Source organism: Humulus lupulus, chromosome 7 (assembly GCF_963169125.1).
Source record: "Humulus lupulus chromosome 7, drHumLupu1.1, whole genome shotgun sequence".
Taxonomy (NCBI): Eukaryota; Viridiplantae; Streptophyta; class Magnoliopsida; order Rosales; family Cannabaceae; genus Humulus; species Humulus lupulus.
Window position 1 is genome coordinate 6,073,046 of NC_084799.1, and position 70,955 is coordinate 6,144,000.

The following is a 70,955-nucleotide window of genomic DNA, read 5'->3' on the forward strand; positions in this document are numbered from 1 at the left end:
AGTAGGTAAGATATTTAAGCTAAATACACTTTTAGCTTAATAAAAATAAATAAATATCGTATTGTCACAAGCTTAATAAAATATCAAATGAGAGAAAAATACAATTATTAATATTAATGATTGATAATAATAATTATACTATTTGTAAAACTATTCACTTTTGAAGAAAAAATATAATTATAATATAATAAGAAGAATACATATATAGAGAACCGAAAAACTATTACGTAATTTTTAATTAAATTTTTTAGTAATATAATAAGAAAAATAGATATATAGAGAACCAAAATACTATTACGTAATTTTTAATTAACTTTTTTAGTATTTTTCAATGATTAAGTAAGTAAGATATTTAAGCTAAATAAATTTTTAGCTTAATAAAAATAGATAAATATCGTATTGTCACAAACTTAATAAAATATCAAATGATAGAAAAATACAATTATTAATATTAATGAATGATGATAATAATTATAATATTTGTAAAACTATTCGCTTTTGAAGAAAAAATATAATAAGAAAAATAGATATATAGAGAACCGAAAAACTATTATGTAATTTTTAATTAACTTTTTTAGTAATATAATAAGAAAAATAGATATATAGAGAACCAAAAAACTATTATGTAATTTTTAATTAACTTTTTTAGTATTTTTCAATGATTAAGTAGGTAAGATATTTAAGCTAAATAAATTTTTAGCTTAATAAAAATAGATAAATATCGTATTGTCACAAGCTTAATAAAATATCAAATGAGAGAAAAATACAATTATTAAATATTAATGAATGATGATAATAATTATAATATTTGTAAAACTATTCGCTTTTGAAGAAAAAATTAAGTTAAATAAATTTTTAATCAAATTAATATGTGTATATATTGATATTTTTAATTGTTAAGATATTTTAGAAAATAGAAAATGAATAAAAAAAATTAGATTAAAGGAGAAAATAAAAAAAGTGCTTTGAATAAATTTTAGAGTGACACGTAATCTCCTTGAAGTTCTCATTTACATATATAGATATATAAATATATAGATAGATATAGATATATAGATAATTAAGCTATAACATTTTACAATAATATAACAATAAAAATACACAAAAATCTATAAAATTAAAATAAACCTAATAAATTCAAAATTACTTAAAAACTCAAGAATTAAGCAACAATTAGCACATAAGAATCGGTAAAAGTAGAGTTATCATAGACCATTCACCAAAGCTTTCAATTTGCAGCTCATAAAAATGTTATGAAAATTTTCCAAACATGGGTTCAATTACTTTTGGCATAAAACTGCCCTATTGGTAATTTAACTTCTAAAAATTTACATAATCTCGTAATGGTTTCCCACAGAAATAATGATACAACTAGAAGTCAAGTCAAACCTAAGAAAAACTCCAATTTTGCTCACCATGAAGCATCAACCCTTAGATGGAGTTAAGCAGACACACTATCTTCTCCGCACAGTAGAAGGTGGACCGCCACGCTGGATTGCAGTGGGCTGCTGAGCTTGGCCGGCCGACTGGCCAGCAGCTTGTTCCTCTGGCAGATTCATTGCTTGAGTTATGGCGTTCATGACAATGAGTCCGAGAGGTATGAGGTACATCCACTGATAGAATACATAGAGAAACATTAAGAAGTGAAAACTTCACGAACTCAATAGATTATAATGAAGAATGCTTGAAAACTCACATATTTAGCCCAGAAAGACCTTTCTGGGGGCAGTGCGGCTTCACCCTCTCCACCCTCACCACCAAGGATATCCTCGGTAAAAATCGGAGCCCTGGAACAATACAATACACCATTGCAAGTGTTATTAACAGTTGACTAGTAACAAACGTATTTGATCGTTTAATGAGTGCTATTGGCATCAAACAACAAAATTAGCCTCAAATTACCATATTTTGCGAGTACCTAGACCTAACTATCTATACTATGTCTATAGACCAAGACTATGATATATCAAAGAATACAGCCTGGAAAGAGTGGACAATGCAATAATTATTTCACCTTGGTGCTTGCTCGCTGTTCTTCAAAATTGTATGCGAGTTAAAAGTCCACTTGGAAGGCTGAAAGAGTAAGAAAGGCATTGCAAGTGAGTTCTATGCGGCAACAAAACTGCTTTCATTCATACCAAATAGTTTATCATCTATCCATTTAGGTTAGATAGAGATACAAGAAAAGAGACCCTCCATCTTTTTTATTCATCAAAAGTCTTATATTTATCTTTTTATATTAGTTATATTATCAATCAACAAGACTGAAATGTTCAATCCCCACTTACAAGTTTCAACTGTCGAGGATACGGGCATGCCCCGGGGGAACCATAATTAACACCCAAGATATTAACACCATCCTGAAACAAAAAATACAGTGCCAGGAAATGCATGACTCAATGATCATAAAACATGTATCTTAAAAAAATTGAGCTTACTGCAGTGCTTAGTTGGATGTTATCTATTTTTTCTGATGCACATGAATCGCGTAGCAACATCTCTTTTAGTCTTTTATGCAATGAAATGTAGATTCTGTTTTAAATTTAGACAATCACTAATCTAAAATAAACAATTTTCAATTAAGTGTACTTGCACAATAACATGTGTAATGAAGAAATTGGCATGAATCTAACTGTGCCTAATCAGGAAAGTGATAAAGGGAAAATTTAGAAGACATCAGGAGCATCGAAACTTACAGTGTTAATAACAATATGCTCATCCAAGCCATCCCGTGGAAGACATCTCTGGTATACATAAATATTGTCATTCATGATTAGAAGTCATAGCTTAACAATCATTTTAGTGCAATTAAGTATAATAGTTTATGATCAACATGCAAAAAAAACATCATCTAATAATGCAAGGGCCCTCACCACTTTTACTGATGAAATAACAAATTCCCTCCCAGGAGGACTCAAAACATTTGATGGCAATCTTATCCTATAAAAGTCATCTTCTTGCAAGATCCTCTGAAAGATTAGTTTGAGTATGGTTAAAACTGCTTCATTGAGGAAAATCCCAAGAAAGAAAAACTGAGTTCATGAAAAGTAGATCACCGAAAACTTTTCCTTCTCCTCTTTAGAAAATGCATTCCTCGAAAATCGCAGCTTTGTTAACGTCTGTGACAAGTCAAATCTCATGTCAATTGTCAGCCAATAGGGATTCAACTAAGAGAAAGATATGGCTCAGAAGCGGAATGGCGAATAAATGATGAAAAAACATAGTATATCGTGCTAAATGCCTACAAACATGTATTTTCCTTAATAGTTCGCAGAAGAAACACTCTAGCATATTACTAAGTAGGTCCCCATATAAAATTGAACAAACTTGTGGGAGCAAACTACAACTTGATGCCCACAAAAGCTGGAGCACTATATAAATACAAGTGATGTTAAGAAATAACCATTCATTATGAATATGAATCCTTAAGCTTGAAGATTCTGTTCTTGTTTCTATTGCAAATGAGTAAATGGATCCAAATAAAAATAGAACCATCTTCCATTATTATTCTACAAATTCTCCCGTCGAGCAAATTGTTTAACTTTTAACCATCCTTTGAACATAGGTACTAATCGATTTTTTACTAAATAAGCAACAAGTAAAATCCAAATTATAATCAAAATCAAAACTTTGAACTCATGCATTAGTTTAACAAAACACCCATTTTAATTATACCAAAATTTAATCAAAAACACATAATTTAAACCCAAAACCTTTTATAGGTCACTTATTTAGCGTGAATTTTCTCATCAAAACAACAAATGAAATGAAAAGAGCAAACCTACCTGGCCACCGTGATTCCAAGTCTTCAATCGAGCCGTGAAGGTACCAGCGGGAGAGAAATCAGAGTCCCCAAATGCGTGTTCGAGCTGGAATTGGATCTTAGAATCAGATTCAGGATCCGCAAACCTCTTCCGGGTCGATGAGGGAGGTGTGGGTGGCGTGCGAACGGGATCAGGGGTCTTAGTAGGCAGCCCTCCTTCGAGGCCAAACTCATCGTCGTCGAGGAGAAGCTCATCGGATTGGAAAGCCGAAGATGAAAAGGCAAAGAGAGCAATGAGGAAGAAGACCGATGGCTTGAGGAGAGAGAGACCCATTGCTCTCTCTGTTACTACTTTTCTGTGAGTTCGGAGAGAGCAAGAGAGTGAAAGTTTAGGACTTTGGAAGGGTTGACCACGGGCTTAGAGATGTTTAACTGGGCCGTTCATATATTGGGCCCAAGGCCCATAAACCCAGCCCAATTACTCGTGGCTCGTGGCTGTAATTACAAATATATACATTGTCGTTTTTAGTTATTATAAAGGTTAGCTAACTATTTGCTACTTGTGTTTTTGTAAAGTATTATTTTGGTACCCTATGTTTACAATAATATTCATTTGTTATCTTATACTTTGAAATCGTACATATTTAGTACCCTGTATTATAAAATCTTATATATTTGATACCCTAAACTCAACATTTGATCAAAATGCTCTTGTACGCCCAGATTCTCCCACGGGCTGATTAGCGAGCTAAGCTGCGGCCTAATCATGATTACCTCGTGGACATCCCCAAAAACCGGAGCTGCCATCATAAGATCATACCTCCTTAGCTCGAGGTAACCTAAGGGTTCACCTCGGGTTACTTAAGGACTGAGTCAGGGCTCTGAAGGCCGAAGGTCGAGTTAAGTATCCAGCTCGTGATACGAGCTACAGTTGGAGGCTATGACCCTTTATAAAGTCAACCACACAAGGTAAACGTGCATATACCAGACATCACGTGTCTGATATATTCCTGACTTCTCGAACACGCAGCGTGAACGTGTGTATTCAGACACCCACGACTGGGTTGGGCCGTGCAACCCATTATCCCCTTACCTATTGATTTGACCACACTTATGTGTCAGGTTTAGGAATTAATCATGAATGTCGCAGAGTTGATACGAAAAGTAAGAAGGTCACGGGATGACCTTCTTACCAACTCCCAGGTGCCTTCTCCTATAAATATGGAGACCCTGGGAGTAAATAGGGGTTGGATTCTCTATTGTAAGAAATATCCTGTAATCAAATATCCAGTATACAGCAATAATACTGACTAGTGGAGTAGAATGATTTTAACCTTTGAACCACTCAAAAACGTATTTTGTGTCACCAACTTATTTCTAAGATCATTCATCTATTTCGGTTCAACATAAGCACTAATCCCTTTCTCTTCTTTTCTTAATTTCCTGTTAGCGAAGAACCGCGTCAACAACTCTCAATTATATAAGTTCCAAATTTATATTTAATTACTTAATTACATATCACTGATGATAGCTTGGTCATATTGACAAAATTTTATCTATCAAATCCAAGTCTAGGTACCAAATATGTATGATTTTAAAATATAGGGTACCATACGAGCATTATTGAAAACAGAGGGTACCAAAATGATACTTTGTAAAATTATAGGGTACCAAATAAGTAAATTTCCTATTATAAATATACCATGGATCCTTAGAAACTATATTTTTTATACTTTTTTTTATCATATATTTAGTCTCATTATCTGTTTATACTTTATATATTGATAAATTATATTTTTTGACATTGTATTTTGTAGAATGATTCAAATAAACTTCTAAACTCAATTTTGATTAATTTTTTTTAACAAAATTACAAATAATTCACCAAATTAAACTACTCAAAACAAAGAAACAATCATTTTATCTAACAACTGTGTTGTTATATTTATAAAAAAATCATCAAAATTTAATTTATGGATCTATTTGAACTATTTTACAAAACATGCATATCAAAAAATATATAAACTATTTTTTTAAGGGAACTAAAGAGTTGGAATTACAAGGTTTTACTCTAGTGAGAAGAAGCTAAAAGTTTAATAATATTTACACTCACATATAATTTTTCATTAATTTTATTTATTTATATTAGATGACATTCAGTTAGCGGGAATGAAAATAGAGAAATAGAAATAAGAATGAGAAAATAAATAGGAATGAAGTAAAATAAAAATTAATATAAATAAAAAAAATTGATAAAAAATAATTAAAATTTTTACATTCTTATATCAGAATTAGGAGTGAACATTTAATTCACAAAACCCGAAAACCCGAGAAACCCGACTGATCCGAGCCCGAGAAATCCGATTTTGCTAAAAATTCAAAAATCTCGGGTGAACCCAATCGAGTTTGGGTTCAGGTTTAGTATTTTAATGGTGTGTGGGTTTGGGCTAAACCCGAAAGGGAATCTAAAATTATGTTTTTATAAGTTTTTGTTTTATAATTTTTGTGTAAAATAAATCACCTGTTTAACAAAAAACAATTCAACAATTATGTTTTTGAATGTTCGCATGTTGTTGTAAATTATTTTATTTTGATAAAAAAAAAACTCACAAAAATGTTGTCAAAGTCCATTCAAGGCTCAAACCTGAAATCCATGTTATTTTCCACCCAAATCCGACCCGACCCCACTCGAACCTAAAATTCAAAAATACCCCAAATCCAAAAATATACCGAACAGATTCGGTACCATTTTCGTGCACCCGAACCCGACAACCTGAAAACCCGCTCGATGTGCAGCCCTAATTATAATGGTATTTTTTTCTACTTTCAAATGGAATAATTATTTCATTAAAATTATAGAAAAAATATTTTATTGGAATGACATTCTAATACTTTAAATTGCAACCAAATAAAAAAATGAAAAAAAATGATTCATTTCCATTTCATTATATTAACCCAAGAAGTTCACCTAAGAAGAATTTAAGAATTATAGGTTTTGGAAAGATTAGGGACTCTTAATGATAATAAAAGTCGTTTAATTTTGGGGTCATATAGTAAATATATAAAAGTTCAAGGGCGTTTCGAAACAACCATATAGATCAGAAAGAGAAGAAACCAATCGTGTGATTAGTGCATTTTATCGATTCGAAGCTTTCATTTTTTATTGATTAATTCTCCAAAAATCTTCGAGCCAAGCCAAGCCCTAATCGTGGGGAACTCTTCTTCTTCTTCGCTCCAACTCAGCGAGAGAGTGAGAGAAAGAAGCCATGGACGCCCTGAGGAAGCAGCTCGACCAGTTGATGGGGGCAAATCGAAACGGCGACGTTCGAGAGGTCAGCCGCAAGTATTACGATCGCGATGTCTGCCGTCTCTACTTGGTCGGGCTTTGTCCTCACGAGCTTTTCCAATTAACGGTGAGTTTAAACATTAATTATTCATTTGTGAATGGTAGCTCTGGTGATTTTCAATGCTCAGATTAGGGCGAAGCTTGACTGGATTCTCAGAAATATTTGTTTTTCTTTCTTGTTTGTGCACTAAAAATCGTGTTTCTGGTCACTGTTGTTTCAGAAAATGGATATGGGGCCATGCCCTAAGGTGCACTCTTTGCAGCTAAGGAAAGAGTATCCTTCTCTGAATTTTTCTTCTTTTCATCAGTATTTTCAAGGGCCTACTTTTTATTTGTCTTACTATTATGGGTTCAACCTTAAGTCAAGAGAATCTTTAAACCTTAGTATTGTTTTTTTTTTGCTTAGGTAATCCTTAGTATTGTTGATAAGGGAAATAAGATTTTTTTTTTGAGTAATTTTATATAAATTGGACCTAACTCTTCCAAGATATGAAGAAGCCAAAGCAAAGGGGACTGATAACTATGACAGAGATCTCGAGGATGTTATTGACAGGCTCATTGTCGAGTGTGATAGAAAAATTGCTAGAGCTCTTAAGCGTCTTGAGGATGATGATGCAAAGGCTGCTATTGCAATTTCTGTTTCTGAGGTTACTCAGGTAATAGTTGTTTTACTCTATTCATATAATAGAAATAGTCAAGGGTTTGATAAATCCTAATCTTATTTGTTGGGTTCAATAGCAGACACCAGAGATAATTGAGTTGTCAAAGCAGATCAAGGAGAAATTGAAAGAGGCTGATCAATATGGTAACTGCAATTTCGAATAATAATTGTATTCTGTTGTCGTTCCTGCATTTATGTGCTGATTTTATTCTCGCTAAATAAAGATGATAGAGTGGAAAGGCTAGAAGGATAATATAGGAGCACATAATTGTCAACAACTAGATAGCACTGACAGTTTTCTTATGAACAAAATTATGTATGTATACCACAATATATCCACACATATATATTTCTTTTCCCCATATTCTAGGGTGTTGAATTGCCAATTGTCATTTGTTATTATGCCATGTACTATAGCTGCATCCATAAATTTGATTGTGCTTTGCAGATCTTGAAGGCAAGACAGATCTTAAGATTCGAGCACTAGAGGTGATAGAAGAGCTCAGAACCCAAAGAGCAGACAAACAGGTACTACTTTATTGCTTTTATTATTTATTTTTAATTGTATTGTTTTATCTTGATGCCAGTCGAAAGTGGTCTATAACATTCTTGCTTTCATACACAATTTCTTCCAGTCCATGCTTCTTTTGGATGCCTTCAACAAAGATCGGGCATCTTTACCTCAACCCTTGCCAAATCCTCCACCTTTGGCACCTTTGCCTGTAGCTGCTCTTGATCCTCGCACACAGGAAATGATAAATGAAAAACTGAAGAAGGCCGAAGACCTTGGTAAGCCTTTGATTACTATGTATATAAAAAAATTACCAAGTAGTTGTCTATTTTGCTTTTACATGGTTATAAAAGTTATGTTAGTTTATTTTTATTCAAATATGTATATATATATATATATAAAAAGAAGTTATGGCATTCTTTTATTGATCTTTTGAAATGATAGCATTCTAAAACTCGCATTTGATGTTTAAGTTCAAAGTTAGGCTTTTAAGATAATTCTATGAAAATACCTGGCATGCTGTGCAATACAGTGGATTTGAGTGAAGATTAAGTTTCAGTCAATTTATATTTATTAAAATCCCAACATATTATTCAGCAGTTTCTTTGTGTTATGCCCTAAAAAATGCTTCATTTTTTCATTCGTTTAGTTTTCCAATTACTTTGGTATTGACTTATTACATGTTCTGTACCTTCTTAGGTGAGCAAGGGATGGTTGATGAAGCACAAAAAGCATTGGAAGAGGCTGAAGCCCTGAAGAAGGTGTGCCAGCAAGTTTGTTGTCTTGCTTATTTTATGGACAATTAATCTTTCATTGTATTGGAGTAAATAATATTTTCTTGTCAGATGCATGAATTTTGTAATATCGTTAATGTTTCTTGTATTTTTTTTCTATTTTCATTTCTTGTTTGATAATTTTATTTTTCATTCTTTTCAGCTGCCTGCCAGGCAGGAGCCAGTTCTTGATTCCACTAAGTACACTGCCGCTGATGTGCGCATTGTGAGTCCACTTTCTTTTCTCTACCCTTTTATGTAAAAAAAGTTATTTAGTTTATTTGTTAGAATTCTTAGTAAAATTCATCGGGAATGACTGAGGGAAAGAAAATGTTACTAGTTATTTATTCTGTATGAATCTATTATTCTATGTCAGTGTACTTGTTATGAAAGACAGCATTATTTTGGCCAGTTTCTTCTTCTGATATTCATGCATTTTTTATATCCTATTCAGTAGTATCAACTAAAGAAAAGAGAAATGGTGGTTAGTTTGTAGGTGGGGGAGTGGTGACAAAGTTGAGGGATTGTTGTAGTAGATGCATGGGTTGGATGCTTTGTATTGAGTTTATGTTTATTTATGATTGCTGGGCAAGTTTTCATTTTTTTTCTTTTTTTCTTTGATGGCATTTCAGACTGATCAAAAGCTAAGGGTATGCGACATATGTGGAGCATTCTTAAGTGTTTATGACAGGTAAAATTTTGATGATGTACATTCCTAATTTGCATGCTTGCCATTTGTTTTTTTCTGAGGGATGCATAGAAATAGCATTTGGGGTTTCAAGTGCTTCAGCTTTTGATCCAATAATTATACCTCCTTGTACCAGCAGGCTCTTGTGCCCAGTTTTTCGAGGATAACTTTTGCAGCTAAAGAATGTGCGTCTTTTTTCTGTTTTATGCTAGTAGATCGTGCAATTGTTGGCTAGAAATTAAGGGACATCTGTACTTGTACTCAGATGACTGGAACTTTTTTTTCTTTTAAATAAGTGGAGCATTCTAACATTGCTTTGTTTTTCAGTGACCGACGATTAGCTGACCATTTTGGAGGGAAGCTTCATTTAGGCTATATGCAAATCCGTGAGAAGTTGGCAGAGCTGCAGGTAAGATTTTTTTTCAACTTTGTTTTTTTGCATATTTTGGATAGTCATTGATAGAATAGAGGCACATGATGGAGAATCTACCAGTGTTTTAAGATGAGAACTTAAATTGCATGTCACTCTTATTATCCAAAAGGGAATAGAAACCTATGCTTAAACCTAAATTATTGTTTATATATTTTTTTAAAGAAACATACACTTGAGGATAAAAAAAAGTCAGTGATAGTTTAATGCTTTACTTGTCACACCTTTGAAGTTCTCTTGAGTTATTGTGAATATGTTGGTTCAGGTGCTGGTATAATGTTTCAAATCTTTAGAGATTCTCGTAGTATTCCCCATCTGTGAGTTTTCTAACCCCAGAGAAGCACCATGGATTTTTCTGACATATTTCACTATAATGTGGTTTCTGGACTATTTGAATGTGGACATTTCCCATGAAAACAATGTCGAAGTAGTTCAAGTTTGATCAATGCTGCACTTGAATGTTCATCTTATGTGGTTTATGCCTCTAATTTCTAGAAAATGAAATTTGAAAAATTATCGGTTGAAATCCCATACCTCTGTGAGGCAGGGAGCAAACATGGTCAAGGTGTGCAGTGGTGCTGTGTTCTTTAGTTATAGCGACCTTGTGTTTTAAGTGCGAGTCTCCTGCTCCCCCACTTCCTTGTTTTCATTAAGTTTTAATTGGTTTGTTACATAATTTGCTTTCACTTTTGGAAAATTACCCTGGGATGCATTTTTCTAAAGTCTAATATTTAAAAAAATATAAATTTCCTTGAATTATATATTTTTAGGAATTTTCTAGGGTTTCAATTGCTTTATGGCTATCTAATGATTTGCACCCGAAAGTGTTTCTTGAAATTTTACTTGTGAAACTTTACAACTCTATCAATCATATTGCTATTGATATTGCAAAATCATGTAAAATTGTGTTGGTGTTTCAATGGTACTTTCTTGGTAATTAATGTGTCAGGAAGAGAGAAACAAAGTTCGCAAGGTTGATCGATATGATGATAGGAGGTAAATCTCCGTAATTTTCTCCTGTCTTTTACTTATTTCAATCAATTATATGTCTACTTTTTATTAAAAAATATTAGAGTTAAATACATCTATAGTGGCGCGCGCGCACACACACGATGTAATTGTCAACTAATCTTTCCTTCTCACCCTTCTCTATATAATATTTAATTCGAAGGTCAAAAGAGCGAAGTAGGGAGAATGAAAGGGAGTCCAGTAGGGACAGAGAAAGAGCGGGTAGCCGCGATCGAAGAGATTATGATCGTAAGAGCAGAGATCGTGATAGACATCACGATCGTGATCGCGGATATGATCGTGAACGTGAGAGGGATTCAGATCGCTCCCGCAGTTATGATTCAAGAAGCCGCCGTGACCGCTCAAGATCACGGGAGCGTTCAAGGGACTACGATCGCCACAGGTACAGGCTTTGTATTTCAGATGGTGTTATATTTGTATTAGTTTCTCAAACTGGTCATCTGAAATCAAGTAATTGTATTCCAGCAGGCGTTATGATCATCGGTACTAGAGAAATTCTAATGCAGAGAAGAGAGCCTATGTGGGGGTGGAAATTTGTGATCTTTCTCTAGGTCAGTGTTGAAACTAATGTTAGGAAAAAATAACAGTTTGTGTTTCTTCCTAAATTTTTATCTATATATCTGGAGTTGAGCTGTTTCTCCTGTGGAGGACGTAAGGAGTGCTGCTTAGGTTTTCCCAACTTCGTTGTAAGAGACTATGAGGTATGTTGGAGAGGTATGTTTTATTCTGTTTTAAGTCATTGCCATTTGCATCCTTTTTTATAATCTCTGGTTGCAATTTTGGTTTTGGTTGCTTACGACTACTACCACTACGAAATTTGGCTTCTAATGTATGAAGTTGAGTCGAAAAATCGACATGGAATGTCTCGAGGTAAGAAAGATTGAACATCTACTCGTTTTAAAGTTTGATACTTTTTGGCCAAATTGGCGACTATGGAATCTGGTAAAATTATTCATTATGCAATTACCTTTGTATATACAGTAACAGTTGGTGCTTTTCTTAATCACACTTGAGAGTTTAATGAATCAATCTAGAGTTGCTCGTCTTCCAATGGGTTGGGGATTAAAACCTTAAAAACCTCGACAATTAAGGTGGGAGTGGGCTGTGAATGATCACATTTGCGCAGTCACTTAACTATACTTAAAATCAAAAAATAAAAACGTTGTGGAGTTTGAGGTTGGAATAATTTTTCTCAAGGTCAAGTATACTCTAATGAGTGATGTAATAAGGTGAAATCGAACATGACTTAGAGCAAATATCCAAAAGATCAAAGGTACTCGCTTTGTGACAACGGTAATTGCGAGAGGTAAATGGATCAAAGGATTGCACTGGTCTCAATTTGCAACGAAACCACAAGTATTTTGAATATTTTGAGTGCACTTGAACTGTGATGATAAACTTTTAAGCGTTAAACTCAAAAAGGATGATAGAATAATTAGAGTAATAATATGTTTACATAAAATATCCATCTAAATATTACTCATTATACAATTGATTTGTCGGTTTATCAAAACTAGAACTAAGGATTTAAATAGTAGGATTTCGTATGCAGATGCAAGGGCATTCGTTTCTTAGGTTTTGGAAACCTAGGATCAACTCCAATCTTAAAATTTAAAAGAAAAGATTGGCACACACAATTGCACATATTTTTTTACACATGGTTAACACTAAAATTAAATGAATATCATTGTATCTAAAAAGTGTGCAATTTGAATGTTTCTCCAAGAGATTTATTAATTATTATAAATTATAAATTTTACTTTTTTACATATCATATTGCCATAACTTGAACAATAAAAACAAACTAATTTTTGTGTATTCTTATATTAATTATTATTTATTTTCCGAGTTAATTTAACTTTTGTGTATAATTGCAAATCTTGTGCATGCCAGCACATTTATAAATACTAATAGTAGAAATATTTGCTTGCTTTTCATTCGAACATGACAAAGATTTATGATTTTTCTTTCGTATATAACTTGGTATTGGTTTCATATTGTTGTAACCAAATTTCCCATGCTTCCAATCTAAGCCGCGCCTTTCAACAAAAACTCAACCGGTTTGTAATTATCATGATGACACCACTTTTACTCCAATATAACTTAATGAATCTTTGTATGTAGTTCGCCATTTTACAAAACAAACTTGAAAAGTGATACATAATTTGACTTTGTACAGTACATTAAAAAAAAACAACAAAAATAACTTTTAATAGTTTTTTTTGAAGAATTTTTATAGTTAAAAACAAGTGTCAAAGTATATTCCTTTTCGGGCTTTCACAGTTTTAATTTGTATATTCATATCTCTTTAGGGCACCCAAAATATGTTTTCAGATTCGGCCATACAATTACAAACAGTCTTTTGCTCAATGGATACAAAACACCAACAAGTAACAGTTTGACTTTGACTTTGGAAGATGGTGATATAGTGGCTGTGGGCGGCAACCATGGCAAATTAGCAATCATGAGCATCATAAACTTGCATAATCTGAAACTGGTCAATACCAATATCCCAGAAACTACATACATTTTGGATCAATTGTACTATTCAACTCAATGGTGTCACCCAAGGCAAAAATCCTCAAAACAAAAGAGCCGAACTTGAACAGTTTGATGTCTTAGCTAAATAAAAGAAAAGGTACAATCTTTTAAAAACAAAAAATTGCAGAGCTCGAAGGGTTGAAATTTCAAACACTTAGAGTGCCATTTTCAGCTATATCTGCCTACCAGCAGCATCGGCGACGATAGGCAAGTAAGGGGTCCGACCCAGAACGCAAGAAGCCAAGCTATAAACGAAGCACAGAACACTGAACACGAACAACGCAGTGTACACCCAAACCATAACCCGAAACCCTAACCCGCTCCGACCCGGGCTCAGAATCCGCTGGAGCAACAAGGGCAGCACGAGGAGGACGTCAAGAGTCACGGCCTGCATCGAATTGAACCTGACGTAGTGGCTGAAGCTAGGGTTTCTGACGACGCCGAGGTAGAGAGCGAAGAAGGCGACGAAGCTGGCGTAGGGGATGGACCTGTAGACGCCGATGATGGGAAGGAGAGGGTCGAAGAGGTATCCCAATTTGGGGTACTGCATGAAGAGGTAGCGACCGTACTGGAGGGAGTTGAAGAAGGGGAGAGTGTAAGCCACTGCCGAGACTAGGCGATCGGTGGCTGGGGTGACGGAGCCTTTGTTGTACGACATGCGGGTGGCGGTGGATTTGGATTTGGGCCATTTGGGTTGAGATTTGAGGTTGGGGAGGTTGGGTCTGGTGAGTGGGTGAGGTAAGGAAGGGAAGCGAGTTCTGAGGTTAGGGATGGTGAGGGACTGAGAGAGATGGAGTAAAGGAATGGAGGCCATTTTTGAGGGAGAAAGAAAGGGTTTTCGTGGTCGCTCTCTGATAAAATAAAACTAAGTGTAAGGTAAATCAAATTTGGTGTTGGATTTTGTTGTCGTTTTTGCCCAAAATGAAGTGTGTGGATTTTGTTGTCGTTTGAGTCTGCCCCCATTATTTGCCGAGTTAACTCAGCAATTAAGTTAAATAGTAGACAAATTGTGAAGTAATCGGTAAAAGTGTAGATTTTTCTCTAATGTCATCTTTCTAAATGATGATTGAGAAAAAATATTTTTTCTCAATAATTTGTTGCAAAATAATTTTTACTTTGCCAAATATTGTATAAAAAAGGGGTTTAATTTGCCAAATATTGTATAAAAAGTATATAATAAAGATCATAGTTATCAATTAAGTATAGGGTAATTCTCCGACTATCCCATAAAAAAAGACTATAGTGTACTCTTTATTTTCTACAGACATCAATCAATTTTCAAAAAATTATGACACTGAAATCAGTGTTTAAATAATATGTTATAGACACATAAAAAAAATACAGACACGTATGCAAAAGAAATGTTTAAACCTTATTTTCAAAATATGTGAAATTTCTTACTTTTGGTGGAAATATGCTTATAATTGAATTTCCAAGAACAAATTATGTCCAAATACGGTAAAAAGAAAAGATGATTAACAAAAAGTTAAAACAAAAGTAAATAATAAAAATCTCTACCTTGTGCAAATATGTAAATTACATTGATTATTGATGCTTAAAGATTATGTTTATTATGAAGTAATGTACATGAATCCAATGAAAATGCTGATTGTTCACCAAGCAAATACATCAAATGTATATAAGTCAATAAAACAAAACATAGAGAAAAGACCCTTCTATAAAATTTTATCATATAACTAACTACCATAATCAAAACTTTTTGGCGTGGGGAAGGAGTGAATTATCTAAACTCTACAAGTCCTTGGCTTTCCTTCTGAGTTCATTCAGCTCCTTCTCAATTTCCGAGTCGCGTAAAGGAAGCACGGTGTTTATGGGGACGGCGGTTCTCCCAGGTGGAAGCTCCACTTTCTGATTAGCAAGCATCATCAAACAGAAGAATGACATGAATAAAAAGACAATAAGTTGTCTCAACAATCCAGACAATGAACTCCAAACCATCTTTCCTAGGATTTTTAATTCTTTCATTGTTGTTTCTCTCATTTTCAACAACTGAACATGACACAGTGAAGGGATTCATTCACCACAGAAAGAACAAAACACTTTCTCTTCAGGATCGAACTCTCAAAGATTGAACAGAACAAAACTTGGAAATTAATGAATGGATTACCTTTGAGCTCCTAGAGAGTTCTTTCTTTAAGTCTTCAAGATCACCATCAACAGAAGAGCCCTCCAGCAATCGGAACTGTATAAAGGTAAGAAGGAACATCCAAAGTTAACATCGGGCTTTAGCAAAGTATTCCATACAATAGCGGTCCTAATGGTATTGAATTGAAAAATATGCTTATTGGTGCAAAGAAAGATCTTGATGAATTTGTATATCTGTTCTGGCTCTATTTCATAAGTAATCGTAAGAGTGAGGCTTACTAATGGCTGTTACTGTAGCATTAAAACAGTTCGGTGATTCTTAGTCAGTTCAATTGTATAACATTTAAGAAAGAAAAGTATTCACAGACAGTGAAAACCAACTCACATTGCCCTCAAATGTAAAGAAGTTATTTTATGTTTTACCTTTCCCTCAAGATCATCGGTTGCTAACTGGCTATAAGCTTCAGCTTGAGACTCCATGGTCATAACTGAAAAGAATAGAATCAAGATTGATTTATCATAGAAACAGAGGGACAAAACCAAAGTACTTTGAGGCCACTGAACACTATATCTGTGAAACATGTGACTTACATTATATGGGAAAAGATATAAAAGAGATTGAAACAAACCTTTTTCTTCCATCTTGTTAAAAGCATCGAGCGCGCTACTTGTGTCAACATTACCCAACAATTCACTCACCTTAGTTGATGTCCTAAAGAAATATACTGGATTAGTATAAAATTTGAGCTGCTGACTACACCAAAGGGGAAAAAAAGAACATAACAGAACGAGGAGCTCGAGAAGACAAACTTTGCAGACTGAGCTCGCGCCTTGAGTACATCTTTCTTTGACCTTGCCTCCTGTATCTTGCTTTCTAAAAGCTGTTACAAAGGAAAATCTTAAATGAGAATCAACCACACACAAAAGCTTTTAAGCACTCGGTTCTTCCAAATTGGAAAGTAAAAAAAAAAAAATCTCAACTAGATGAATCAAAAATGTTTTCCCCCAGAGCACATAATGTTCAGATTCCTTTTCTAATCATCTATTCCTTTTCTTTTTGTCTCAATAATTTAAGCCATAATGTTCAGATTTAGCCAACCAGAAATACATTTAAAAAAAACTGTTACTGACCCTTGTGTTGGACACAAGATTATCAACAACACTTTTCTGCTGATCAAGCTGAGTCTTCAAAGTACTAGCATTGTCCTGCATAGAATAAACAAGCAAAACAAAATTACATGGAAACATCATTCAAATGTACCAAAAACCAAATTATGCCTACTGTTCTTTTTCTTTTATTAAAATAAATAAATGAATACCGCATAAGATTTCCGACGCTTAAGAGCTTCGCGAGCAAGATCCTCATCTCCCTTTCCAAGAGCCAGTTGTGCCCGTCTGTACCTATCATCAGAGAGAGCTTAAGAAGAAAATAGGTGTAAAATTACACTTATGAGCAATAAACAAAGCTCTATGATAATGTTTTTTACCAGTCTTCAGAAGCTTGCTGGGCAGATTTATATCTGTTCTCTAACTGCTTTTGAGATGCCAAAACCTTCATAAATTGAAAACATAAAAGAGAGAAATTTAGAAAATATACTTGCATTGTACCTCTTTATATAAATATATACAAGTGTGTGTGTAAGTATATATGTGAGTGTATTTGAAGAACTTCAAAGCAATTGGTAAAGAAAACAACACAAATTAATGTGAAAAGCGTACTTGTGCAGTTGCTTGACGCATCTTTATCAAATCATTATTCATATCAGTAACCGCTTGGTCCAAAATCTTCTCAGGGTCTTCGAACGAGCTTAAGATCGCATTTGCATATGACTACATTCGCCAGAAAATTAATCACACAAACACAATATGACAAATTTACATCAATTACAACAATCAATTTATCTATATATCTTCGTTTTCTTTGAATTATTACCTTGATAACTCTAGCAAATCGACTAAAGAGATTCATCTGAGAACCAAGAGCACCACCCCCGCCATGACAATTACGCCGTAATCTAGTCGAGTGAGCTATACGTAGCGAAGGGACTTTTAATGCCTCAACTGCAATAAAGCAAAGAAAAATGGAGACTTTCACAGAGGAAAACGAATACCCAGCTGCTATTTTCTCAGAAACCAAACAGGGCAAGGCGGTGTTGTTGCCATCAATATCAAAATTGAAACTTTCGAGAAACCCAGAAAGAAAAAAGAAAAGAAAAAGAAAGTAAATAGAAAGTATTACCACCATAACTGACGAACGATGATTTGCAGGGTGGCAGTCCTTGAGAAGAAGAAGGCCTTAGTGAACGTAAGCTTGAGCTTACCACTGGATGCGCGGTCGTAGCCATTTTAGGAAGACAGTGCAAGAATGATCCACTTTCAGTTTCTCTTTAATCAACCCAGTTTTTTTTTTCGTATAGTTTCATGTCATTTTTTCTTTCCCTATTTTATATAAATTTATATTAAATTATTATTATTATTTTGAGAGAAAAAATTATATTTACTGTCCTAAATTTTGAAGGAAATCAATCAAAATTGTTTATTTTATTACAAAACTTTTTTGTCCCTCTAACTAGGTTGATTAGTTAAAGCACAAAGAAATCAGTTAGTTGACCAACTTTGTAGTTCTTTTTTTTTCTTAAAATTTTTTAATTGATTTTATTTTCACCCCATAATTTGATTAGTACACCCCCATTTTGTTAAAAACTAATACATCTTATATATATTTTTTAATTTGTGCTTACATTTTTCTATTTTTTTTTCTTTTTCATATCCTAAAAAATACATCTAATTAATATACATTTTTAAATAAAAAAATTAAAACAAAAAATATATAAAAACTTGTTAAAATAAGAGTTTTTCTTCTAAAATATTAGACATTATTTAAAAGAAATGATGAAAATAATATATAATAAATTTATTGAAATCTACCAAGAAAGAAATTAAAGAATGCCAAAAAAAAATATTGAGAAAAAGTATTTGAAATGATTTTAAAAATTAATTTTTTTAATTAATAGAATACCTTTATATATTATTAGGTGCAAATATAATTTCTCTTTATTATTTTGAGGAAGACTTGGATTCCCAATCTATTTGGCTATGTTTACTTTTGCCTTTTGAATAGAACAAGAACTCAATGGTACCAGAAAATGAATAGGACCTTCAATACAACAAATTTAAGTAGCTACATAACTTATATATCACTAACTATTTTTAATTGAGTATTTTTTTGGGACAAATTTTGTAATTGAGTATTTATGTGTAACAATTAGGAAAATGTATATATTCACAGCTACTATCCCATACATACATTCATTAATTGTATACAATTCATTATTATTATTTTAAAAAAAATCAGATTTTCTGTATTTCCAAGGCAATTGTTTGTTAATCACTAATGATGAAAAGTAATGTGAATAAAAATCATGAAAATCTCTTTCTTGTAATCAAATTTGTAGTATATTATCATTATAGGGTCTAGTTTTAGATCAATAATGGAAAAGAAAGTAAAATTAATACAAATCAGAAAATGTTATTTTGTGAAACAAGTTCTACTAACCATACAAACTCTTCTTCAAGATAAGAACACCATATCAACATTTTTTATAAATCTCCATATCAAAAAAACAATCTTTATAAACCCATATTGTTGTACTCGTAGTAGTGCGTGCAATATTTACTTCCACATTTTACAAGCAACGCTATTTTTATTATTCGATAAAAAGGCATCGGGTTTTCTTCTTCAATCTACTCAGCTGTGAATAACACAATAATATATTTCTCATACTACTTATAACCACATTTTTGTGTTATTATTCAACTTTCAAGTAAGTAATATGTAACATAACCAATTCAATTTAATAAAAGCCCCAATTCTAACTTGATTAAGTTCTCATAAAGTCCGTGTAGAAAATATTGTATATTTTAGCATTTATTTAGCATTGTTATTATAGGAAATTAAGCTATGTAGAAATTAATATAATTAGATTATTCTTATAGGTTAATTGATTTACCCTATAATATATATAATTACTTTTGTATATTTGGTATTAAGTACCAGAATAGAGTTGTACAGTGCCTATTTAAAAGCATTATTCTTCATGAATAAAATTATTCCAGTCTTATTTTCCACATGGTATCAGAGAAATACCTAAGAATTTCAAAAATTATATTCCCTCTCACCCTTCTTTTTTTACTCATGGTTGCCCCTCAAGAAAACACCTCAGATTCCACCATCTCATAAAACAATCCAACCAGTGCATCCATCCTAAAAAATCTGTCAGATGCTTTTACCACTACCTTTGACCCACTACCCTTGACAATCAAAACTCACTGAATGACCAAAATTTTCTTCAATGATCACAATCTGTCAAGATGTATCTCCGGGGTAGAGGGCGCTTGGGCTATTTGAATAGAATTGTTGCTACTCTAGATGCTGCCAACCCTTCCTATGCCAAGTGGGAAGTCGAAAACTCTCTCATTATGGCCTCGTTAATCAACTCAAGGGAGGTAGATATTGGTAAGACATGTTTATTTCTTTCTACGACTAATGAGGTGTGGGAAACTGTTCAAGAAGCATTCTCTGACTTGGAGAACTCAGCACAAGTTTTTGAACTCAAATCAAAACTTCGGGATCAGCGTCAAAACTCTCTCACGGTAACTCAATACTATAATATTATTTATAATCTGTGGCAAGAAATTGACATGTTTTATATCCCTAGATGGAAATGTTCTGATTATGCATCTTCCTACCAAAAAATACTTGATCATGAGTGACTTTTTTATTTTCTCCATGGCCTTAACCGTGAGCTTGATGAGGTTTGTGGCCGCTTGTTGGGAAATAACCCTCTTCCTTCTATTCGAGAAGCATTTGCTGAAGTTCATCGGGAGAAGAGCCGCAAGAGATTCATGTTGAGGTCTTCCGCTGCTATTGATATAGATCAGTCTTCTCTTGCTACCCACCATCCTAATACTCGTCGAAAACGACCTTGGTGCACTTACTGCAGCAGGGCTAGTCACACTAAGAAAACTTGTTGGGTTATCCATGGTAAGCCTGCTGACTGGAAACCTCGCTCATCCAATCAGGCTCCTTCTGGAAGTTAGGCTTTCATTGTTGCTAGTGCCTCAACCGTGTCTTTTCCCTTCACTCAAGCTCAAATAAACCAACTCCACCAGGCATCAGCTGCTCAATGTTTCCTCCACTCCACCAACTGCCCTTGATCCTTCTACCTCTAAAAAACAAGGTGTTTCTAATGCCCTCTCTTTTCATTACTTTACTTGGATTGTGGACTTAGGTGCTTCGGATCACATGACTAGTCAATCACACTAGTTTACTTCCTACACGCAATATTTAGGTCACCAAAAAATTAAAATAGTTTATGGTTCTCTCTCTTCGATAGCTGGTAAATGGTCTCTCTGTTTGTCTCCTTCAACTACCCTTAATAATGTTCTCCATGTTCCAAAACTCTCTTGCAATCTACTCTTTGTTAGTAAACTCACAAAAGATCAGATTTGTGTTGCCTCTTTCTCACCAATTTGTTGTACATTTCAAGACACGTCCTCGAGGAAGACGATTAGGAGTGCAAAGGCATGTAGTGGGCATCTATTTCCTGTCTATTATGCTCAAGTGAATAAAAATCGTGTTTCTAGTGATAATGATATTATGCGGTGGCATTATAGGCTAGGTCACCCTAGTTTTTCTTATTTAAAATATTTGTTTCCTATGTTATTTAAAAATAAACACTTAAGCTTATTTAAATGTGAAATTTGTCAGTTTGTTAAACATATTAGTTGTGTTTTTCAGTCTATTCCATACAAAGCATCTTAGCCTTTTACTCTTATTCATAGTGATTTATGGGGACCATCTAAGATAACAAACACTACAAATAGATGCCGGTTTATCACGTTTATTGATGATCACACATGAGTTAGTTGGGTATATTTTCTCAAAAATAAATTTGATGCTGCCATAACATTTAAAAAATTTCATTCCATGCTCAAGAATCAATTCAATGCTAATCTAAAAGTCTTTCATACCGATAATGGAACTGAATACTTCAATTCTATCTTAAATGATTATTTTTTTATCTCATGGTACTCTTCATACAAATTCTTGTACCGGCACACCACAACAAAATAGGATTGTCGAGCAAAAAAATAGACATCTATTGGAAATTGCTAGAGCACTCATGTTTATTGCTTCTATACCTAAATTATTTTGGGGAGAAGCTATTCTCGCCGCTCTCTATCTCATAAATTATATGCCTTCTCGAGTGTTAAAATATAATACTCATCTCTCTACTATTCTTAAAACATTTGGTTGTGTACCTTATGTTCATGTTCTAGGTTCAAATCGCTCAAAATTTGATTTGTGTGCTCTTAAGTGTGTTTTTTTGGACTACTCTTCTACCAAAAAGGGGTATAACTGCTATCGCCCCTCTACTCGTTGTATGTATGTTTCATACGATGTCAATGAAGAGCAATCTTTTTATCCCTCATTTAAGATAGAATTGAGTGAGTGAAGTTTCTAGTTGGGACACTTGTCTACCTAAGGCTGCCCCAGAATTTGATATTCAAACTCATCCCTCATTTGATCTTGATCAATCCTCTCAGCAACCACTATCTCAGCCTACAACTAAAGAATTGCTAGTGTACAGTCGGAGAAACAGGAACCATCAAGTAATACAGTCAACTACTAAGCCTCCACCTCATGAGTCCAACTGTCGGATTACTCATAATGTAAGTAACACATCTCTCAATTCCATATTACATAATGGGATTCCTAACATTGAGACTTCTAGTTTAGAGGAACATGAAGTTGAGTTGCCAAAGGAAAGGGAGTTCGAAGTTGCACCTTACATCCTATGTCCAGATATGTATACTATAGTAAACTCACTCCTCAATACAAAGCCTTTCTAACACAAGTTGAGCAAGATGTGGTTCCAAGAGATTTAACCGAAGCTCTATCAAGAGAAGCGTGGAAGAAAGCAGTCTATGAGAAAATTGGGGCATTTGAGAACAACACTACATGGGCAATAGTTAAACAACTTGAGGATAAACATGTGGTAGGTTGCAAGTGGGTGTTTACTATTAAACATAAAGCTGATGGAACCATAGATTGGTACAAAGCGAGACTAGTTGCGAAGGGGTTGACAAAAACGTATGGAGTGGACTACAATGAGACCTTTGCACATGTTGCTAAGTTAAATACTGTAAGGGTTCTGCTATCAATTGCTGCAAACCTCGATTGGCCGCTTCAACAACTGGACATAAAGAATGCCTTCCTTAGTGGACACTTGGAAGAAGAAGCTACATGAAGACTCCTTCAGGGTTCGAAGAAAGATATGGAAAATGGAGGGTTTGTCACCTGAAAAAATCTTTGTATGACTTGAAACAATCCCCTCAAGCATGATTTGAGATATAATCAGGTGGTAAAAAACTATGGGTACAAACATACTTAGTCAGATCATACCTTGTTCTTTAAGCATTCACAAGAGGGTAAGATAACTATTCTTATTTTCTATGTTGATGACATGATACTAACAGACAATGATTTTGGAGAGCAAGTGGAACTCAAAAGTCTGCTAGCCCAAAAGTTTGAAGTAAAGGACCTTTGACCAATGAAGTATTACTATTTTCTAGGTATGGAGGTTGCAAGAACAAAGAAAAGAATTGTTGTATCTCAGAGGAAATATGTGCTTGATCTACTCGAGGAAACTGGAATGAGTGGCTACAAACCTGTAGCAACACCAGTCGAACCAAAGGGAAAATACAAGGAATAAATTAATGAAAAGACAGTTGACAAGGGAATTTATCCGTGTTTAGTGGGAAGGTTAATCTACTTATCCCACACAAGGCCTAATATTGCATTTGTCGTGAGCCTGGTTAGTCAATACATACACAATCCATTAGAGGAACACTTGGAGGCTGTGTATAGGATACTACGGTATCTAAAAGGAGCACTAGGAAATAGATTATTATTCCAAAAGAATGAAGAAAGACGAGTTAAGATTTTTACATATGCAGATTGGGCAGGTTTAGTTGAAGATAGAAGATCGACAACTAGATATTGTACTAAAGTATGTGGGAACTTAGTCACATCGAGGAGCAAAAAACGACTTTTGGTAGCTCGTAGTAGTGCTGAAGCAAAACTGATGGCTCTTGCTTAGGGAGGATGTGAACTGTTATGGATCAAACAAATATTTGAAGAATTGAAGCTTCAACGAATTGAGCCTTTAAAGTTGTATCGTGACAGTAAGTCAACAATCAACATACCGCATAATACAGTTCATCACGACAGGACCAAACATGTTGAAGTGGACAGACACTTTATAAAAAAAATGATCGATGGAAAAAAACTATGTGTTGTATATATTCCTAGCAAACTGCAGCAAGCTGATATGTTAACCAAAGGATTGTCAAAAAAAGTTTTTAATGAGCTTGTTTGCAAACTGGACATGTGGAATCTTTACGCTCCAGCTTGAGGGAGGGTGTAGAAAATGCTAGAAAATGCTATACATTTTAGCATTTATTCAATGTTGTTAATATAGGTTAATTGATTTAACCAAGAATATCTATGTAATTGTAGAAATTACTATAATTAGATTATTCTTATAGGTTAATTGATTTAACCTAGAATATCAGTAATTACTTCTGTAGTTGTTATTAAGTACCAAAATATTTGGTATTAAGTACCAGGTTTGTTAGAGCTGTACGGTGCCTATTTAAAGGCATTATTCTTCATGAATAAAATTATTCACAGTCCGAACTTTGAGTCATCTTGAATACTTACACAGATGTCCATTCTCAATACTTACGTAAGAAATGCTATTATTTTATGTAAAATATAGTAATAATGATAAAATGGACATTCAAGGCCAAATATCCAAAGCAAAAAGTAGTAAGGGAAGAAAGTTTAATCATCCAATGTATGTACAAGAGAGAGCAATGCTCCACTAATTGCTTGTTGTTTATTACAAGCTCACACAAGAGAAATAACACTACTCTCTGATAGCTCTTTCTATCATGAAAACAAAATTCTTAAATAAATTTAATAAGAGAATGGATACATATCTCATAACTTAAACAAATGCTTATATTATTATTTAAAAAAATCACAAAATCTTAGCAACTTCACAAGACAAAACCGACAGAACAGACTTTCTTTAATTTACAAGAACTCAAAAACAAACTCACGTTTTCTTCTATATGCATAGTGATTATAACAACAAAAGAAAAAACAAAAAACACAGACCTCTATGACATTATTGGCTACAACCAACCTGACCTTGTATTGAATTCAATTCCCGATTAATGCAGGACAATGCTTTCATAAATCTTCTTTTTCTTGTTCTTCTTCCATCTTAACCAAAACTGTTACTTTTTCATTGTAAAAGATGGAAGTATCAGGCTGAAATATCTGTACAACCTAGCAAGCAAGCACACATACAAAAAGCATAGGACCTTCCAAACCAGACTCTTAAACATTCTCTTTAGGCAAAGGAAAACCCTAAGATTGATCGAGCTAACTTGAATCTTGAATGATGTCTTTGGTCCACAATCTACGAAGTAGCCCTTAGTTCGCTTCTTTGCCCATTTTCATATCCGAGTTTCCGGAACTGATTCTGCAATGTAATGACAAGTAATCAGGAACTTCATACTTAATTATTAAGGCCTCAGAATTACAATGCAGTAAAAGATAAACATCAAGGAAGCCTTTTATGACTCCATATGAACTAGAATCCAGTGGAAGAATAAAATAAACTACATAAAAATTGTCCTCATAAACCCCACAACACAAGATAAATCGTCTACCATTACTGATGTGAGCAGAGTGAACTGAACTGAGCAAACAAACAGTATTAATTCCAATAAACTATTAGCAATAAATAGTCTAATTGACGCATCAATAAATTAGAATTTAAGAGAGCTAGTCACCATATAATGAACTTAATATACACCATCACAGATCACAAGTTATATATATAACGCATATATAATTATTGCCTTTTCACATTTCATAAGTTGAAGTTGATGTCATGCCATTTCTACAAGGGAATCATATAGCTCACTTTAAATCAATTAGAACTTGCATACACCATAGAATTCATTACAGTTAATTCAGAAAAGCAATGAATAAACACAGAAAAAGCTGTCAAAGTAACCGTGAATCCCACAATGAATATCAGATATAGCAAGCACAATTGACAATTCCACATTCAATAAAAGAAATCTAAGAGAACTTAATAAACCCACAAAATTTCTCAGCCAATACATAAAAATTCAATCACAGATAAATGTTTATTAGCATATATCAACCCTAGAGATATCAATCAAAACTACACTAATTGTTTTAACAGAGAAGCTTTGAATAAAGGGAATGGAATTGAGTGAAAGGAATATCAATCAACCTGAGAACGAGACTGTAAATCGGTGATTTGGGACTTTGAGTGTAAGGCAGCAACATCGGAAGTGAGATCAGCAGGTTCAACGGCGGTGCAATCGGGAGGTGATTCAAAGAGCGAGAGAGAGAATTGCTTATCAACGACACCCACATCGAAGTAGATAAGGCCAGAGCTGGGTACATCGACGCGAATACCTTTGACAGGGAACCAAAGAAAGAGCTCCTGAGCCGTAACGCCGGACAAATTCCCGATCTGACCAAAAGTCAAGGTACCGGAGACGTTGAAATCGTAGTGAACCTGGTTCTCGAACTTGGCATTACAAGGCTGGTTCAGCAAGACCTGGAAATTTCCGGATGAAGGGTCGTGCGAAAATTCAGTGATACCCTTTGGGAAAAGGCCAATTGGGAGACCGTGCAGCCGGAGATAATCGTAAATGGTGGAAGGACTACTACTGACAGTTGCGGCGGCGAAAGTGAGAAGGAAAGCTAAGAGGGAGAGAGTGAGAGTGAGAAAGTTAGGGCAAGTGTGGGAAAATGGTGGAAAGTGAGGGAAAGTAAAGGATTTTGGTGAAGGAGAAGGACCCATGTTTGGGTTTTGGAGAAGAAGAAGAAGAAGAGACGCGACGACGGTATATTGTGATATGAAGCAGAAAAAGGTACTGTTTTTAAGGTTAAGACTTAAGAGAGAGAAAGAGAGAGTTTTTTTCTTTTTTTTTTTTAAATCATAAAAAAATAGACAGAAGGACAGATTGGAAATCCAGATATTTTTTATTTATTTTATATGGGTTATTTTAAGAAATATTGATGAAATTAGGTTTTTTTTTTATTTTTTTTATTTTATAACTAGAGTAGATAATATATCCGTGATTTGTGTGAAGTGTAAAACAATTCAATATATATTTATATAATAATAATAATATAAAGAGAAATATAGTTGAATAATAGATAATAAAAGTGAAATAAAATAAATTTATAAGCTGACTATATATTACCCAAAATTGAATAAAATTGAGACTAAGTTTGGCAAAATTTGAAATAATAAGAAAAAATATAATATACTCTAATAAAGTGAATACGATAATTAAAATTAAATTATTGGTTATATTTAGATTATTAATAATATATGTTAAAAGTTGAAATAATAAAAAATAGGGAAAACTACAAATTAAAAAAAAAAAAGTAGAATACTAGAAGGATAACATGCCATATTATCACCTTATGACCTAATTTTATGTATATTTATATAGATTATTTTCATAATAGGATTTATTATCTCAAAATTCCTAATTTGTAAAAAAATATTTGCAAAATTACATTAAGAGAGTTAAATATTTTGACTTTGAAAAAAAAAAGATTGAAAAACATTCCTTATTTTAATCAATCGTCTTTAGTAATTTTATTGTAATTAAATCCTAAATTTACTTTTAGATTTTGGATAAACTCATTTTCGAAGATTGGGTCTCATTTAAATAAATTTATATTTTTTACAGAATAAAATAATTATAAATCAATCATATAAATATACACACAAGTGATAATTACATCTATAATATATTTTTATATTATTTGTGAATAAATTAAATAAATATTTCTATATATTAGTAATGTAATACAATAAGTCTTCCTATCCTTATATTTTTATTAAAATTTAAATCTTAAATATTTTAAGACCATAAACTAATAACAACTCTTTCCAAGATATATTATTCAGTTCTCATGTGGAAACCACCAAAAATTTAGATTCAATGAATATTTATTTTTATTCATTTATGTATATGATAGGCATTAAGAATCAACTTTAAAAACATAAGGATAAGAAAGAAACAATATTATTAAGTATAATATTTAATAGTGCAATGTTTGTGTATAAATTTTGTATATAATAAATATGCTTTCAAAATCAAATACCACTATATAAATCAATTTGTTATTTAATAATTATTTTCCTCTATCTACACAATAATCAAAAAGTCCATAACAAATTCCATAAGGGCAAGTCCAATGAGACTGCAAAATGCTAAAATGTTATAATATCACATCATATTACAATTCAACTGAATTGCATTTTTTTTACTATTATGTTGTCAAGTTACAGTACCTCACCAAATATAAGGTCATCCCCAATCCTTAATATCATATATAGTGTTGCATCAACACTAAAACTAAAAAATTTTAGCATCGTATTTTTTTTTCCAGTCCAACCACAACACCAAAAATTATTCTAAAAAGTATATTATTTATTACTTTATCTTATATATAAAATAATATACATATATATTTATTATTTTTATTATTAAATACTAATATAAAAAGTAAAATAGTATTGCTTTTTGTTTTTGCCGTTGCTACAGTACTCCACCATATTTGGTGGGGGTACTGTAGCTTGAAAGCATAATTGTGAGATAAATTTAGTTGAGTTGGATTTGATTTTGTGTTTTTTTAGCATTATATTTGCTATTTTGCAGTTCGGTTGGAGTTGCCCTAATATATGGTGGATTGTTGCAGCAAGGGTAAATAAATTTTTTTACTTTTTTGTTTTTTATATTAGTATTTAATAATAAATATATATGTATATTGTTTTATATATAAGATAAAATAATATAAAATATTATTTTTAGTATAAATTTGAGTGTTATAATTGAAATGAGAAAAAATATGTTGCTAAAATTATACTATTGTAAAGTTGATTCAACACCAAAATATATTTCATTGTAGGAGTTGGCCTAATGAATAATTTGTATAAATTAAGGAAAAAAAAACTTGGAGAAGACGATATAATAATGATTTAAATTCCATAAAATGTATAATTTAGTTTTAAAGAATAATAATGATAATCAAAACAAAATAATTTTCTTTTAGGTGGAGGTGTTGTGGACAACTGATAACTTTACCACTTACCAGTGGTTTTGGATTGTAAAGAGGAACTGACCTAGAAGGAAAACACAAGTACAGAACTGATTTCTGTTTTTTTAACAGAATTACTAATATAAATGGGCTTCGCCCAATTAATCACCACCGGCCCAAACCCAAAATAGTGGATAAAGTTGGCTTATCCTACTGGATAAGTTCATTGTCAATTCTGGAAACCCCACATTTAATAAGCCTCCAAAAAATCTGACAAATATACTAAATGCATCTTATTGTAGCTGTTCAAACTTCAAATCTCAAATGAGTGAGAAGAGAACATTTGTTTTCTCAACCAAAATTGCACTCATGTACTTAGCTTCTTGTATCAAGACACCAATTTCTCTACCTATTCCTTTGTTTGTTGATGACCACATTGACATTCATCTAATATTTTTTGTGTATGAACTGTCCAAGAAACAACAACTTCGTAGCAAAATCAATCATAATTAAAATACCACCATCAAGTAAGGGGTTTGTGCTGCAGGTGGGACAATTTCAAACTATTTTATTATCGCATATACAATTTGAGTATGTTTTCAAACCAAATCATATCACAACATATATAACTTCAAATTACACTATGTTATTGTGGTAAATTTATGTAATTTACAATTAAATATTAACAAATTTAAGCAACATTCAATATTTATGACAACTAAACATAAATAATAATAAAAGGTAAAGTAAAGAAAGGACCACTTTCTCTCTCCCTAATTATTTCTCCATATCTTGAGTGTTTCATCTCTTCCTAAGAATGCACATTTTTCCCATGGGAGCAAGGCTCCACAGGAACCGTCTCTAATGGGGCGGAGAATCCCCATCTAAATGGGGAACGGGATGGGGACGAGGATAACTTTCAATCCTCGAATGTTAAATATGGCGGGGACGGAGATAGCACTCCCCGCTCTGATGGGACTCCGTTTAAATTTTTACATATTTTTATAATATTTTATATGTATTTTATATCTTTCTTTATATGTTTTTATATTATAGTAGTAACTTTTTTTTTAATATTTTAAATTTTATTTAGGATAGTGTTTAATATTTTAAATAATAAATATTGTGCAATATTTTAATTTACATATAATTTATAATTTTATTTTAAAATTTTAATTTAAAATTTATTTTTTAAATAAATGGGTTCCCTGTGGGGATCCCCCACCCCAAATAGGGGATTCCCCACCCCGTCCCCAACGGGGAATAAGCGGGGATGGGGCAGGGACGGGGATTAAAAATATAAATGAGGACGGGGACGGGGACGGGGACGGGGACGGGGGGAGCTGTAACGCCCTGGTTACCCCAAAACAGTTACGGTGAACCGGAAATTTGACTCATTGCCTGAGTCCTTTGGTTAAAAACGTGTTCTAAGTGTCATTAACAGGCTAAGGTGAAAACCAATAAAAAGGGAAATGATATATTTTATTTGAAGCATAAAACTGTTCATGGGCCCACAAGAACATTTACAAGTTATTTACAACTAAAAAAGGTCATTACTGTTTCAAAATTACAAACCCGCCGACCTAAGCGGCAAAAATAGGGTAAACCCCCTAGTTCCTCTTAGAACTCCTTGGCCGTGGTGGTCAAGCGGCCGCATATGTACACATCACCACCTAAGCTCTCCACTCAAGGCTGGGTGAGCTTTTCTTTCCCTTTACCTGCACCACATAGCACCCATGAGCCAAAGCCCAGCAATAAAACATAGCATTATATGTAAACATTATCAAATGATTATCATTATAATCACACATAACTCATAGCTCTCAAACAGGTGAGTGAATATCACTTGAGGTTCTGATAAACCATACTGAGTGACTGACAAGCAAGTCACTAATTCAAACAAAAGAATGGCTGCTGGGTAAGCCACTAGCCTTAACAAATAAGAGACTGATGGGTAAGTCTCTAACTTATCAAATGAGTGACTGATGGGTAAGTCACATAAGCGCTTATAATATTCATCGAACTTGAGGTCGGTCCGGCATTAATGCTCTTTGAGTCATCCAATGCAGAAAGTCGATTAGATCTAATCTTTATTGGTTTGCATGAATCACGCTAAGGCCGTCCTGACTAATGAGTCAGCACTATGTGACCAGTGCCCAGTACCACTGCCGAACCTGACTAATAAGTCACAGCTTCACAGTTGATATTAACACCTTTGCCAAATCTGACTGATGAGTCAGTACCATGCACAAGTGAGCAACATTTGCTAAGCATCCAATAGTCAATCCATGTCCACATTTACACAACCAACATGCCTCATGAACAACCATGCATGTCATATATGGGGTGCAGTTTTCTTACCTCTGGTTCGAATGAAAATTAATATAAGAACGACCCTTGAGAACGATCAATCTTTGGGTCATTTAGCGATGACCTGGTCATAAACAAATATGGGATTCCATCAATAAAATGATTAACAAAGGGTTCCCAAACCAAAACCTAGCCTCCGAGACATCGAATCCTACTAAACCGGGTAGTAGGATCGACCCCGAGGCCTAAGGCTTGAATCCCCAAGTCAAAAACCCATTTCTGGCCAAAAATGCCTCTGTGGGCCGCGGCTCACCTCTCTGACAGAGGCATTTCCACCCCAGAAACCAACATAGGCCGCGGCTCACCATAGCCATGCCGCGACTCATTACGCAAAACAACAAAGAACCAGAATTTCTTCCCCTGCGTTTTCCTTGAAACCAAACCTTCAAACCAGACCCAAACCTCATCCAAACACTCAATCCAACCCCTAAACATCATCTATATCAAACCCTCATCAAAACTCAAGTTAAACATCAATCAAAACTTCCATTAATCCAAACTATCCTCAACAAAATCATAGGCTGAAAACTAAAAGAAAACAGAGGAAAACCAGAAAACTTATGGCTGAAACTTACCTCAAACTTGAGATTAAATCCCCTTCAATGGCTGAACCAACTCTATGAACTCAACTCCTTGATTTCCTAGCTTGATTCATCACTTTGAGCTCAAAAACTCCAAAGGTGAAATGAGAGAAAATGATGCACGGGAAGGGAGAAGAACCTTGCTCTGTTTTGTTCTGTTTTTCTACAGCCATCTAAAGTCTCATATAAATCTAAACCAAATGACCTAAATGCCCCTAGGTCACTTAAGGTTTCTAAAGTCATCTCAAGGGTAAAATTGGTATTTTCCACCTATCTCATTAATCATAATTAACTCTTTCCAATTCCCGCTAATCCCGATAATCTTAAACATCAATAATTCATATCCCATTACCCTTTAATGCCCGGTAACATTTTAATCATTTAAATCACCCTGAGACTCACCCCGAGCCCCGAGCTTAAGCCTGTTATGACCAAACCGATAATTTATATTTAAAGATCGTCTCATGCTGAATAACTCGAACCAATCCACATTATAATGTGGCCTCACAATATATATCATTAACATGCAAGCAAATATATAGTTATGCCCTCAACGAGCCAGATTACCAAAATACCCCTGTAAACAAATGGTGGACCCACGTGCATGCATTTAACATCATATTATAATATAATTCTCATAAACATGCATATATTCATTTAATGGCATAATTAAACAAGTATGACCCTCCCGACCTACTATTCCCGCCATTAAACACATCAGAGAATTCGGGGCATTACAGGAGCACTCCCCGCCAATTCCCCGCCTTGTGTGCATCACTACTCTTCCTTCTCTTCCGCTCCCTCTTCTCTCAGCTAGGGTAGCCGTCGCCGCCACTAGGTGGTGTTGGCGGAGCGTTGGCCGAAAGGGGATGTGGGTTGCCGACCTCGGGTGAGTGGTGGTGACTATTTTGGGTTTGTGCGACTTTCTCCTTCGGCTCTGGCATGCCTTGTGTCAGCTGGTGTTTATGTGGCGTGGTGGGCGAGGGTCTCCAGCTCGATAGGGTGGGTCCTCCGGCGATATTTATGTTGGGTGCAGAGCTTTGGTCCATGGGCACAACTTCATGGTTAGACCTCATTTCCTTCTTCTTCTTCTTCTCCAAGATGGGCTTGTCGCGCGATGGTGTGACGACTCTCCTTTGGATGTTTTGGATGGGGGTTCAAGCCTAGGTGCTGGTGTGGAGTCGGGAGGTGATGGTGGTATAGGCTCGTTGGGTTGCTACCCTTTTGTTTTTATTTAGCTTTTATGTTTTGTCTTGTTGATTTCTTTTGTGTGTTTGTTTAGTTTGGTTTTATTTTATCTGTCTGTTTGTTTGGTGTTGTATCACCATATCCTTGGGACTGGATTGTGCCAGTTTTGTTTGGTTTGGTTCTAGCTTTGCTTCCACCGATGAAGGGTCGCCAGGACGGGTCGGAGCTTCGTCACCTAATTGTTAGGTGTTTTAAAGGCCAACTTTCTGTGGGTGTGGTTTGATGCTAGGGTCATTTCCCTATCCTGTTGTTGGACTATCATCTTTTATGAGGTCGTTGTTCTTGGATGGGTTGCTCCTATTATGTAATTGGCGTGGTCTTTCCGTTTGTTTGGTCATCTCTTTGTAAGATCTATGCAGATCTGATTCCGTCCGAATTTGTAGGGCTTTGTCCCTTTAAACATTTGAATGAATATTCTCCTTTAAAAAAACATAAATAATACAACCAAAATTTTAATTTCAAATAACGCGAGAAAAATTCAAATTTAAAATAATAAAATTGAAATATATATAACAATTAATTGTTATACCAATTTTTGGCCTAATGATGTGACAAATGGCAAAAGTTAAAAATAGGACCACATCAACAATATCTTTGTACAAAATAGGCCCACCTCGCCAATGGGTCATCTCGCCAACCAGCTAAGCAAAGCCGCCTCACTTACCATACCCACATCGCCAACTTCCAAAAGAAAGGGCCCTTGCTAGATACAATGGAGGTGACCATCATTGCCTTCAAAGAATGAAACCCTCACCATTTTTTAGTAGACCTTTGCTAGTCAGACTGAGTTGACACCCTTGCTCTCTTCACCTCGACGAGCCACCTCACCTAAGCGAGGCTCCCCACCTCGTGTACTTTGAGTTAACGAGGCACCTCGCTCGCTCAACCTCAGTGAGGTGCCTCACTTCAGCGAGGCATCTCCCCCGCTCCACCTCAGCGAGGCTCTTCGCCTCAGTGAGGTACCTCACCCGCTTCGAGTAAGTGAAGTACCTCGCTTGCTCAACCTTAGTGAGGCACCTTACTTTAGAGAGGCTCCCCACCTTAGTGAGGTACCTCGGCCACTTCGAGTCAGCGAGGCACCTTGTCCGCTCAACCTCAGCAAGGTGTCTTACTTCAACGAGGCACCTCGCCCGCTCCACCTTAGCGAGGCACCTCTTAGTCGACTTCAAGTCAGCAAGGCGAGGCACCGCCTACTTCAATGAGGATAACTTCACTCCATGGAAGTCCTCACCCACGAAGCTCTCGCGAAGCTAAAACTCGGCAGATAAGGGTCGTCACCACCTTGGGGTCTCCAGGGTGTCACAACTTTCAGGACACTTGGACCAAAATTCGACTACGAATGACTCATTGAAGCAGCCAGTTGGATTACAGTTTTTGGAGGAACACTAAGGCTTGAAATAACTCAGTATCTCATGAAAATTAGCTTGATCAAAAAACGAAATATCACCTTCGCCTCCCCCTCCCCCATATCCACCACTATAAATATCAAAATATAAACCTTGTAAAGGGTTCAAAATATAGCATTTACTCCTCTTTGTAATCCCGACTGCCTCAAGAACAAAAATTAATTGCTGTGTAACTGTTCTTGAGTGTTTATACTCTTCATCAATATAATTGCTTAAAGTGGACGTTAGTCATCTTTTTCGAGCCGAACCACTATAAATTTTGTGTCTTTTTATTTAGGGTTATTTGCGTCAATAATACTTATGTAGTTAGATTTGTTGCACTTAAATGCCTATGTAAAAATTTTGGCGGTAATAATGTCTACCGTTACTCATTTGGTGCAGACGTTGGTCCCTGGATCGTTAAGTCTGACCAAAGACCTACGTGGCTATACCTGATTGATCTAATTTTATTTAAATATTAAAAAATTATTTAAAATTAAAATCCAAAAATATTTAAAAATAATTAAATTTTCTTTCATACATTTAGAAAAATAAATTTAAACTAACTTAATATTTTAATTATCATACAACTTAATTAAAAAATAGCAATTAAACTAAACCCAAAAATCCAATTACTCATGAACAAAAACAATTAATCCAACCTTTTATATCTTTATGAATGAAAATTTCTTTATATCTTTTTTCACGTTGCCTAATATAAATCAATCCCAGATTACAGCAAAAGAAAACAAATATAAATCAATCACATTTAATTCTCCGTCTTTAGTTATTTTCTCATCCAAAATGTTCGACTAAGAAATTTACGCATACAAAAAGTCCAGTCAACACTAATATATTTATAAAGATGTACGATTTTAACTACAATTACAAAATCTCAAACACCAACCTGTGCAGTTTGAGCAGGCATATCTTTAAGTCCAACCACAGATGTGAAAGATAATTGAGAAAGATACAGTGTGCATAGCAATGAGTAATCTCTTCAACCAAGTATCTGACCATTTTGTTATATACTTGGGTATTTATTGTATATATTAGATAGATAAGAAAACTATCATATTGATAATTATTGAGTACCGAGACATTAAGAATTTAGTTCCTCTGTCTAACAGCATCAATTTGCAGGGTTCCAAACAAAATAAAAGAAATTGGGGTTGGAAAAGAGAAAAGAAAACTACCGTCGGGTGTGGAACACAAGAGAACATTGTCTCAGCTACGGTATTCAAGTGTCAGAAATAAATTATTTGAACCCCTAACTACACCTCATTTCAACCAAAATATTCTACCACACAGTAACACAGCCGCGAGTTGCAAACTTTGCTAGATGGAGCAGCACTCACTTCTAATCTCCACTCACCCATTGAACTTCTAGGGTTGGATCACAAATAAAGGCTGCAAAAAAAGTAATAAAAGAACTGTCAAAGATTCATATCAACAGAAGTAAGAATATGGAGATATGGAAGTGACTATGAATATCTTTGGATGAGTTTACTTACCGTGTCCACACTGACGGGTTTGCCATCTTCTGCAACAACCTCTACTATAGTTCCAGATTGATCAGCCTAAAACAAAGCAACAGAGGCATTTAGATCTCAAATAAATGTTTCTCAAAGTGCTTACCCGAGGCAGCAAAAGGGTATCATACTAAAATGGGAAAGGTCCTCGAGCAAAATGCGAAATGTTAAATATAGGTCTATCAATGTGTATATTACTTTCCCTTTCACTGACAATATGAGACTTCTTAACTAACAGTGTTTCTATTTGAAACAAAGTTTGTAGCCAAGGCACAATGCTGAAATCAGTTTCATATGTTGCCTACTGTTTAAGTATTGACAAGCATACTAAAAGACACATCTTTTTCACACTCCCCACCCCCCTTCAAAAGTGATAATAGCTCTACTGATAATTAAGAAAAAATGAAGGCAGAACTCTCAGCAACAAATCATTGCAACAGGAGAAGATATTTACGAGCTAGTCTGTTTTGATCAAACTTCATATTTAAAGATCCCAATACCAATAAAACTACCCCCCTGAAACTTAAATGCCTCCCATTCAGAGTTTCCTGAAATCCTTAACTTCACTGTATCGATACTTATTTCTTCCATTATACTTTTGATTTCATGACCTCAACGATGCAAAAAATTTGTCAGAATAAGTTTATTTGCATCAATTGGAGTTCAAATGCAACAGAAATAGAACTTACTTCTATTTCATTCATCAATTTCATGGCCTCAATGATGCACAAAACTTGTCCCTTCTGTACTTTGTCTCCAACCTGAAGAGAAGTCCTCTCAAGTAAGCCAACAAAGAATGATATAGAACAACACGAAAACAATCTGAAGATTAATCAAACTTGAAATAGCACCCCTAAGGGGAGAATATTGACCTTCACAAATGGAGGTTCACCAGGTCCAGGACTTCTGTAGAATGTTCCTGCCATTGGACATTTAAGCGGTGGAAGCGATGACTTTGTAGACTTGGGAGCCGCTGGTGCTGCTGAGGGTGGTGGAGAAGAAGCTGGAGCAGGTGCAGGTGCAAGGGCAGATGGAGCTGGTGGGGCCATAGATGGAGGTAGTGCTTGATATGTAGCCACAGGAGCAGGAGCAGGAGGTGGCTGAGGCAAGGCCTCTTTTTTACGAATTAAAACTTCACAGTCAAGCTGTTTCAATTTCAACTCTACAATGTCTCGTGAGTCAACAAGCCTGAAATACAGATGACATATTATCCAATCAAATCTGCATAGCTGACTGAAGTAATTGATATTAGAAAGCAATATAAGATTTTATTCTCTCACTTTACAAGGCTTGCAACTTGACTAATAAACTCAGAGATTGATTCCTCAGTCGCCAAAACTGAAGAAGAAGGCTTGTTTGATGGTTTTGGATCTTTTCCTTTTGGGTGTTTTGGGTCTGACTTGTGTGAAGGAGAAGCTGCAGCTTTGGGGGATCCATCCACGGAAACCTTGAAGGAAAGAAATGAGCCCGAGAGTACATCCACCATGGAATGAAAATTTGAAAACACATCCTCCAATGAAATCCAATTGAAAAACCTTACCTCATTCAAGTGAGCTTTGACCACAGTGGAGCAACTACGACTTGGCTGCACACCCTATTATGAATACACAAGTTCCAACTTCCCCATTAAATGCACACACCTATTACGCCTTAACTTACACATACAAGCAAAAAGAAATTACAATAAAAACATCCAAATAAGCTAACAAACTTGAATGAAAATTAATATCTGTCTTAGACTCATAATCCATGTAAGTTGGAGTCAATTACGAAAAAATATGAATGCATATGAAACCTACATTGGGCATTTCCCAAGTTTTTGAATTTGGGCTTAATCAGTTGTTTATAACCGATAAGTAAACGCCACTCCATAGTATAGAGTGAGCCACACGTCAATTGATCTAAACAAAATGCCAACAGCTTTCCAGTAATTTACGTTTTTTCCTATCTCAACCAGCAGAGTGACAAAACAGCGGCTGCACACAGTGATATGTCAAATGACAGGCCGTTTCATTCAAAGAGAAATTATTTATTTATTTTCAATTTTCTTTTCCTTCTTGAACATTCTATCATCATAGCCGTTTTCAGTATAATTCCAAGTTCAAATAACAATTACCTCGGTCAATTCTACACAGAACTAAACTCAAAATTTTACCAAAATCTAAAGGATTACAATGTTAATCAAAATTCTCCTGTCAATAACCAAACAAGTAAAGAAAACCAAACATTACAGTAAATTCAAAGATCACTCCCTCCCTATACGTACGATTAGTCAATTACCTTGGTGGTGACGAATCGGAGCTTGGGCTTATGAGAGAGATGGAATGAGACCTTGGAAGGAGGGCAAGACCTGTAGGTATTGTGATTGTAATGAGACAAAGTGGCGGATTTGGTCACGGCCGAAGCAGTCGCCAGAGATGAAGACGCCATTGTCGTAGCAAAGGAGAGAGAAAGTAAGAAAGATAAGGGAAAATTGATTCGAAATGAGGGGATTTTGTAGAGAGAGGAGAGAGAGAGAGTGTGTGTGTTTTGGAGAATCCGTCTGAGCTGTAAGAAGGCGAGTATAAGAGCGATAAAGCCACTTCTCTGTGTGTTGGGTCGATGAAACCAATGCCAATGTGATGTGAGAGAGAGAGAGAGAAAGAGAATGTGTGTGTATGTGTGACGGTGCACGTTAAATTCCTGAACTGCTCTCGATTTCTCAGCCACGTGTCCACGTGGATGGTTGACCGAACTTTGACTTAATGCAATTAGAATTTAAAAGGTGGGAAGGAACTATTGGATTGCTGCTGCACTCACCTTAAACGGCCACGTGTCATGCTATTATTGTTTTTTATTAAACTAAAAGAATATATTTGTTTTATGACAAATTTTCAATATAAGTGCTGATATAAATATCGATTTTAAAAAATATGTTTTATATTATTTTCTAAAAAATTATATATTATTTGATAGAATATTTAGTATTATTAATAATGTTCAATATCATATTGTTAAATTTGCCAAAAAATATATAATATTATTAAAAAGTAAAAAAATAATATATTTGAAAAATACCGTAAAAATTTTATTTAAATTGAATTTTAAATAAATGAACTAAAATGATTATAAAAATAATTTGATTATTTGTGATGGGTATTTATTGAAAATAAAGTTTATACATTTTTTGACATGCATTTTGTAAATTGTTCAAATACACTCCTAAGTTCGATTTTGGTTCAAGTTTTTTAAATTAAAATCACAAATAATTTACCAAATTAACAAGCCAAAACAAAAGTACAATCATTCTGCCTAACAATTATATTGTTATATTTTATTTTTTTCATCATCAAAATTAGATTTAATAATCTATTTGAAATATTTTACAAAATATAAAGTCTAAAAAATAATTTGTCAAAACACACGATCCAAATATATATCGAGACAAAACACATAATCTAAAAAAATATAAACTCTTGAAAATATAATAGCTCTAGTGTATCAAATTTGATACAAACATTCTAATTTTTTTTCTTATTATGCTAAAACATGATATTAACACAAATATTTATCATCAAATAACACATTTGATATCAACTACGACACGCATTATAATCTCACAATTATAATTATGGTCCCTTGGGCGATCTCCAACTACAAACTTTAAAAATAATAATAAAAAAAAAAAAAATGTAGCTTTTGTACTAAAGTAATGTAACTTTTACACGCTTAAAAATATATTAGAATGTTCTCTTTAGTTTTTTATTACTTTATTATACAAATCCTAATAATAATGATTTTCTATTATTTTATAATGTAGTATTATTAAACTAATAAAAGAAAGCAAAAAGTGCATCTTGCATTATTTATATAGTGATGTCTTATATTTTAGTAATTATTCCTAATTTACACACACATCAACCATTTAATATTTTTACTAGTGGATACATATTTTCTTGTTAAATTAAACCAGTGTCCCTAATTTACATCAACAATTTTTTTTTTTCCATTTTCAACTATTCAATTGATTGATTCCCCTACGGTGCTGTTTGATAACATTTTAAAAAATAATTTTTATTTAATTAATTAAAATTTTAACAATTAAATATAAAATAATATTTTGATAATTTTATTTTTATTTATTATTCTTAAAAAATTTAATTAAAATTCATTAAATTTTGAAAATATAATCTTTTTACTTTCAAAATTTTTTTAAATCATTTTCGACTCTTCATTTTTTTTTTCCTTCTCTTCTTCAAATTAACACATTGTATTATTAAACAAAAAATAAAATAAAAATAAAACTTATCAAATACATTTTTTATTTTTTAAAAATAAAAAACACAAATAAAAATAGTATTTTTATTTTTGTGTTTAAAAAATTCAAAAATAAAAATTTTACCAAACACAATCTATATTAAACATTTTAAAATAAAGTATGAATGTATATATATATATACATACATTGGCTAATATGATTAATAAAGCTTAGATATTTGTTAATTAAAGGATTAAGATAAAAAAAAGTAGATGTTGGTGTTTGATTATAATGTCAAAAAGATAACTTTATTAGCATGATGTTTCATATCATAATTTGATCAAATTTCATATAGCTAAAATTTAAGGAATATAATATGACATTGATCTATTTTCAATGAATTAATAAATCATGTGTGTATATATATATATATATCGTTTCTTCTAAGTTTATATTTTCTTTCCTTTTCTTTTAGAATAAGTCATTGTGTATATATATGAAGATGGTCATTTTGAAGTATAACTTAACTTAGATTGAAATTTTACCAATTGAGAATCTAATAAAGACTAAAAGCTATATAATATATATCCTTATAATCTTGATTACGATCATACTATTAGGTATTAACACATGCAAAAAAGGTACGTAGTTGGAGTTGGTAATTGATATAATTAACGTCTACCACTTGTTCTATATAGTTTTAGACCATTCATTTACAGCTTAAATATATGTATTTATATAATATGCATACACATAATGACGATGCAACAAATTAACAACCTAACCCCATTATTATTAGTCTAAAAGCTAATTATAGAATAAATAAAAACAATTCACACAATATATATTATAGGCAAATTCTCAGGGGTATCACTTAAAAGGGGCACAATGGTGCATCTCCTAGCGTTTTTGGCTTGGGAAGTATTTTCGGCGAATTTCATTTTTATGATTGTGTACATTGTGGTTATTTAAAGTATCCTGCAAATTTTCAAAAATTCTGAATAATTTACAGTGCCAAAAATAAGATTCAAATATGTTACTTTCCATATGCATAAAAAAATTAATTATGCTTGCAATAACAATATAAATTTATTAATTGTTTTTGTGATTCCCATATAAATTTTAAATAAACAATATTATGTACTGTTGATGCGGTTCTTCGGCAACAGATAATTATACGAATAAGGAGAGGGATTAGTGCTAAATAATGAACTGTAATAGATGAATGATCTCAAAGGAAAATTGTAACACGGATACTTTTTTTAGGTGGTTCAAAGGTTAAAATCCTTCTAGTCCACCGGTCGATATTATTGATATATCTCTGATATTCTTTACAGGGTGTTTTTTTACAAACTAGAAGCCAACCCCTTGCATCTCTGATATCCATATTTATAAGGAGAGGACACCTGGGTGTTGGCAAGGGAGGTCATCCCGTGACCATCCTACCCATCATGTCACTTCTGAGACATTCATGATTAATTCTTAAAACCTGACACTGAAGTGTGGTCTAATCAATAGGTAAGGGGGATAATGGGCCGCATGGCCCAGACTAGTCGTGGGACGCCTAAACACGCACGTTTATGCTGCGTGTCCGAGAATTCAGAAATAGGGCAGACACGTGATGTCTGATATATGCATGTTTACATTGCGTGGTTGACTTTATAAAAGGTCAAAAGTGCCAACTCAAGCTCGTGCCCCGAGCTTGATGTAGCCTCAGCTTGTGGTGCCCACTCTGTTGACCCGATGCCTTGACAATCGCGATAAACCTTTGGTTACCTTGAGCTGAAAGAGGTAGGACCTTGTAACATCAGCTTCGGGTAGGTGTCTTCCACGTGGCTGATGTTGACGCCGTTTTTCGTCAACAGATAAAAGAAGAGAGCACGTAAACGATTAAAGACAATGGCTAAAAGAAACAAACGAATCAGGCACACGGTTTTTACGTGGTTCAGCAGTTAAATCTGCCTAGTCCACGAGTCTCTGTTATTAATCTTAAGATTATCTCTGAAAATTCCTTAGCATGAATTCTCCAGAGTTTTCTCTCAAGGATCAGAATTTCGGTCCTTTACAATGGTGCATGACTTCTCTATTTATAGAGAAGGATGCAGAATACTATCCCACATATTTTGGGTAGTTACTCTTTTGTGAATAAAAATAAATGGCTTTAAATGCCAACAATCAGATATAAAAGGAAACGTTCCCTAAAGATCAGGAAACGCATAACTGACTAAATAATATCCCATGATTCTTGGGGATTTACATCAATAAATGAGGATTACACCCCATATCTACAATACTTGTAGATATTCAAGGTGATCATAGCGTATCTCCAAGGCTTCAGCATCTAAGGTTTCACGTCATTGTGCGAGCCACTGACATCTCCCGAGCTAACATTGCTTTCGAGATAGCATATCGAGCTCGAGATCCCTGCTCCGAAGTTGTTCCTGAAGACGAGGGGCTCTCAGAGCTATCCTTCGAGATCGAGATCATTTCGAGGTCACCATATTCGAGGTCTGTATCATACTTTGCAGGCTCCGATTTACAATCGTAGAGCATACCCTAACCCTCACGAGACCATTTAATGCGAACTCAGCTTTCGAGGTCATATTTGCTATGTCTCGAAATCTGGGTATAACATTTTGCCCCCTCAAAAGTATTTGTTCGAATCCTAAGAGAAGGAAACTTTTGAACTACTCTTTTCGGGAACCATACCGTCATACTCTTAAAAACGGACACGTGCCAGATGGGTATTGCTCACTTTAGGTACTTGAGTACCTTGGGAACATGCCCACGATCGTTCGTCTGACAACTTTTCGGCGTCATCTCATCACCGATTCCCCTCCATTCGATCTGTTGAGGATTTTAACCAACGCTCCTGATCGATTTCAGTTTTCCCACCTATATATATAAGATCTCCTCTTCGTCTTCTTCTTTACGTTTGTTCATTGTAAACCAGAAAGAAAAGAAAAAACAAGAAAGCCAGAAACTTTCTTAAGAAGCTTCCATCCTGTGCATGTTTTCTCGACCCAAAAGACAAAGGAACCCTGGTCTGTTCGAGTCAGTGAGTTCTTTCTTGCAACCTCTCCTCCACTCGACGATTTCGCTGCATTCACCATCACTGTGTAAGTACGCCATTTTCGTTGTTCTTTTTATACTGTGCTTGCTGTGTACGTTAGTATGTGTTCTTAGCATAATGCGATAAGAGGTTTTGAACCGATAGGCTTTTAGGCTTTCTGGACTTCCACTCTGGATGTTCGTCTCTGGTTTATACCCAGTTTCGACGTTTGAATGTGGTTCCCATTTTTTGGGTTTTGAAGTTCTTAGGCGGCGTTTCTTGTTCATTAAGCTTTTGGATAAAAACATGGGTTTTGACAAATACACGAAAACCAAAAACGCTTTTTCTGGCTAACCGCCACTCTCCTTTCCCTTGAATTTTGGGATTTTCAAAAAGAAATCATCCACACTCCTTTTTCTTTCCTGTGGAAGCCACGCTCTGACTCTTTAGCAAGGGTCTAAATACTTGATTTCTTGTCTTTAGATATCCGAGCTCATCCTATCGAGTTCGTGATCTTTGCATGCCTGGCCCTCACCATTTTTTCTTTCTCGTTAGATGTCACAGAATCTGGAAAGACGGTGGGGGTCATTACGAGCAATCCCTTACGAGCCCAAATCTCCGAGCCCGGAATCGGTCTTTGTCCGGAACCAGCGTCGGATTAAAGAGTACGAGATCGCACGCGAGCAAGAAGACATTCGAGCCCACTATCGCCGCCAGATTGACGAGGTCATCGAAAAGAAGAGAAGGGTCCTTCGGGAAGCCATCTATCCGGAGCCTAACCCCGGACCTAGGCCAGTTCCCCTCGACCCCGCGTTAAAAGTCACGGTAGCATACCACCCGGGGGAACTTCAGTTTTCCTTAATGGCGGAGCCTTCGTCTTCGCAGCCTAGGAGGGAGATGTTTGAAGCCGAATTCTACCAGAGCTCGGTTACCACCTTCGACCAGATAACTGACATCCTGGCCATTCATGGCCTTAGCTCGCTAGACACGCTGAAGTGTCGAGCTCCGACAAGGCATGAACCGAGCTGTTTCGCTCCTGGGGGCCGCGATTCTAGCGTGAAATACGCGGCCTGGAGCCAGGAACACCTAAAGGCAGGAGCTTTGCTGCCCCTGAAGTCCTTTTTCAGAGACTTCACCGATTTCGTTGGGTTGGCTCCATTCCAACTCAACACCAACTCATATAGGGTGCTGTCTGCCCTGAGGTCCTTATTCCACGAACTGGGGTGGATAGGACCTTCACCCCAAGAGATTTTATATCTCTTTTGTTTGAAGAGTAATCCCTCCCGAGCTCGGGGAGGAGATGGTTTCTACTATCTTTCGAGCTACCCCAAAGAGACAAAAATCTTTGAAGACCTTCCGAACCATCCCCCTGACTTCAAGAGGGCTTTTTTCTGGACAGACGGTCTGTTCCCGTCTCGACATCGTTCGTTTAGGCGAATTCGTAAGTATTCTCGTTACTTTCTATTTTTGAGCTCGAATCTTTAGCCCTTGAATCTATGTTTAGCTGAAGTGTATCTCGCCTTTCAGCTAACTTTCAGCGTCCCACCCCTGACGAGACAATGAAGGAGCACAGAGAGAGCCTGCTCCGACTCCCTTATGGCAGGAGGTCTCTCTCATTTCTGCTACATGAGGACAAGCTACGAGTTTGTGGGTTGTTGGGACAGGGCCAGTCAACCTCTGACTGGTCCAGTAACAAATATGAACGCTGGGAGGAAGTGCCTCTGCCCACAGGCATCCTTCCTCCGAGGAGGGAAAGGAAAACATCTCTCCCAATTCGCTCGAGAAGTCCGCGGTCGGGGAACGAGGCCAATGATGAAGCCTCGAGTTCGGACTCCGATGGAGGTAAAACCCTTCCTACTTCGCGAATGTGGTCCCCCACCTTATTAAAACACAGGCCCAATAGACTAGTCTCGTGCCCACAGGATAGATACCACTTCTACATATGGAGTTGGGTAGATGACTGTGTCCATAGGTTTGATAGTGGGCTCGGGAAATACGATACTATGTATACCACGGACGAGATGTGGAATGGGATAGCTGTGCAGTATGGGACCAATGATTATAGGGACCTTTCGAGGTTATCACCAACTTATAGGGAAGGCCCTCCCCCCGCCTCTTCTGAAGACGGGGGAATTTCATGGTCCCCAAGCTCAAGCTCGGGGGAAAGTTCCAGTTAGGTTTTTTCTTCCACCACTCTATATATAGTGTTGAGGTAACTTGTATTTCTTTTACTGACTCACTGTGATGACTTGTGCAGGCGATATGGACTCCGACCTCGACGCCCTTATCGACAATGCGGGTGCCAAGAGGAGCAAACGCCCCAGGGCAGGGGGACTGAAAACCAGCCAGCCTGGGAAAAGCTCCAAGAGATCTAAGAAAACAACTCCTCCTCCCCCGCCGGCTTCGAGCTCTGCTGCTGCGTCGACTGGCCAGGCTAACGCCCCCACGACGATACCACCCTCGCAGGCCGTCGTCTCTGTGGTGGCACCGGCCTCGCAGACTGGTATCACTGCCGTGGTCGAATCCCAACCTCCTGTGGCGGGTCAAATGCCTTCTACCCAGCTCGCCAAAAGACCTTCTGCTTCCCGAGCTCAGAAGCTAACCATTTCCACCCATATGGATTCGTATGTGGTGGATAATGCTGCCGGTCCTCACGGATCTACACTGATCTCGGATGTAATGTCCCGGATCGGCCAGAGCTACGGCAATTTCGAGGCTCCTCAGTGGCAGTGTCTAACTGGCACTCGGGACTGCACTGTCCTGTACGAGAAGAGTATCGAGCACACTGCCGCGGTAAGTATCCTATATTCCCTTTGCTTACATTCATACTGTCTCGAGGCTAATGATGGTTTCTTCCTTTTTTCAGGCTCTTGCTTTCACTGCCCAGCTCAATTACGAGCTGAACAACGAGGTCCATTCGAGCAGGACCCTCGCCCAAGAGGAGGGGGACCTCCACCTTAAAGCGAATGATGACCTGAAGGCGGCGAACATTAAGCTCGAGGCAGTGGTTAAGGAGCGTGAGGAAATGGCCAAGGAGCTTGGGAAGCTGAAAAATGAACTCGAGGAGCAAAAGAGAGATAACATCCAGCTTCGGGAGACCAATAAGAAGCTCGAGGAAGACAAGGCCGTCACCCTCGACCTCATGGAGGATATCAAAACCCGCCTTACTGCCGAGTTCAAAGAAAAGAAGGAAACGGCGGTCGATTCGGCCATGTACCGGATGTGGGCCTATAACGAAGAACTGGACACCAGTTTTTTGGGTCCCCTCGAGGCGTCCTTCCTCGAACGATGGAATGCTCGGCTCGAGAAGGAAGAGGCTGAGCAGCTCGAGAAGGATAAAGCTGCTCCGAGTACCGTTTCGGAGGGAGCTCAGGAGGATAGTCATGCTATTCGTCCTGAGGGGTCCGGTGCCACTGATGCTGAGAAGGCCAAGGAGACTCCTCTTCTTTGAATCTGACCTCGGGGAGATCAGTTTTCGGGGCTGCGTCCCATTATTCCTGTAATTATTTTAACTTATGCCCACGGGGCTGATACAATTCCCTTTACTATTCTTTTATATGCTTACATTTCTTGGCTCGAAATATTTTGCATATTTTTATAATTGATGGACCGGTTATGTTTATTTATGCATACAAACATAGTTTGGATTTAGGCTCGAAATTCGATGCATTCATGCATATTTTATTCGAATTATTCGTTTCCAACCTCGTTATTTATCAAGGTCGGACATTACTTTAACCATGAACTGAAAAGTACTTATATGGCATGTAATATGAATGATTTGGTTAATCTTTTAGTCACTTTTCCTCATCCTTAGTATCTTAGCTCCGAGGTTATGAGTTCGAAACTATTTTAAGATGTTCCAGCCTCGATCTCGACATATTTTGTGATGGGTTTTGGCTCCCATTTATCATCGATCGATAATTTGGCTGGTTTGTTCCAAAACTGTTATGCTTGCACATCTGGTTAACTCCAAACGTTTTTGGTTTTTGGTAGTTCGGTAATGTCCGAACTATCTAAGCCCGCGTACCTGGTTATTTCCAAATACTTAATGTTTTTGATAACTCGGTTAAGTCCGAACTATCTAAGCTCGCTCGGTTAAGTCCGAACTATCTAAGCTCGCGTATTTGGTTATATCCAAATACTTTTTTGTTTTTGATAACTTGGTTAAGTCCGAACTATCTAAGCTCGCTCGGTTAAGTCCGAACTATCTAAGCTCGCGTATTTGGTTATATCCAAATACTTTTTGTTTGATAATTCGGTTGTGTCCGAACTACCTAAGATCGCGTACTTGGTTATATCCAAATACTTTATATATTTTTTATTTTTTTAAGCTGGAGGTATGTATACCAATGATGCCCCCTTAATATCCTATGAGTGTGACCATAGGTTATTAAATTAAGAGAGATTGCAAAAATAAAAATAAATTACATGTGAAACAAAGTAGACATTTTATTTGATGAAATTCAAAAACAAACTAACGTGGATAGAAAATCATGGTTACAGGCAACACTTTTCCTATACTATTGATAATAAGGTCTAAGGTGTTCGCCATTCCATGCTCGTGGTATGAGGCTCCCATCTAATCTCGCAAGTTTGTATACGCCAGGGCGGATGACTGATTCTATCTGGTATGGTCCTTCCCAGTTTGGCCCGAGTACTCCTGCTGCTGGATCTCGGGTTGCTAAGAATACGCGTCTCAATACCAGATCTCCTACTCCGAACTTTCGACTTCGAACCCTTTTATTGAAATATCTTGTGGTTCGTTGCTGGTAAGCAGCATTTCTCAGCTGAGCCTCCTCCCTTTTTTCTTCGATCAAGTCTAGGGTTTCTTCGAGCTGAGTATGATTGGAACTTTGGTCGTAAATCTGAGTTCGAATCGTTGGAATTTCGACCTCAATGGGCAACATTGCCTCGCAGCCGTATGCTAGAGAAAATGGGGTATGCCCAGTTGATGTCCGAGCTGTAGTTCTATATCCCCAAAGGACTTGGGGTAATTCCTCAGGCCATCGTCCCTTTGCTTCTTCCAACTTTTTCTTCAAGGGCTTGAGAGTTTTATTAACGGCTTCGACCTGACCGTTCGCCTGAGGGTGAGCCACTGACGAAAAGCTCTTTATTATACCGTTCTTGTTACAAAAGTTGGTAAATAAATCGCAGTCAAACTGGGTTCCGTTGTCAGACACAATCTTTCTTGGCACTCCATATCGGCATATGATGTTCTTTACCATGAAATCTAGGATCTTCTTCGAAGTTATGGTCGCCAATGGTTCAGCCTCCGTCCATTTTGTGAAGTAATCAACCGCGACCACAGCATATTTTACTCCTCCTTTGCCAGTTGGGAGTGAGCCTATGAGGTCGATGCCCCATACCGCAAAAGGCCATGGGGATGTCAACATGGTTAGTTCGGAAGGTGGAGCTCGGGGTATCGTGGCGAATCTCTGGCACTTGTCGCACTTTTTCACGAACTCGAAAGAATCCGTTTTAATGGTTGGCCAGAAATATCCTTGGCGTATAATCTTCTTGGATAGGCTATGCCCCCCGGTATGATCTCCGCAGAACCCTTCATGAATTTCTTCAATAATCTTCTTTGCCTCGGGGGGAGTCACACACCTGAGCAATGGCATGGAATACCCTCTTCTGTATAGCCTTCCGTCCAGGGTGGTGTAACGGGGAAGTTGATACATTAGTTTCCGAGCCTGATTTCGATCTTTCGGAAGAATTCCATTTTCGAGGTACTCAACTATTGGGCTCATCCAGGTCGGCTCTGTCTCGATCATACTCACATCTTCCTCGTCAGGGTTAGTTATGCTGGGCATTGACAGGTGCTCTACGGGTACAACATTCAGCTCCTCATTTTCGGCGGAGGTGGCGAGGTGAGCTAAGGCATCTGCGTTTGAGTTTTGTTCTCGGGGAACCTGTTCGATTGCATAAAACTCAAAAAACTCCAATGCGTACTTTGCCTTCTCCAGATAAGCTGCCATTTTTGTGCCACGAGCCTGGTACTCTCCCAAGATTTGATTAACTACGAGCTGAGAGTCGCTGTAACAATGTATAGCTTTGGCCTTGAGTTCCTTTGCTATTCGTAGTCCCGCCAGTAAAGCCTCGTACTCAGCTTCATTATTAGATGCTTTAAAGCCGAACCTTAATGCAGAGTGAAATTTGCTCCCTGCAGGAGTGATCAAAATAACTCCTGCCCCCGCTCCATTTTCATTTGACGACCCGTCGACGTAAAGTTTCCACAGCTCGTGGGCCGTGGTTGTTACCTCGTCATCAGCGATGCCGGTGCACTCCACTATGAAATCCGCCAATGCTTGTGCCTTGATGGTCGTCCTCGGATGGTAGGTGATCTCGAATTGTCCGAGTTCAACAGCCCACTTTAGGAGTCGACCAGACGCCTCTGGTTTAGACAAGACTTGCCTTAGTGGTTGATCTGTTAATACATGGATAGGATGTGCCTGAAAGTAAGGGCGGAGCTTTCGAGATGAGTGGATCAGACTGAGGGCGAACTTCTCCATCAGTGGATACCTTGACTCTGCCCCCAGTAATCTTTTACTGATATAGTAGACGGGTTTCTGTATTCTCTCTTCCTCTCGGACGAGCACCGCGCTTATCGCGTGTTCGGTAGTTGAGAGGTACAGGAACAGGAACAGTACTTCTCCCGTCTCAGGCTTTGATAGGATGGGCGGTTCGGCTAGGTGCTTTTTGAGCTCCTGAAAGGCTAGCTCGCACTCATCTGTCCATTCGAACTTCTTACTTCCTTTCAATAAGTTGAAGAATGGGAGACCGCGGTCTGTTGACTTCGAGATGAACCTGCTCAGAGCTGCCATCCTGCCAGTCAGGCTTTGAACATCTTTATGCTTCCGAGGTGAAGGCATATCGATGAGGGCCTTTATCTTGTCGGGATTAGCCTCGATCCCATGAGAATTGACAATGAAACCCAGAAATTTTCCTGAAGACACCCCAAAAGTGCACTTCTGAGGATTCAACTTCATGTTGTACTTTCTGAGCACGCCAAAGCACTCTTCGAGGTCATCAACATGGTTCTTGTTAAGTTGAGACTTTACAAGCATGTCGTCAACATAAACTTCCATGTTGTTCCCTATTTGCTCTGAGAACATCATGTTTACGAGCCGCTGGTACGTGGCTCCGGCATTCTTGAGTCCGAATGGCATGACATTGTAGCAGTAGAGCCCTTTGTCTGTAATGAAGCTCGTATGCTCTTGGTCGGGGGCATGCATGGGAATCTGGTTATATCCAGAATAGGCATCCATGAATGACATCAAACCATGCCCTGCCGTGGCATCTACGAGCTGATCAATTCTCGGCAGGGGAAAACAGTCTTTCGGGCAGGCTTTGTTGAGGTCCGAGTAGTCAATGCACGTCCTCCATGTCCCATTGGGTTTTGGGACCAACACTGGATTGGCCACCCAATCAGGGTAAAAAGCGTCCCTTATAAAATTATTTGCTTTCAGCCTGTCCACCTCCTCCTTTAGTGCTTTCTTTCTGTCTTCATCCAGCTGCCTTCGCTTTTGCTGCTTCGGGGGAAAGCTTTTGTCTATATTCAATGCGTGGCTCGCGGGCTTATTCCCACCATGTCAGAGTGTGACCACGCGAAGACATCCTGATTTTTCTTCAGAAAGCAAATTAATTGCTATTTTGATTCGTCTTGGAGGTGTTTCCCGACCTTCACCTTCTTTGAGGGATCAGATTCATCGAGCTGAACCTCTTCGAGCTCCTCCAAAGGTTGGAGGTCGACCTTCTCCTCAATCCTTGGATCGATCTCCTCATCAATTTCTAAAACTGTCCCATCTTTATTCTGTATGACAACGAGTGCTTGCGCACTTGTTTGTTTCTTTCCCCTTAAGGAAATGTTTTAGCACTCCCTTCCTGCCAATTGATCTCCTTTCAATGTTCCGACCCCGCTTGGAGTTGGGAACTTAAGGGCTAGATGCCTTACAGATGAAACTGCCCCCAGCCCGATCAGGGCGGGTCTCCCGAGCAGTTCATTGTAGGCAGATGGTAACTCTACCACCACGAACTCCATCATCTTGGTCACCGAGACTGGATAGTCTCCCAGGGTCACAGGGAGTTCAATGGACCCCATACAGGCGGTTCCTTCTCCAGAAAAGCCGTACAAAGTGGTTGCACAAGCCTTCAGGTCGCGAAGGGAGAGTCCCATTTTCTCTAGTGTCGCTTTATAAAGAATGTTAACTGAGCTCCCATTGTCTATGAGAACTCGGCGCACTCTTTTGTTGGCAAGCTGTAGGGTGATGACGAGTGGATCATGATGAGGGAACTGGACATGGGAGGCATCCTCCTCGGTGAAGGTTATAGGCTGAGTCTCAACCCTTTGGCTTTTTGGTGCCCTTGGTTTGGGTTCGTATGGAGACCCGTCCCCTGTCTTCAGCTCATTCACATATCGTTTTTGAGCATTTCTGCCCCCTCCTGCGAGATGAGGACCTCCCGAGATGGTTATTACGTCCTCTCCATCTATCGGCGGAGGCCTGTCCTCATCCCGAGATCGGGAGTTATTATTCTGTGCTGCCGGAAGCGCGGCTACTCTCTGGCTAGCAGTAGCCTGTCCAGTATTCTGGTTTTTGACGTACTGCCGGAAATAACCTCTCGAGATCAACCCTTCGATCTCGTCCTTCAGCTGTCGGCATTCATCAGTTGTATGGCCGGTGTCCCTATGAAATCGACAGTATTTGCTGGAATCCCTCTTGGACTTTTGATTCCTCATAGGGTCCGGACGCCTGAAGGGGACCTGGTTTTCATTAGCTAGGTATATGTTTTCCCGAGACTCGTTGAGCTCGGTGTGCACTTTATATACGGAGAAATACCTTTCTCCTTTTTTCTTCTTTCCTCCATCAACCTCGGGATTATTTCCCTCGCTCTTTTTCCTCTTGGAGGGATTCTCCGAGGTAGGCTGTGTAGCTGCTGGGTCAACCGAGGTTGAGGCGGAGTTAATTTTTATCGTTGTAGTTTCGGTCTGCGAGGTCGCCTTGAGTGTTGACCTCGCCTCCTCTACATTGACAAATTTCTGCGCCCGTCTGTTAAACTCGGTTATCGACCTCACCGGTTTCCCTTGCATGTCATCCCAAAGGGCACTCCCGGGTAAAACACCAGCTCGGATGCCCATCAAATGCCCACTGTCATCCACGTCTCGAGCTCGGGCGACCTCTAGATTAAATCTTGTCAGGTAGCTCTTCAGTGTTTCGCCCGGTTGTTGTCGGACGTTAGTCAAAGTGGATGCTTCGGGTCTGACTCCCATCATAGCTCGGAACTGCTTCTTGAAGTCTCTAGACAATTGATCCCACGAAGTTATAGAATGTCTCTTGTACTTCTCGAACCAACTCTTGGCAGGCCCGGCCAATGATGTCGGAAACAACATACATCTAAGCTCGTAACCCACGTTACTAGCTCTCATGATAGTGTTGAATGTACTCAGATGGCTGCATGGGTCGGTTTTTCCTTCAAACGCTGGGACGTGAGGAATCCGGAACCCTTGGGGGAACTGAGTGTTAGAAATATTGGGAGCAAACGGCTCGAGCTCCTCATCAGAGTCCTCATATCGACCGTTCCCTCGTTCATTCTTCAAAAGCCTAAAGGCTTTTTCGAGCTGATCGATCCTTTCTTGTACTGGATCCTTAGGCGGTGTTTGGAATTGATAGTCATTAATCGCGATCCCAGGCTCGCGTCTCCGTGAGGGATCTCTACGCCCATTCAGATGATTCCTAAGATCCGGATTTGTCTGATCTCCCTTTCCCCTGCTCTGATTCAGATGATTGCGCAGGTCGGGATGGCTCTTGTGATTTCCAGTATTTTTACGACCCCGGTCATGTTTACTGACAGACCTAGTTTCTCCAGACTCATCACTGGTGGAACTCATCGATCGGTCATTTCGTGGTGGATCCTTTCTATGTCGCCTTGTCTCTGCAGTGCGAGATCGGGACGTCTGACTTCTCTCGGATGGCGCGCCTTTCCGCCCCTGGAACGTCTCCCTGTCCCCTTGTCTTTCCCCTGTACGCCCTTGATCCTGATCTCGACCAGGTTGAGCGTTCCTGCGGGGAGGTGAAGGATATCTTATGGGAGACGGAGGAAACCGTATAGGTGACGGTGGTTGCCGTCCTTGCCTCGGCCTGGAGGGTCCAGAATTTGCCCGAGATGGGCCAGTTGCGTTCGGTGCACTACCAGGAACCTGAGTCCGAGCCTCGGCAGGAGCTCGGTTGTTCTCAGTTCCTGCAGGCACTTCCACAGGTGGATTAGGCGGGACCCGAGCTCGGGTAATCCTCTGAGGCCTAGAAGGAGCAGATGGCTCTGTTGGTGCTGGAGGTTGTGCTGGCCTCCTTGTGGTAGCATTTTTTCGTGGACGCCCACGGGGCCTCCGGGGAGGAACGTGCACGTCCCTTGGAGGAGGGACTTGGTCTTCGCGCGGAAGCGGGGGCTAAGCCACCTGCGCCTCCGCGGCTATCCTAGTCAACTCCTCGTTACGTTTGTTGGCATCTGCCAGCAGTTGTTTCAGCTGTCGATTCTCCAATTCTACAATAGGGACATAACGCTCAGGGTTATAATACATGTCCTCATCCCTTGGTTGTGGAGGTGGTCCCCGGGAATCAGAGGACCCACTCCTTTCTTCAGCGTCCGGGTTCTCCATTGGTTGTTTTCCAGGACGCCTTGGGTAATTTTCTTCAGGAGTGTTCTGATTGTTTGCAGCCATGAATCTCTCTGGGATGGATGCTTGAGGCTCTCAATGAAAGCACCAAACTGTTGACGCCGTTTTTCGTCAACAGATAAAAGAAAAGAGCACGTAAACGATTAAAGACAATGGCTAAAAGAAACAAACGAATCAGGCACACGGTTTTTACGTGGTTCAGCAGTTAAATCTGCCTAGTCCACGAGTCTCTGTTATTAATCTTAAGATTATCTGTGAAAATTCCTTAGCATGAATTCTCCAGAGTTTTCTCTCAAGGATCAGAATTTCGGTCATTTACAATGGTGCATGACTTCTCTATTTATAGAGAAGGATGCAGAATACTATCCCACATATTTTGGGTAGTTACTCTTTTGTGAATAAAAATAAATGGCTTTAAATGCCAACAATCAGATATAAAAGGAAACGTTCCCCAAAGATCAGGAAACGCATAACTGACTAAATAATATCCCATGATTCTTGGGGATTTACATCAATAAATGAGGATTACACCCCATATCTACAATACTTGTAGATATTCAAGGTGATCATAGCATATCTCCAAGGCTTCAGCATCTAAGGTTTCACGTCATTGTGCGAGCCACTGACATCTCCCGAGCTAACATTGCTTTCGAGATAGCATATCGAGCTCGAGATCCCTGCTCCGAAGTTGTTCCTGAAGACGAGGGGCTCTCAGAGCTATCCTTCGAGATCGAGATCATTTCGAGGTCACCATATTCGAGGTCTGTATCATACTTTGCAGGCTCCGATTTACAATCGTAGAGCATACCCTAACCCTCACGAGACCATTTAATGCGAACTCAGCTTTCGAGGTCATATTTGCTATGGCTCGAAATCTGGGTATAACAGCTGATATAATCACACCCTTTCTCAGCTCGCCCATAACCCGTGGATATTTAGGGCGTACATTTGCCCCCCAATCCCCTGCTCGTGGCACGACGTCACTTGGGGCCACAGTGGGGGCTTTTAGGCTTCTTTGTGGACTCCTCGTATCCCGCCCATTACGCTGGTATCGGATATGTGGAGCATTGTGGTTGGTGACGGTCTGTCTTCCGAGAATCGCATTAAATGGCCTAGCCTATCTTCGGCCGTCGTTTCGTCTCTCGAGTAGGGATCCTCGTATCCCATGATAACTCTACAAAATAGAGTTATTTTACCACTTTTTATATGCTAATTGTTGCTTAATTCTTGAGTTTTTAAGTAATTTATTAAGTTTTTAAGTAATTTTGAATTTATTAGGTTTATTTTGATTTTATATATTTTTGTGTGTTTTTATAGTTATTTTGTTGTAAAATGTTGTAGTTAATTATTTGAATTATTATTGTTAAGTTAGTGGTAAAAAAATGTTGTATTATTAAACTTAAATGTAAAATATAAATTAAGTTATAATTAATATTTTCAAAGAATTAAATTGATTTATTTTATAGTTGAAAATATTGTATTATGATTTATTTTATATTTATTTTGTAGAGAATTTATGCTCTTGAAAAGTAAAGAAAATAAAGGAAAAGTGGCATTTTTAAGGAAAAGAAAGAGGGGAAATGGCATTTTTAAAAAAATGCCATGATCAAGTCATGGGCCCAAGCCCAATTTCTCCTTCCCAGCAAGCTTCCACGTGCCAACAAAACTCCAAGCATCAAGACTCCAAGCATCAATCCTTTATTCAGCAATTCTCTCACCTGGAACCAGCCTTCATCACGCCTCTCACCTGCCGAAATGCCACAGACCATGCTTGCCTCAAGCACAAAGCAGCCCCTTTTACCACCAACATTTTGAGCCCATAAAAATGTCACTTTTGTACCCTTGTCTCATTTGCCAAAAATACCATATTTTTACCCCACTTTCTACACATTTTACCCCAAAACATCATTATTACACCCTATAATTTACCCATATTTTTCATATCATTATTAAGTTAATTAATTTAATCAATTTAATTAATTTAAATTGATTATTTTAATTTACTCATTTTGGCTATAAATAAGGAATTTTGAAGACCATTTAGGGTGTCCATTTTTAGGGAGAGGTTACTATACCAAATTCTACACATTTCAAAACCTCTCTATTCTCTTCATCTTCTTCTTCTTTTTATTTTTTTTCTATGTATTTTTAGAGGAAAAATTTGGGGGTTTTTCCTCCAAATTTTCCCATTTATGTTTGTAATTTTTAGTTTGTATTTGCTATTCTAGTTATGTGTTTCTAATCTTTTTAAGATTATTAAGGTGATGATGAAACATTATGTAACTAGATAGTATTTATTTTGTATGTTGATTTCTCATTTTGTGCAATAAAGTTTATGGAATTTTCTTCTTCAACTATCTTCTTTCATCTTAAATATCATGTATTTTGGATTGTTAGCACATATTTAAACTTTGCTCTTCATTAGTGCAAATACATAATATTCTTTGTGTAAGATGTGTCATTAAATTGTACACATCCATGCTTAGAACAAAAATATTATGTTTTGTCTTATAAATAATGTTCATTGATTTATTTGTTATTTCATTAGATTGATTTACATTAAATGCTTTGAAATTATAACTTTGAAAAGTGAAGAAAAATCCTATCTTTTTAGAAATAATTTGTGCTTAAAATTATAAATTTATTTAGAAAATGATAGTTTGATTTATTTTAACTATCACTAAAACTTGGGAATCAATGTACTTATAAATATTATTGAACTTATATTTTGTGGATTCTAATCCTTAATAATCTTATTTTACCATCTTCATTTTTACTTTTAATTTATGTTTATATATTTGTCTTTAATATCTTTATTATTGTCTTTTATTTTATTTTCATTATACAAAACTATTATCAATCTTTGGAGCTAGGTTAGAATTTATTAATTTTGGTTTAAAATAGTTTCTCTTTTTCGATTTTAGTCAACTCCTTTGGGTTCGATTTCGTGCTTACACGAACACTATATTCCATATACGATTCGTGCGCTTGCGAGTATAAATTTTTAAACATACCCGTTTTGGGTCCATCATCCCACATCAAGACAATCGAACGACCCTTATCTCTTGGTCTTTTACGTATATATAAGGCTGGCCACCTTACGCATGGGCCACCTTTTCATTTGAAAATTTTCTCATCTTCTTCTTTCTTCTCAATCTCAAAACCCTTTCTTTCTTCCGGTCACTATTCCCAGCGTCCCAGAGGTTCAGACACGAGGGCTCTTTTGTGACTCCGTTACCAGCGATTCCAGCAGGATTTCAACCCAGACGCTCCTTTCAGTCCCTACACAGCAAGAAATTTCTGTAAGTCCTCCGTTTGTTGCATGTGTTTAAATGTTTTCCCTTACTATTGCCTGGTAACTTAGGGGACACGCTTGGAACAACAAGCTTCTAGGGTGCAAAAACCGGGTTACTTAGGGGACATGCTTCACAAGCGGTTTTGCCTGCTGTTGCCTACTGAAACTTTCCTTCCAAGGCAAACTTTTACTCTGACCCTCCTGACACACAGATTCCGAGTAATCGGGGACCCGTTGGGAGCACAGGCGCGTGTTCATAGAACCGCGTGGTCTCACTCGCCACGGGCTGAGATTACCTTAGCACGTGTAAAGGGAACCCTTCGCTAGATTCTTTCTTATGCTTAGGTCGCCTTTTCTAAACTTTTCTTCTTTGTTCGCTAGGCGACCAGATGGCACCCAAGAAGAGTGCTGGCGGTTCATCCTCCCAGCAAGCCAGCAAAGGGAAAGAGGTGGCCATAGACTCCCCGATCCCCAACTTTGGTCCCACTGTGGAGAAGGAGGTCGAGGTGGGGCCCGACGCCTTTTTCGAGGCCGAGAGGATCGCCTCGAAGGTCACCACACAAGGGAAAGTCAACAAAATTATGCTTTCCCATAACATTGAGATAGGGAGGGGCGCCCTGAACGCCCGAACTCCCCTTGAAGGCGAGCGGAGCAGCGCGCCGCTCGACGAGGAGTACGCCGCCTAGAGCGATGAGCATCTCAAGGCTGGGGCCTTCCTCCCACTGGACCAGTACTTCGTGGATTTTTTAAATTGCGTGAAGCTGGCCCCTTTCCAACTCCCCCCTGAATCCTACTGTCTGTTAGCGGGGTTGAAGTATTTATTCCTGAAGCAGGAATGGGAGGTCCCCACGCCGGCGAACATCCTGTACTTCTTCTGCCTCAAAGCCAGCCCGGAGCAACAAGGCGAGGCGACGGATTCTACTACCTGACCCGTTTTCTAAATTCGGCTGCGGTCATCGAGCTGCCCAGCCACCCCAACGACTTTAAGGATCAGTTCTTCATGTCGAAGGGGTTTCGCAACTGTGAACACCACTACTTCAACCGTCCTCATAAGTTCCTTCTATCTTCAGCTCGTAAGTTGATTGCTGATTAGCCTCTTTTTATTCATTCCTGACTCAAAAACTATCATGCAGCTATTTTCGCGAGGAAGGCCAAATCAGTGACCCTTGGGGATCAATATGAAACCTTGGCGAGGCTCCCCCCAAGTGAAAAGGATTATCGCTAACTCGTGTCTGACGAGACGATGCTGGCGTATAAGTTAATCTCTCCGGGCCAGACTCTGGCCTTGAGGAGACCGCAAGCCATCCCCGTTGCTCGTGAGATGGCGCCCATCCTCGAGGAGGCGGCCGCGGATGAGGACGAGGTGCCCCTCGTGCGGCGGAAGCGGGCTCTGAAGGTCGCCCAAGAAGTCAATACAGAGAGGGCCCAATCCGGGGCAGCAGCCGACCCCTCCGGCCAAGGTAACCCTTATTTATTTAGGGACTTAGATAGGGCTGCCGCCGACCTACGGCTTGCTAGGTTTAACCCCAGCCAACCCGTCATCGCCACCAAAACGACCCAGACCGTGACATCACCCTACTCCAATGCGTCGACCAGCTTGTGCTGCGTTATGACATGAGCCGCCCTAGGGGTACTATAGGCTTAGATAATACCTTGGCCTTTAGGTAGACCTTTTTCAAGGAGTACGGGACCAATCTTAGGTCGTGGCCCTCCCTCCTGGAGGGTGTAGTAGCTCCAGGTCTTAGGCAGTACGTAGAAGAGTCCAGTCTCGAGGCAGATCCGGACTCAGAGCCTCTTCTAGCTCGTGAAGTCGTTATCTTAGACTCCCCCGCTGAAGTTCCGAGGCCGAAGGTCGTGACCATAGATTCCTCCTCTAGCTCGGAGGGTAGGACCCCTTTTCAATACATACCTAAGCTCTGTTTTCTTCTTTTTTGTTTTGCAGAAATATTTTTACATGTGTATTAATGCTTGGTTGTCTTTGTTTCAACAGAGGAGATGTCGCAGCCCGAGGGAAATGATCTTCGAGCTATGTTCCCTGGAGGGAACCCTTCCTCCGGGTCTTCTAGACCCATGGTGAAGAGGCTCCGAATGGCGAAGAAAGCTATCGGGACTACCTCCAAGTCTCCTGCTAAGGGGAAAAACCAAACCCCTGCTGCTCTAGAGAAGGTGCCTCCACCCCCTCCTGCAATGGAGAAGATGATGGCTCCACCTACCCCGCGACCTCCTGTCTCTATTCGGGAACTGGAGGCGTCCACTGGGACCTTGGCAGGTCCGACCCCCGGAGTGCGCGTCCCGATCAACCCCCAGGCCTTGGAGCAAGTCCCCGAGGTCTTTAGAGGGACGGTCTACGAAACTGCGACCTACATGGTGGATCATTGCTACAACGCCACCCCGAGGGATCTGCGAGAGATCGAGACAAGGAGCCCCGAGAACGTGATGGAGTCTTCGTTGGGGATGACCTTCACGGTAAGTTGTCTTTGCCACTGGTACTCCCTGTTTGTTTGTATTAATATTTTTTTCTAAGGCACTTGCCTTATTATCTTTTGGTCTTGCAAGCGGCTTTGGCCCTCCACAAGAGCATGTCCCGGTCCAGGGCCCGGATCGAGGAGATCAGGGGCGAGCATCAGGCTGCGCAGGCCGCCCTCGCGATTGCCCAACAACAAGAAAGGGACGCCAAGGCAGCCTTGGCCACTGCCCGGGAAAACGAGAGGACCGCGCAGGCCGCTTCGGCCGCTGCACAAACCGAGCTGAAGGCATCTCAGACCAAGCTGCAAGAGGCCGAGGCCACCAAGGCCGCCCTAGTCGCTGCGAAGATTGAGCTCGAGGAGGCCAAGGCTGCCCAGGCTGCACTAGCGTCACGAAGGTTGAGGCCGAGGAGGCCAAGGCTGCTTTGGTGACGGAGAGGGCAGCTTCCAGCTCATCTATGGAGGCTATGATGTACCACTGCTGGGTCTTCAACCCGGAAGGTGACTTCTGTTATATTATTTTATAATATAATGAAATATTATATTATTTTATAATATAATGTTTTAGATTAAATAAATGTGACATAGAGTGCACATATTGTAACATATAATAGAGAGTTACATTATTTGGATATATGTGAAATATCCAAACATGTAACATATTTGGTGTTACAAATTCATCACAAATTTGTAACTCCTAAATATCACTCATTATTGTGTAGATTTGTTGTTACACAATATTGAGATGAATTTCTTAAAGCCATATGAGAAATGGCTGATAGAGATGTGATTTTAACTCCCATATTGTGTATGGAAGTTACAAAATCAAGTGGGAATAAATTGGAACATTTTGGAAAAAAGTAAAAAAATTGGTTGCTGAAAATGACCAAGGGTCGCGGCGCTTGAAACAAGCGCCGCGACCCTAGTGTCTGACAGCTTCATACAAATTCGGTTTTTATCCGATTTTGAACGTTTCCAATAGCCAAGTAACTCCAAAATCTCTATTTTAATTCCATAAAACACCAAATTAATCATTGGTAACAGCCATGGGGGTTGGTGGAATTTGAAATTCAAATGGTGTCTCAAAACTCTATAAATAGGAGCCTAATGCTCACTTGTAAGACACAACTTTTCTATCCACTAGAGCACTTGGCTAGAAACACCTTGAGGATTGATTATTCCATAAAGCATTTCCAATATCTGTGAGAGATGCCTTAGTGCTTGAGTTAGGGGGAAATAAGCTTTTGGACAAAGGTTTCAAACCTTGTTCAAGTTGGTGATCCCCAACACTCTTCACTTTGGTTGTGTGAGTGAGAGTTCTTAGTTCATTGATCTTATTCTTGTTATTTTATTCTATTGCTTTTCATTTCTTCTATTATTCTATATTTATTCTTTTATATGTATCTTTTGTTTTAGAGTTGTAATCTCATCTATATCTTTCATTTTACTACTTCTAGTTTATTTGTATCTTTTTGTCTTAGAGTTGTTTCTTCTATTTCTATCATCCTCCACATCTTTCTCTATATTTACATGTAATTTTTGTCATAGAGTTGTAACACTTTTTAATCAATAATATTTATTTGTAATATTTAGTTTAGAGTTGTAATTATCTTACCTATTTCCATTGAGGCAAATACATATTTTCCTAACAACTTCTCATTCCTGGGGCCGGACGTGTGGGAGTCCTTCTTGGAGAAATTCAAAGCTCGCCTTCAACAAGAGGCGCCCTCCGAGATCGGGGAGACTTCTACTGCCACCGAGCAGGATGGCGAGGGGGTGACTTCATCAGAGCGGCCAGCTGGGGCTTAGGATTTTTGCCCTCTTTCCTTTTTTATTTATATATATATTTTTTTAACTTTATATTATGAGGTTTTTATCCTCGAGACACTTGGTATTCCCAACTTTATTTCAATTGATTTACATATTTTTGCCTCGACCTTACAGTTACTTCTTTTCTATGCATTTGGTGATAACTTAGTTTCTGTTGGTGTTGTGATTGATATCTCATGCCTTTTAGGACAAAACACGCTAATCAACTTGAACCAACTTTTAATACTTAAGTCCTGGTTGTATCCAGGACATTAATTTGAAAACTTAGTTCGTGTTAATCCTTTTATCAATATCTCGTGCTTTTTAAGAAAAACATCGATCAATCAATTTGAATTAACTTCTAAGTTTTAGGACCTGGTTGTATCCAGGATATCACCTGGTTATATCCAAGACATATGCCCCCCAAGTAATTAGGAAAGGGTCTTTCGTAGTTACTTGACTTTACACCCACAAATATACACAATAATGTAACAAGACTTAATTCTCATTACTTAATAAACAAAAGATGGCTTTTCTGATTAAGCCTTACAAAGGTATCATTGATAATATTTCTTCAAATGGATAGCGTTCCAAGTTCGTGGGACTGCTTCTCCATTTAGCCGAGCTAATTTGTAGGTTCCTTCTTTAACGACCTCGGTCACTTGGTAGAGTCCTTCCCAGTTTGGTCCCAATACTCCGTCCTTGGGATCCTTACTGGCTAGGAAGACTCTTCTGAGGACCAGGTCGCCAATGATAAAGGCGCATTTTCTGACCTTTGAATTGAAATAACGAGTGATCTTTTGTTGATAAGGCGCGAGCTGTAGCTGTGAATCTTCTCGTCTTTCATCAACCAGGTCAAGGGACGCGCAGAGCAATTTGTCATTGCGGTCTTGGTCAAATGTGTGGACTCTATGCGAGGCTACCTTTACTTCGACAGGAAGGACTGCCTCACTCCTGAAATCCAGGGAGAAAGGAGTATGACCCGTCGGCGTTCGATGCGAGGTCCGATATGCCCACAACATCTGGGGGAGCTGTTCTGGCCAGACTCCCTTGGCTTCGTCCAGTCTTTTCTTAAGGCTTTCCTTTAGTGTCTTATTGACGGCCTCGACCTGCCCATTGGCCTGGGGGTAGGCCATGGAGGAGAAGCTCTTAACAATGTCGTGCCTCTCACAGAATTCGGTGAAGAGGTCGCTATCAAACTATGTTCCATTATCCGATACGATCTTCTTTGGCAGCCCGAATCGGCAGATAATGCTCTTTACCACGAAGTCGATGACTCTTTTTGAAGTGATTGTTGCCAGGGGCTCTGCCTCTGCCCACTTGGTGAAGTAGTCGATAGCCACCACCGCGTAACGAACTCCTCCCTTTCCAGTAGGGAGGGCGCCAACCAAGTCAATCCCCCAGACCGCGAATGGCCACGGGGACGAGATCATCTTTAGCTCAACCGGGGGAGCTCGGGCAACTATGGAAAATCGCTGGCACTTGTCACATTTTTTTACGTAGGAGATCGAGTCTTTTTGACAGGGAGGGCCAGTAATATCCTTGTCTTAAGATCTTCAAGGCCAAGCTTTGCCCCCCAGTGTGATCTCCACAGAAACCCTCGTGCACCTCCTGCAAGATGGTCTTCACTTCGCTTGGCATAACACATCGTAGGAGAGGTAAAGAGTGTCCACGTCGATATAACGTCCCATCTATCACTATATACCTTGGGGCCTGGTAAAGTACCATCCTCGCGTCATTTCGCTCCTCGGGTAACTTTCCTGATGTGAGATACTCGAAGATGGGAGTCATCCAGGTCGGTCTGGCATCAATCATCTCGATCTCCGCCCCGACTTCCTCTATGTTGGGCCATTCCAGGAATTCTACTGGAACTAACCCCAAAGTCTCCGTTTCTCCAGAGGTAGCGAGCTTTGCCAGGGCGTCCGCATTGACATTCTGCTCCCAAGGTATCTGCTTAATTGAGCCATGCTCAAATGCAGATAGCTCACATTTTACCTTGGCCAGGTAAGCATCCATCTTGGTTCCCCGTGCTTGGTATTCCCCTAACACTTGGTTTACCACGAGTTGGGAATCGATGTATCACTGAACGGAGCTGGCCCTCAGCCCCTGGGCCACCCTTAGCTCGGCTAGTAAAGCTTAATATTCAGCCTCGTTGTTGGACGCTTTGAATCTGAATCGCAACGCCGAGTGGAATCGAGGTCCTTCTGAGGATATCAGTATGATTCTAGCCCTGGAGCCGTTCTCGTTAGATGAGCCGTCTACGAAGACCTTCCATGAGGCCTGGGGCAAGGAGGCCTGGGCTGATTCTGTTGGGGTTTTATGCCCTAATTAAAACCCAAATTCTTTGTAATCTCATTTTATTATCAATAAAAGAATATAAATCATTTTTTGACTTTGTCAATCACTTTGCTCACATGTTTTATTTTCATGATTATTAGTTTAATATAAACTTCTATTAAATCCCGAGCATATAGCTAATCTTATTTATAATGACGTAATCACAGTGGAATATAAATATGATTATATGTTAAAAAAAAATAAGTTAGTCCTAAGATTAGTCAGTGCACCGGATTTACACTAACTTGCCAATCTACGATATGATCTACTTACACATTACAGTGTTATGTTCTTTCCAGAACATTAGAAAAGTAGATAAGATCGGATGTATTTGTTACATCGGACATGACCGATATTGACAGTTGATAAGATAAGTAAACATACCGTTATTATCTATTCTAGTCATATCATATAGTTGACCATAGGTCAATTCAATCTCAATTCTGAGTGGTTAGTATTCTAACTGATTGTATTATTTGAGTTCTTTGACTTGTTCGTTACCAGCTTACCCTACGGACTAGCCCATACTTACATCTTGGGAACTCGGTAGTATAATTGAGTGGGAGTGTTAATCATAGATATGAACATCTATAGCTTTTGATGAAGAAGTGAAACGATAGTTTCTTTTTAGTTTGGTTCAAGGTGATAAATGATAGAGATCTCATTTCAGTAATTAAATTAGTTTACTGAAATATCATTTACAAGGAACTAAGTGTTTTAAGGATAAAATACAATGAGGGGTAAAACGGTATTTTAGTCCTATCTCATTGTAGACCGTCTATAGAGGATTGAGTGAAAATTATGGTTGTAACAATGGATAATTGATAGCGTATCTATATTTTTTATAGAGCGTTCTATGAATTCAAGAGTGCAATTCCAAGTCTATAGTGGAGTCACGAGGAATTAATAAGTTAGTAAATTTATTTGTTAGATTTATGATAACTTATTGGAGCTTGATTTCATAGGCCCATGGTCCCCATTGTACCTTGGATAAAATCATCTAGATAGTCTCAATTAATTGATTTAATTATCAATTAGAATTATCAAAGTTGACCAGGTCAATTTTGGATAGTTTCACAGAGTTGTGTAATTTTGAGAAGAAAAGAGAAATTATGGCAGATTTATTAATTAAGATAAATTGGTATCTAAATTAATAAATAAATTTAAATCAATGTTCAAATTATAAATAATTAATTTGATAAAGGATTTAAACAATTATTTAATTAATTAAATCAATAGAAAATAATACAGGCCTTGATTTTAAGTCCAATGGGCTTATAATCAAATGAGAAATTTTACGGGCCTATAGCCCATGATAATTTCGACCTAGGGCTTCAAAATAGCTGTTATTTTATTGATTTTTTAATTAAATTAAATGGCCTAATTGAGTCTATAAAAGGAGTGCTTAGAGAGAAGATTTCAGAGACGACAGATAAGTTACAAGTCAGATTTTCTGATAGTTTTAGATTCTCTCTAAACACAAATCATTTTCTAAGCCACTTTGTTATTTTCTCTTCTTCTCTCTATATCTATCTCATGTGTTGAGAATTGCCCACACTAGTCTAGGTGGTTCTAAGGATACATTGGAAGATTGTGAAGAAAATAGAAGATCGGTTCAGTTTCTTGATAATACTCTGCAACAGAGAGGATACAAGAGTTAGAGAAACTGAAGGAAGGACTCTTTAATTCCGCTGCGTATACTGTAAGTATTCTATTTTTGTTTCTCTTTGAATTCAATTTTAGAAATATGTTTTAGGCTATCTTGTATTAATTTGTTTAATATTAGATATATATGAAAATAAATAAAGATCATGTATAAGCTTTTTCCAACAGATTCTTCTACAGGATCTTCTCGGAATCCCGTGCACTCTGCCACAAAATTAGCCAGTGCCTGGCTTTTTATTGCAGTTCGCGATATGTACAAAATCTCAAATTGGCTGAGTTCAATAGCCCACTTCAACAAACGTCCCGATGCTTTAGGTTTTTGCAAAACCTGCCTTAAAGGCTGATCGGTTATGACACATATTGAGTGGGACTGGAAATACGGTTTGAGCTTTCGGGAGGCCATAACGAGACAGAATGCCATCTTCTCCATCAATGGATACCGGGACTCAGCTCTGAGAAGCCTCTTGCTGATGTAATAGACTGGCTTCTGAGATCAGTCCTCCTCTCAGACCAAGACGGCACTAATTACATCTTCCGTTACAGTTAGGTAAAGGAAAAGAGGCTCTCCTGCCATTGGCTTGGATAATACGGGCGGCTTGGCTAAGTGTGATTTCAGGTCGAGGAAGGCACGTTCGCACTCCTCGGTCTATTCGAACTTCTTATTCCCCCGGAGCAGGTTGTAGAATGGCAGACATTTGTCGGTAGATTTAGAAATAAACCGATTAAGAGCCGCCACCCTTCCTGTCAGGCCTTGAACATCCTTTCGCGACCGAGGTAAGGGCAGCTCAAGCAGCAACCTGATCTTATCGGGGTTTGCTTCTATTCCTCTGGTATTGACAATGAACCCCAGGAATTTCCCTGACTCGACCCCGAACATGCATTTTTGGGGGTTAAGCCTCATGTCGTATTCTCTCAATATATTAAAGCATTCCTCTAGATCGGAAACATGGTTATCGCCAGTTTTCGACTTGACCAGCATGTCGTCAACATACACTTTCATGTTCTTCCCGATCTGGTTGGAAAACATACTATTTACCAATCTCTGGTATGTAGCTCCGGCATTCTTCAGCCCGAAGGGCATGACCTTGTAACAATAAACGTTAGTCGGGGTCATGAAGCTAGTGTGTTTCTGGTCCGCTGGATTCATGGTGATCTGATTATAGCTCGAATATGCATCCATAAAAGACATGAGCTCGTGCCCCGCTGTGGCGTCTACCAATTGGTCGATCCTTGGCAAAGGGAAGCAGTCTTTGGGGCACGCTTTGTTCAGATCGGAAAAGTCGATGCAGGTCCGCCATTTCCCATTGGGCTTCGGGACCAACACAGGATTGGCGACAGATCGGGAACATCGCTTCGCGGATAAAGCCGCTGTAACGCCCTACTACCTTAGAGCCGTTACTAAGTGAGTTTAAAACAGGAATTGTGCATTTAATAGACTCAAAGTGGTTTCTAAAACCAAAAGTGTGATTAAACCAGAGTTTAAGGCTGTATTCTTTTAAAATGTTTAACTTCATTGAAAGCGTTAAATATAAAACATCTGGGATCCCAAAATAAGGTTTACAAAATATTTACAACTCAAAATAGGTTTACACTTGATCAGCTATCAAAAGAATGGTTAAATACAGCCATATACAAAATGCCCCCAACCAAAGCAGTCGGGCAGGCCGAACATGTACGCGCCGCCCCCACGCTCTCCATACTCAAGGCCGGTTGACTGACTCCTTGCTTTTACCTGCCACACGGAGCACCCGTGAGCCGAAGCCCAGCAAGAAAACCCAAATAACACATAACATATGCAAATCAAATAGCTGGCATAATTCACTGACATATAGGAAGAACCATCATAATAAACAATTACGGCCATGCCGCCCCCAAGGCCTTACCAAAGCCTGGAGTTTCGGTTCTCACCGCGAGGATCACTCATGTATCCCTTGGGTCCCACCCTGAATATGAGCATCCCATGTGCTGTGTGTTACTTTCGGCCCCACGGCCGCCCCGGCCTACGCCGTACTCGGCCCCACGGCCGCCCCGGCCTACGCCGTACTCGGCCCTTGCCGTTCAATTCATCATAACCACACATATAGTACATTCAAAATAACATTCACACACATCACGGTTCATTTAAGGTTAAGCAGTTGCACGTAATACAATCCGGGGCCATGCCCTACAATCACACAGTGGGGCCATGCCCAAATCTCGGGTGTTACGGTTTTCTTACCTGTATTCCGTGCTTTCCGATGCACCACGGTCACGAGCACGGTCCTCTAGCACGAGCCTCTCCGAAATCCTAGTCACAACACACATAAAACACTTTTAATACTAACCAAACCCAAAACCACTTCCCGGGACCAATCCCGCACTCTCGGGACTCCCAAAATCCTAAAATAAGTCATTGGAAACATCCCCCGAACCCCTGGAGCAAAAGCTCAAAAATGGAATTTTGGTGTCCTGAAAATGGCCTAGCGCCGCGGCTCAGCCCTACAGGGCCGCGGCGCTAAAGCAAGTCAGAGAGCCCCTCGCCTGGAACCAGCCTCGCGCCGCGGCGCCCAAGAACAGGGCCGCGGCGTGCCCTTACAAACCCGAAAATCTGGGTTTTTCTCCTTCAAATCCTTCATCCAAAATACCTCCAAACCAACCCCAAACACATATCTCAACCCCAAACTCAAATCCAAACCTCATATGAACAATCTAACACCCCATAAACACTAGAATCAAATCCAAAACATCAATACACACAAGATCCACTCCTTTGATTTCAAATTCAGCAACCCAAACCAAAACCCATGAAAATCTTAACTCAAGCATTAAATTCCTCAACCAACACAGAAAACAAACTTAAATAAGCATAAGATCCTTACCTCAAGAGTAGAATCCACCCTAAAAGTTCCCTTGATCTCCTTCTAAGCTTCCCACTTCAGCCCCTTCTACACCTCTTCTTCTTTCTTCTTCTTTGCCCTAGCCTTTCTCTCCTCTTCTTTTCCTTCTCTTCTAATTTTATCAAAGCCACAAGTGAACCCAAATGCCCAAACCGTACCCCCTAAATCCCAGCTGCAAAATGTCTATTTGCCTTGCCAAAAGACCAAATTACCCCTCCTTACTAATCCTTCTAAGCTAAACCTTCAAGGGTACTTAAGTCTTAACACTTTCATTTCAATTCTACCACTTCCTATCTTAAAACTTGTTACTCACAGCAGTTACAAATGGTTACCAAAATACCAATAACTAATCACTCTTTCTAAACTCAACTTATAAGATTCCCGAAGTACCCCTGGGCTCCTCCCGAGCCGGGTACAACATCCCGTTGTGACTTATAGACTAACTGGCTCTCTAGGACCGTCTCGATGCGTGCATCCTGATAAAAACATCACACTCGCATGGCACAATTCACATAGTACAATTATCACAGTTATGCCCTAACATGGCCAAGTTACAATCATGCTCATTCTAAGACAATCAGTTCTACATGCATACTGATTCACATAGTCATGCATCTCAAATAATCAAATAGTCATATAACGTGCAATAAATCATAATGATGCATTAAACTTAATAAAGTCACACACAAAATCCCATCATGCCCTCCAGGCACACTACTCCAGGCCCTTAAGCCTAAACACTGAATTTGGGTCGTTACAACTATCCCCTTCTCATGAGAATTTCGTCCTCGAAATTTACCTGAACAACTCGGGATACCGCTCCCGCATATCTGATTCCAGTTCCCACGTCGCCTCTTCGACCTTGCTGTTCCTCCACAATACTTTGACCAAGGCGATGGTCTTGCTCCTCAAGACCTTGTCCTTCCTATCGAGGATCTGAACAGGCTTTTCTTCATATGATAAGTCCCGATCCAACTCCAAGTTCTCATAGCTCAACACATGAGTAGTGTCCGAAACATACTTCCGGAGCATGGATACATGAAACACGTCATGAACTCCTGATAAAGCTGGAGGCATTGCTAATCTGTAAGCCACCTCCCCAACTCGTTCCAGAACCTCAAAGGGGCCAACAAACCTGGGACTCAGCTTGCCCCGAACGCCAAATCGTTTTACTCCTCTTAGGGGTGAAACCCTGAGGAATACATGATCACCAACCTGAAATTCCACGCTCCTGCGTTTCTGATCTGAATAACTCTTCTGGCGACTCTGGGAGGCGAGCATACGAGCTCTAATCTTCTCAAGTGCCTCATTGGTCCTCTGAACCATCTCAGGACCTAAATACCTTCTCTCACCTGCCTCCTCCCAGTGAATCGGCGATCTGCACTTTCTTCCATACAGCATCTCATACGGAGCCACACCGATTGTCGCCTGATAACTATTGTTGTAGGAGAACTCAATCAGAGGGAGATACCTACTCCAAGATCCCTCAAAATCCAACACACAAGCTCGTAACATGTCCTCCAGTATCTGAATTGTCCTCTCAGACTGTCCATCCGTCTGAGGATGATAAGCGGTACTAAACCGAAGCTGCGTGCCCATAGCCTTCTGCAGGCTCTTCCAAAACTTGGAAGTGAAAGTGGGGTCTCTGTCGGATACTATCGACCTTGGAGCCCCATGAAGTCGAACAATCTCCTTAACATAAAGCTCTGCATACTGCTCCACAGTATAAGTCGTCTTCACAGGTAAGAAGTGGGCGGACTTCGTATACCTGTCCACAATCACCCACACCGAGTCATGCTGACCCACGGTCTTTGGCAATCCTACCACAAAATCCATGGCAATATCTTCCCATTTCCACTCGGGAATCCCAAGAGGCTGTAATAATCCTGCTGGCCTCTGGTGTTCTGCCTTAATCTGCTGACAGGTTAGGCATCTAGCCACATAATCCACCACGTCCCTCTTCATGCCTGACCACCAATACAGAACCTTCAGGTCATGGTACATCTTCGTAGAACCTGGGTGTAAAGAGTAGGGAGTGGTATGAGACTCGTCCAGAATCTCTCGCCGAATGTCTTGATCAATCGGAACACAAATCCGTCAGATATCTGCTCTAACTCTATACCTGCTCTGGTCATCTCTCCAGCTAATCTGTCAGATATCTGCCTCGAACTATACAGCTGTCCTGGGCCCCTCCGGCTCAATGCATCAGCCACTACATTAGCCTTCCCAGGATGGTATAGGATATCACAATCGTAATCCTTTACCAGCTCTAGCCACCGTCTCTGGCGCATGTTCAAGTCCTTCTGGGTAAAGAAATACTTTAGACTCTTGTGATCAGTG

At 38.3% G+C, this 70,955-nt stretch overlaps 6 protein-coding genes across 8 annotated transcripts; 1 reads left to right on the top strand and 5 right to left on the bottom strand.

The window, feature by feature from the left end:
• Positions 1–1,187: 1,187 nt before the first annotated feature.
• Positions 1,188–4,146, bottom strand: LOC133790479 (uncharacterized). The gene is made up of 8 exons (XM_062228132.1): positions 3,786–4,146; positions 3,057–3,119; positions 2,874–2,969; positions 2,697–2,744; positions 2,289–2,360; positions 2,015–2,073; positions 1,697–1,787; positions 1,188–1,613 (listed from the first exon to the last, which is right to left on the bottom strand). The coding sequence occupies exons 1-8, from the start codon at positions 4,095–4,097 to the stop codon at positions 1,455–1,457; spliced, it is 900 nt and encodes a 299-aa protein (XP_062084116.1). The 5' UTR covers positions 4,098–4,146; the 3' UTR covers positions 1,188–1,454.
• Positions 4,147–6,884: 2,738 nt separating this feature from the next.
• Positions 6,885–12,164, top strand: LOC133790480 (uncharacterized). 3 transcript variants are annotated; one of them, XM_062228134.1, is made up of 13 exons: positions 6,885–7,176; positions 7,331–7,383; positions 7,597–7,765; positions 7,851–7,914; positions 8,219–8,298; positions 8,406–8,559; positions 8,981–9,042; positions 9,218–9,280; positions 9,687–9,745; positions 10,070–10,151; positions 11,122–11,168; positions 11,344–11,583; positions 11,667–12,164. In XM_062228134.1, exons 1-13 carry the CDS (start codon positions 7,030–7,032, stop codon positions 11,689–11,691), a joined length of 1,245 nt encoding a protein of 414 aa, XP_062084118.1. In that variant the 5' UTR covers positions 6,885–7,029; the 3' UTR covers positions 11,692–12,164. The 3 variants fall into 3 exon arrangements, with proteins under 3 accessions (XP_062084118.1, XP_062084117.1, XP_062084119.1); XM_062228133.1 differs by having other exon boundaries at positions 6,886–7,176; positions 7,848–7,914; XM_062228135.1 differs by having other exon boundaries at positions 6,886–7,176; positions 7,848–7,914; positions 11,670–12,164.
• Positions 12,165–13,656: 1,492 nt separating this feature from the next.
• On the bottom strand, positions 13,657–14,593 carry LOC133790483 (protein TIC 20-II, chloroplastic). The gene has a single exon (XM_062228137.1). The coding sequence runs from the start codon at positions 14,554–14,556 to the stop codon at positions 13,915–13,917; it is 642 nt and encodes a 213-aa protein (XP_062084121.1). The 5' UTR covers positions 14,557–14,593; the 3' UTR covers positions 13,657–13,914.
• Positions 14,594–15,261: 668 nt separating this feature from the next.
• LOC133790482 (membrane-associated 30 kDa protein, chloroplastic) lies at positions 15,262–18,272 on the bottom strand. Its single transcript, XM_062228136.1, has 11 exons — positions 18,088–18,272; positions 17,782–17,909; positions 17,568–17,678; positions 17,336–17,400; positions 17,168–17,249; positions 16,980–17,054; positions 16,659–16,729; positions 16,478–16,560; positions 16,272–16,336; positions 15,871–15,945; positions 15,262–15,611 (listed from the first exon to the last, which is right to left on the bottom strand). The coding sequence occupies exons 1-11, from the start codon at positions 18,191–18,193 to the stop codon at positions 15,495–15,497; spliced, it is 978 nt and encodes a 325-aa protein (XP_062084120.1). The 5' UTR covers positions 18,194–18,272; the 3' UTR covers positions 15,262–15,494.
• Positions 18,273–24,742: 6,470 nt separating this feature from the next.
• Positions 24,743–26,896, bottom strand: LOC133790484 (uncharacterized). Its single transcript, XM_062228138.1, has 2 exons — positions 26,255–26,896; positions 24,743–25,468 (listed from the first exon to the last, which is right to left on the bottom strand). The coding sequence occupies exons 1-2, from the start codon at positions 26,831–26,833 to the stop codon at positions 25,406–25,408; spliced, it is 642 nt and encodes a 213-aa protein (XP_062084122.1). The 5' UTR covers positions 26,834–26,896; the 3' UTR covers positions 24,743–25,405.
• An 8,836-nt stretch (positions 26,897–35,732) lies between these two features.
• LOC133790485 (biotin carboxyl carrier protein of acetyl-CoA carboxylase, chloroplastic) lies at positions 35,733–38,805 on the bottom strand. The gene is made up of 7 exons (XM_062228140.1): positions 38,488–38,805; positions 37,748–37,801; positions 37,488–37,654; positions 37,080–37,395; positions 36,897–36,968; positions 36,190–36,255; positions 35,733–36,085 (listed from the first exon to the last, which is right to left on the bottom strand). The coding sequence occupies exons 1-7, from the start codon at positions 38,635–38,637 to the stop codon at positions 36,062–36,064; spliced, it is 849 nt and encodes a 282-aa protein (XP_062084124.1). The 5' UTR covers positions 38,638–38,805; the 3' UTR covers positions 35,733–36,061.
• Between the last annotated feature and the right edge of the window lie 32,150 nt (positions 38,806–70,955).

Excerpts from the sequence above, each read along its gene's own strand:
- LOC133790479 (XM_062228132.1), bottom strand. The coding sequence starts at position 4,097 with ATGGGTCTCTCTCTCCTCAAGCCATCGGTCTTCTTCCTCATTGCTCTC. Across the intron at positions 2,745-2,873 it reads TTATTTCATCAGTAAAAGTG|AGATGTCTTCCACGGGATGG; the intron begins GTGAGGGCCCTT and ends TATGTATACCAG. Across the intron at positions 1,788-2,014 it reads AACAGCGAGCAAGCACCAAG|GGCTCCGATTTTTACCGAGG; the intron begins GTGAAATAATTA and ends GTATTGTTCCAG.
- LOC133790480 (XM_062228133.1), top strand. The coding sequence starts at position 7,030 with ATGGACGCCCTGAGGAAGCAGCTCGACCAGTTGATGGGGGCAAATCGA. Across the intron at positions 7,766-7,847 it reads CTGTTTCTGAGGTTACTCAG|CAGACACCAGAGATAATTGA; the intron begins GTAATAGTTGTT and ends TGGGTTCAATAG. Across the intron at positions 8,299-8,405 it reads CCCAAAGAGCAGACAAACAG|TCCATGCTTCTTTTGGATGC; the intron begins GTACTACTTTAT and ends AATTTCTTCCAG.
- LOC133790483 (XM_062228137.1), bottom strand. The coding sequence starts at position 14,556 with ATGGCCTCCATTCCTTTACTCCATCTCTCTCAGTCCCTCACCATCCCT.
- LOC133790482 (XM_062228136.1), bottom strand. The coding sequence starts at position 18,193 with ATGGCTACGACCGCGCATCCAGTGGTAAGCTCAAGCTTACGTTCACTA. Across the intron at positions 17,401-17,567 it reads TGCGTCAAGCAACTGCACAA|GTTTTGGCATCTCAAAAGCA; the intron begins GTACGCTTTTCA and ends CAATTTATGAAG. Across the intron at positions 16,730-16,979 it reads ATCTTGTGTCCAACACAAGG|CTTTTAGAAAGCAAGATACA; the intron begins GTCAGTAACAGT and ends CCTTTGTAACAG.
- LOC133790484 (XM_062228138.1), bottom strand. The coding sequence starts at position 26,833 with ATGGGTCCTTCTCCTTCACCAAAATCCTTTACTTTCCCTCACTTTCCA. Across the intron at positions 25,469-26,254 it reads ATTTACAGTCTCGTTCTCAG|AATCAGTTCCGGAAACTCGG; the intron begins GTTGATTGATAT and ends ATTACATTGCAG.
- LOC133790485 (XM_062228140.1), bottom strand. The coding sequence starts at position 38,637 with ATGGCGTCTTCATCTCTGGCGACTGCTTCGGCCGTGACCAAATCCGCC. Across the intron at positions 37,802-38,487 it reads TCCGATTCGTCACCACCAAG|GGTGTGCAGCCAAGTCGTAG; the intron begins GTAATTGACTAA and ends TATTCATAATAG. Across the intron at positions 36,969-37,079 it reads GTGAACCTCCATTTGTGAAG|GTTGGAGACAAAGTACAGAA; the intron begins GTCAATATTCTC and ends ACTTCTCTTCAG.